At 41.4% G+C, this 72,089-nt stretch overlaps 1 protein-coding gene, 1 long non-coding RNA gene and 8 gene segments (V, D, J or C); 1 reads left to right on the plus strand and 9 right to left on the minus strand.

Annotated features, from left to right (window-relative positions):
* Positions 1–2,531: 2,531 nt before the first annotated feature.
* Positions 2,532–3,981, minus strand: LOC116223501. The segment is given in 2 exon segments: positions 2,532–2,986; positions 3,097–3,981. Coding segments are annotated over 2 exon segments (507 nt in total).
* Positions 3,982–5,087: 1,106 nt separating this feature from the next.
* LOC116223600 lies at positions 5,088–6,377 on the minus strand. The segment is given in 2 exon segments: positions 5,088–5,770; positions 5,881–6,377. Coding segments are annotated over 2 exon segments (507 nt in total).
* Positions 6,378–7,853: 1,476 nt separating this feature from the next.
* LOC116223604 lies at positions 7,854–8,483 on the minus strand. The gene is made up of 3 exons (XR_004165168.2): positions 8,301–8,483; positions 8,053–8,206; positions 7,854–7,964 (listed from the first exon to the last, which is right to left on the minus strand). It is a non-coding gene; the product is annotated as an uncharacterized LOC116223604 (long non-coding RNA).
* A 12,629-nt stretch (positions 8,484–21,112) lies between these two features.
* LOC116223602 lies at positions 21,113–21,969 on the minus strand. The segment is given in 2 exon segments: positions 21,113–21,713; positions 21,825–21,969. Coding segments are annotated over 2 exon segments (507 nt in total).
* Positions 21,970–40,036: 18,067 nt separating this feature from the next.
* Positions 40,037–40,963, minus strand: LOC116223603. The segment is given in 2 exon segments: positions 40,037–40,453; positions 40,667–40,963. Coding segments are annotated over 2 exon segments (357 nt in total).
* Positions 40,964–44,659: 3,696 nt separating this feature from the next.
* Positions 44,660–49,665, minus strand: LOC105892716. The segment is given in 3 exon segments: positions 44,660–44,734; positions 48,872–49,200; positions 49,473–49,665. Coding segments are annotated over 3 exon segments (597 nt in total).
* A 35-nt stretch (positions 49,666–49,700) lies between these two features.
* On the minus strand, positions 49,701–50,303 carry LOC116223582. The segment is given in 2 exon segments: positions 49,701–50,035; positions 50,156–50,303. Coding segments are annotated over 2 exon segments (384 nt in total).
* Positions 50,304–56,744: 6,441 nt separating this feature from the next.
* On the plus strand, positions 56,745–58,750 carry LOC116223502 (cerebellin-4-like). The gene is made up of 4 exons (XM_031580520.1): positions 56,745–56,885; positions 57,725–57,938; positions 58,237–58,359; positions 58,470–58,750. The coding sequence occupies exons 1-4, from the start codon at positions 56,745–56,747 to the stop codon at positions 58,748–58,750; spliced, it is 759 nt and encodes a 252-aa protein (XP_031436380.1).
* An 8,291-nt stretch (positions 58,751–67,041) lies between these two features.
* LOC116223581 lies at positions 67,042–69,277 on the minus strand. The segment is given in 4 exon segments: positions 67,042–67,391; positions 67,524–67,579; positions 68,887–68,998; positions 69,102–69,277. Coding segments are annotated over 4 exon segments (540 nt in total).
* A 25-nt stretch (positions 69,278–69,302) lies between these two features.
* On the minus strand, positions 69,303–70,205 carry LOC116223583. The segment is given in 2 exon segments: positions 69,303–69,663; positions 70,168–70,205. Coding segments are annotated over 2 exon segments (360 nt in total).
* Between the last annotated feature and the right edge of the window lie 1,884 nt (positions 70,206–72,089).

The raw sequence follows: 72,089 nt of genomic DNA on the forward strand, positions 1-72,089 counted from the left end.
TGCACTGAAACTTTGCAGATTCCTCTTGAGTCTTAAACATGTCAGGAGGGGTTTGGTCCACACTGGTTGTCAAAGCAGAATCTATAAAGAGTTCAGATACAATGGTCAGAATAGTCAGGTTGATCTGAAAATGAGATGAAAATAAATATGTGTTGCCCCCAGGAAAGGGGTTTCAATACAAGAAGAAATACCCATAAACCACAGAAGTATGGAGAAGCTGGTGATGTGAGGTGCTGCCATGTTGTTGAAGAACTGGGAGGCTGCAGAAAACAGAGAGAGAAAGAAGAAAGATGGTGGAGTGGGGAGGGGGCAGAACAGATAGAGAGATAGAGAGAGAGAGAGAGAGAGTGCTAGACAGTGCAACAGACAGATAAAGAGGGAGAGGAGAAAAACAAGCAGAGCCTTCATTTCACTCCTAAAACTTAAATCAGTTACTTATTCTTCTTCTTCAATGTTGGTGGTACAATGTGAAATAATGACAGACCTTTGATAGTGTTTCAGCCTTTGAACAGTGTGTCACGAATTCCCTTCAATTCTAGTTTGTTTTTTTATCTGGTTTTGCTTTCATGCATTATATCTCTCCTGTCATTTCAGATCCAGCTACTCCTGCATGCCTTGCAATCTACTCGTCCCTCTCACCTGGTTTTGCCCGCCCATCTCCTCACCTGTAGCTCATCTCCTCATTAGTCTCTCTGTATTTATACCTGTCCACTTTCACTTGATCGCTGCCAGATTGTCTTGTGTGTTTTGCCAAGCTATCCTGGGTTTTGATGCCCTGTTTTGCCTGACTACAGTGCTATGACCCTGTTTGCCTGTTCACTGGAGTTTGAATATCCTACTTGCCCCTCTTCGGATTTGTTTGCCTGTTTGACTGATCTCCCGGTTTTGACCCTGCTTGCCTGTTCGTCGGATCCTGGATACCCTGCCTGGTCCTCTTGGGCTTTGTTTGTTTGCCTGATTGACTGATCTCCCGGTTTTGACCCTGCCTGAAAATATGAGTAAACTGAACTTTCGCTACACACTGTCTGTCTCGTTGTCGTGCTTTTGGGTTCAAATCTATCTGTACCTGTAATCGTTACAGAGTTTGGGTTTTTGTAGAGGGGAGGGGGAAAAAGCAGCACTGTGCATAACTAGCAGCACAGAAGTACACCGCAGAATCAACTGGTTTGAGTTTGTCTACATGAAGGAAAGCATCATTCCTCCCATCGCCAGTCACATTGAAGTTTTTCCCAGACATTTCCAATGTCGGGTTTTTATAATACATATATCCAATGAGTTTTAATGCTGGATCTCCTTTTACTTGTTGGTACCACAATATTGTTTCATAACTGGGAATTCTATGACTGCAGTTCAGCTGAACATCATTTCCAGGTTGTGTTAAAAGATCACGAGGAGCCTGATGAACTTGACTGTTGGACAATGCTGTGGACACAGGAAACAGGGAATGTATGCTTACTGTAAGGATACAGACAATTGTAAAATAATCAGCTGTACATACATAACTGAGTACCTGTTACCCAAGTAGTAAACACAGCCAGTTGGATGAGAAGTGCATTCATCATGTTGTTAACCCACAGCATCAGAGAGGAGAGACTGGTGTACCGGTGTAGAGAATGTAGAGGGGAGGAGGTGAGATCATTATGAAAAAGAGGAGTTCAAAGGGGAGTCATCTAACATATACAACAGGCTAACCTTGACATTGTGAAACATCCTTAAAAATGTTTAGCACACTTTAAACTGCTACAAAATGGATCTAGTGAATTATTACATATTGTGCCATTATGCCAAGCTTATTATTTGAATTATGATCAAATATATGGAGTTCTGTATTGCAGTGTTCAGCTTTTTGTAATCTGTTGCTGGTAAACTGCATCATGTTTGATATTCAGGTGTGTTATGACTGCAGTTCAGCTGAACATCATCTTCAGGTTGTTTTAAAAGATCACGAGGAGTCTGATGAACTTGACTGTTGGACAATGCTGTGGACACAGGAAACAGGAAATGTATGCTTACTGTAAGGATACAGAAAACTGTAATATAATTAGTTGTACATTCAAAACTGATTACCTGTTACCCAAATGGTGAACACAGCCAGTTGGATGAGAAGTGCATTCATCATGTTGTACCCCACAGCATCAAAGAGGAGAGACTGGTGTACCGGTGTAGAGAATGTAGAGGGGAGGAGGTAGGATTGGCTGCACAGAAGTATACAGCACTGCCCTTAGATGAGAGAATTAGATATCAGAGAATAAGGTAAAAGTTTGTTAGATCATGAAAACAATTAAATTGACTTGAATTGAATGAGACACCTAATATAATGAAAGAATGAAACATCATGATCATGTTTATCAAACCTTTATACTATTCATCTCATTTAGAGGGAATTTATACCTGTTAGCCAGATAACTGATAGAGAAAAGAGACAAGCTTTGCTCATGTTGACTCAACCCCTCTGGAATGAGGTGACAGCCTTCCATCATGAGAACACACCCCCTAGTTATTAGAGGGAGCTGGTGCACCCATCTGGATGTTCACAGAACTGCAACAGTGTCATTTGGAGAACTGCCCATTGTTGCCCTTTGGGACAATGTTTTAGTTTCATTCAGAGACAGTTGAAGTGGTTCAACACAGGTGTCAGACACTCCTGGGGTTATTGTAAGGCAGCAAGGGGACCTGTAGCATTGTGCTTTACTGGCAGCGCAGTAATACACAGCACTGTCTTCAACTTGGATCGGTTTCAGAAAACTAAGAGTGCTGTTTTTACTACCATCCCCAGTCACTTTGAAGAGTTTAGTATACGGCTTTTCAACAGTTGGTGAGGTGTAGGACACAAATCCAATGAGATCAAGGGTAGAACTTTGAACAGTTTGCTTGTACCACAAAATCACATAGAAGTCTGTAATTTTATGTTTGCAGTTCAATAGCACATTGTCTCCTGGGGCCTTTAACAGCTCACGAAGATTCTGTTGAACTTCATAACTTTGTCCTATAAAATAAAATGCATCACAAGTTCATAAAGGGTTAAAAAACAATCAACTTCAACATGTTGAAAACAAAAACCCTTTTTAATGTCATTTTGTGAATTAAGTCGTATACCTTTAACCCAGAGTGGTATTAGAATCAGCTGGATGAAGAGGCCTCGGATCATGTTGGTACATGAGAGCTGTAGACACGAATGTCACTGATATCAAGGAGACTCGTCCAAATAGAGGAAGTGGTGCTGTTGAATCACCAGCAGAGTAAAACTTCTTCCTGCTCATCATTTACTTTCTTGTAGTGTGTGAGATGCTGCTTACGTTATTGCAGATGTTTAAAGGAAATAAAAAAGACCTAGCAAACAGGCATGTGAACATATAATCACTGAAACGACAGCATTAACAGCATTGTAACAGGTGTGAGGGTGGAAGAGATCACCTGTCATGACTGATGGAAATCAGTTTTTGTGAAGAAGGCAGAGGATGTATGGCACTGTGTTCACTTGCGGCACAAAAATACAGAGCACTGTCATTTAAAGACAGGCTTTTTATGGTGATGAAGCTGTCTTCATTTGTGCCAGAACTACCGCTAAGTTCAATTTTCTGTTCAAATGCGCTCTCTTTGTTTTTATTCATCCTATAGACATATCCAAGCAAAGTTAGTCCGGTGTTCTGTGATTGTTGATACCACAGGATGACATTATAGCTCGAGATGTTGTGTCTGCACTTAAACTGTGCTGAATCCTCTTGAGTCTTAAACATGTCAGGAGGGGTTTGGTCCACACTGGTTGTCAAAGCAGAATCTATAAAGAGTTCAGATACAATGGTCAGAGTAGTCAAGTTGATCTGAAAATGAGATGAAAATAGATATGTGTTGCCCCAAGGAAAGGGGTTTCAATGCAAGAAGAAATACCCATAAACCACAGAAGTATGGAGAAGCTGGTGATGTGAGGTGCTGCCATGTTGTTGAAGAACTGGGAGACTGCAGAAAACAGAGAGAGAGAAAGAAGAAAGATGCTGGTGTGTGTGTGTGTGTGTGTGGGGGGGGGGGGCAGAACTGAGTGAGAGCTACATAATACAGCAGGGGGGGGGAAACATGCAAGAAGAGCCTTAATTTCACTGCCAAACTTAAATCGGTTACTTTTTCTTGTTCCTCACTGTTGGTGGTACAATGTGAAATAATGACAGACCTTTGATGGTGATTAAGCCTTTGAACAGTGTGGGTTTTTGTAGAGGGGAGGGGGGGAAATCAGCACTGTGCATAACTAGCAGCGCAGAAGTACACAGCAGAGTCAACCGGTTTGAGTTTGTCTACATGAAAGAAAGCATCATTCTCCCCATTGCCTGTCAAATTGAAGTTTTGTCCAGACATTTCCAATGTTGGGTTTGTATAAAACACATATCCAATGAGTTTTAATGCTGGATCTCCTTTTAATTGTTGGTACCACAATATTGTGTCATAACTGGGAATTTTATGACTGCAGTTCAGCTGAACATCATCTCCAGGTTGTGTTAAAAAATCACGAGGAGCCTGATGAACTTGACTGTTGGACAATGCTGTGGACACAGGAAGCAAGGAAGGTATGCTTACAGTAAGGTAATAGAAAACTGTAAAATAATTAGCTGTTCATTCATAACTGATTACCTGTTACCCAAATGGTGAACACAGCCAGGTGGATGAGAGGTCCTTTCATCATGTTGTAACCCACAGCATCAGAGAGGAGAGACTGGTGTACCGGTGTAGAGAATGGAGAGGGGAGGAGGTAGGATTGGCTGCACAGACGAATACAGCACTGCCCTTAGATGAGAGAATTAGATATCAGAGAATAAGGTAATAGTTTGTTACATCATGAAAACAATTAAATTGACTTGAATTGAATTGAATGAAAGGGGGCGACAGTGGTACAGTGGTAGAGAAGTCGTTTAGTAATCAGAAGGTTGCTAGTTTGATTCCCTGTCGAAGCGTCCTTGAGCAAGACACTGAACCCCTAATTGCTGCTGATGTGCAGTGTGCCATCAGTGTAAATGTAAAATGTGTATACATTGTAAGTCGCACATATGTAAGTCGCTTTGGATAAAAGTGTCTGCTAAATGACTAAATGTAAATGAATGAGACACCTCATATAAGGAAAGAATGAAACATCATGATCGTGTTTATCAAACCTTTTATACTATTAATCTCATTTAGAGGGAATTCATATCTGTTAGCCAGAGAACTGATAGAGAAAAGAGACTAGCCTTGCTCATGTTGACTCAACCCCTCTGGAATGAGGTGACAGCCTGCCATCATGAGAGCACACCCCTAGTCATTAGAGGGAGCTGGTGCACCCATCTGGATGTTCACAGAACTGCAACAGTGTCATTTGGAGAACTGCCCCTTGTTGCCCTTTGGGACAATGTTCTAGTTTCATTCAGAGACAGTTGAAGTGGTTTAACACAGGTGTCAGACACTCCTGGGGTTATTGTAAGGCAGCAAGGGGACCTGTAGCATTGTGCTTTACTGGCAGCGCAGTAATACACAGCACTGTCTTCAACTTGGATCGGTTTCAGAAAATAAAGAGTGCTGTCTTTACTACCATCCCCAGTCACTTTGAAGAGTTTATCATACTGCTTTTCAACAGTTGGTGAGGTGTTGGACACAAATCCAATGAGATCAAGGGTAGAACCTTGAACAGTTTGCTTGTACCACAAAATCACATAGAAGTCTGTAATTTTATGTTGGCAGTTCAATAGCACATTGTCTCCTGGGGCCTTTAACAGCTCACGAAGATTCTGTTGAACTTCATAACTTTGTCCTATAAAATAAAATGCATCACAAGTTCATAAAGGATTAAAAAACCATCAACTTCAACATGTTGAAAACAAGAAGCCTTTTTAATGTAATTTTGTGAATGAAGTGGTATACCTTTAACCCAGAGTGGTATTAGAATCAGCTGGATGAAGAGGCCTCGGATCATGTTGGTACATGAGAGCTGTAGACACGAATGTCACTGATATCAAGGAGACTCGTCCAAATAGAGGAAGTGGTGATGTTGAATCACCAGTAGAGTAAAACTTCTTCCTGTTGTTAGATTGAGGTGGTTTTCATATACTTTCAACTCATATGAATTCCTCCCCCACAAGAATGTATCACAATCACGCCACCTTCATTAACACACAAATGGTCAGCAAGACCCTCCCTGTCTGCTGACATTCACACTTCTTATATATAGGTAGGCCTCATGCCTATCATGCCCCCAACTTGCACCTTGAACCAGACCACAGACACACCCATTATGCTAAGTTGTGTATTCTACCTTACTATAACTAAAATGCAACTTGTATGCTGATTGTGTTGTGTTGGAGAAAGAACTTGTAGAGACACCAACCGCTACGTGTGGTGAGAGAACGGAGCAAAGAGCATTGAGGAGACATCGCAGCCTTTGAAGACAAGGCCAATAAAGAAGAGAAACTACACTATAGACAATATCTCCTAATCTCTCCTTTTCTCTCTCCTTCGTAGCGTGTTATGTGTGCTCGAGGTCTGTTACAGAGAATAAACCGGCACCCTACCCATCAGACCGTCATTCCATCGAGTTCTTTGCTAAAATCACGCAACCACAACCAACACCAGAGCTAAAATAGAGGTCTGTTGTATTATAGTATAACAGGGGTGTTTTCATGGGAAATTTGTTGGAATACGCCGGTTTTCCATTTAGCATTTCAACCCAGCCCCTTTCTTTCACTGCCCATCATTTACCTTCTTGTAGTTTGTGAGATGCTGCTTGGTTTATTGCAGATGTTTAAAGGAAATTAAAAAAAAACTTAACAGCCAGGCATGTGAACATATTAGCACTAAAACAACAGCATTGTAACAGGTGTGAGGGTGGAAGAGATCACCTGACATGACTGATGGAAATCAGTTTTTGTGAAGAAGGCAGAGGATGTATGACACTGTGTTCACTTGCGGCACAAAAATACAGAGCACTGTCATTTAAAGACAGGCTTTTTATGGTGATGAAGCTGTCTTCATTTGTGCCAGAACTACCGCTAAGTTCAATTTTGTGTTCAAATGCGCTCTCTTTGTTTTTATTCATCCTATAGACATATCCAAGCAGTGTTAGTCCGGTGTTCTGTGATTGTTGATACCACAGGATGACATCGTAGCTCGAGATGTTGTGTGAGCACTGAAACTGTGCTGAATCCTCTTGAGTCTTAAACATGTCAGGAGGGGTTTGGTCCACACTGGTTGTCAAAGCAGAATCTATAAAGAGTTCAGATACAATGGTCAGAGTAGTCAAGTTGATCTGAAAATGAGATGAAAATAGATATGTGTTGCCCCAAGGAAAGGGGTTTCAATGCAAGAAGAAATACCCATAAACCACAGAAGTATGGAGAAGCTGGTGATGTGAGGCGCTGCCATGTTGTTGAAGAACTGGGAGTCTGCAGAAAACAGAGAGAGAGAAAGAAGAAAGATGGTGGTGTGTGTGTGTGTGTGGGGGGGGCAGAACTGAGTAAGAGCTACATAGTACAGCAGGGTGGGGAAAACATGCAAGAAGAGCCTTCATTTCACTACCAAACTTAAATCAGTTACTTTTTCTTGTTCTTCACTGTTGGTTTTACAATGTGAAATAATGACAGACCTTTGATAGTGTTTAAGCCTTTGCACAGTGTGGGTTTTTGTAGAGGGGAGGGGGGGAAATCAGCACTGTGCATAACTAGCAGCGCAGAAGTACACAGCAGAGTCAACCGGTTTGAGTTTGTCTACATGAAGGAAAGCATCATTCCTCCCATCTCCAGACACATTTAAGTTTTGTCCAGACATTTCCAATGTTGGGTATGCATAACGCACATATCCAATGAGTTTTAATGCTGGATCTCCTTTTAATTGTTGGTACCACAATATTGTGTCATAACTGGGAATTTTATGACTGCAGTTCAGCTGAACATCATCTCCAGGTTGTGTTAAAAGATCACGAGGAGCCTGATGAACTTGACTTTTGGACAATGCTGTGGACACAGGAAACAGGAAATGTATGCTTACAGTAAGGAAATAGAAAACTGTAAAATAATTAGCTGTTCATACATAACTGAATACCTTTCACCCAAATGGTGAACACAGCCAGGTGGATGAGAAGTCCTTTCATCATGTTGTTAACCCACAGCATCAGAGAGGAGAGACTGGTGTACCGGTGTAGAGAATGTACAGGGTAGGAGGTAGGATTGGCTGCACAGAAGTATACAGCACTGCCCTTAGATGAGAGAATTAGATATCAGAGAATTAGGTAAAAGTTTGTTACATCATGAAAACAATAACATTTACTTGAATTGAATTGAACGAGACACCTCATATAAGGAAAGAATGAAACATCACGGTCGTGTTTATCAAACCTTTATACTATTAATCTCATTTAGAGGGAATTCATATCTGTTAGCCAGAGAACTGATAGAGAAAAGAGACTAGCCTTGCTCATGTTGACTCAACCCCTCTGGAACGAGGTGACAGCCTGCCATCATGAGAGCACACCCCTAGTTATTAGAGGGAGCTGGTGCACCCATCTGGATGTTCACAGAACTGCAACAGTGTCATTTGGAGAACTGCCCCTTGTTGCCCTTTGGGACAATGTTCTAGTTTCATTTAGAGACAGTTGAAGTGGTTTAATACAGGTGTCAGACACTCCTGGGGTTATTGTAAGGCAGCAAGGGGACCTGTAGCATTGTGCTTTACTGGCAGCGCAGTAATACACAGCACTGTCTTCAACTTGGATCGGTTTCAGAAAATAAAGAATGCTGTTTTTCCTACCATCCCCAGTCACGTTGAAGAGTTCATCATACGGCTTTTCAACAGTTACTGAGGTGTAGTCCACATATCCAATGAGATCAAGGGTAGAACCTTGTAACAGTTTGCCTGTACCACAAAATCAATCTGAAGTTTGGAATTTGATGTTGGCAGTTCAATGGCACATTCTCTCCTTGGGCTTTTAACAGCTCACGATTTTGTTGAACTTCAAAACTCTGTCCTGTTGAAGGAAATTCATTACATTTTCATAAAGGACAAAAACAATCAATTTCAACATGTTGAAAAACAAGAAACCTTTTTCAATGTATTTTTGTGAATGAAGTCGTATACCTTTAACCCAGAGTGGTATTAGAATCAGCTGGATGAAGAGGCCTCGGATCATGTTGGTACATGCAAGCTGTAGACACGAATGTCACTGATATCAAGGAGACTCGTCCAAATAGAGGAAGTGGTGCTGTTGAATCACCAGCAGAGTAAAACTTCTTCCTGCTCATCATTTACTTTCTTGTAGTGTGTGAGATGCTGCTTATGTTATTGCAGATGTTTAAAGGAAATAAAAAAAGACCTAGCAGACAGGCATGTGAACATATTAGCACTGAAACAACAGCATTTTAACAGGTGTGAGGGTGGAAGAGATCACCTGTCATGACTGATGGAAATCAGTTTTTGTGAAGAAGACAGAAGATGTATGGCACTGTGTTCACTTGCGACACAAAAATACAGAGCACTGTCATTTAAAGTCAGACTTTTTATGGTGATGAAGCTGTCTTCATTTGTGCCAGAACTACCGCTAAGTTCAATTTTGTGTTCAAATGCGCTCTCTTTGTTTTTATTCATCCTATAGACATATCCAAGCAAAGTTAGTCCGGTGTTCTGTGATTGTTGATACCACAGGATGACATTATAGCTCGAGATGTTGTGTCTGCACTGAAACTTTGCAGATTCCTCTTGAGTCTTAAACATGTCAGGAGGCGTTTGGTCCACACTGGTTGTCAAAGCAGAATCTATAAAGAGTTCAGATACAATGGTCAGAATAGTCAGGTTGATCTGAAAATGAGATGAAAATAGATATGTGTTGCCCCCAGGAAAGGGGTTTCAATACAAGAAGAAATACCCATAAACCACAGAAGTATGGAGAAGCTGGTGATGTGAGGTGCTGCCATGTTGTTGAAGAACTGGGAGGCTGCAGAAAACAGAGAGAGAAAGAAGAAAGATGGTGGGGTGGGGAGGGGGCAGAACAGAGAGAGAGAGAAAGAGAGAGAGAGAGAGAGCTATATAGTGCAACAGACAGATAAAGAGGGAGATGAGAAAACGTCTCGGTTACTTACGTAACCTCAGTTCCTTAAGCAGGAACCAGATATAACAGTATGGTACATGACGTCAGTCATGGGTACAAATCGAAGCATTTATCTATTCACGCCTGAAAGGCCGCGAGATCTGTCAGCGCGCGCTCCTGGCCCCGCCTGCCAGGAGTACTATAATATCATTACGCGCCCTCAGATCTGCCTTGGAAAGAAACTGAGCAGGACAATCAATCCAAGGTAACACTGTACACGGCAACTTTGTTATATCTGGTTCCTGCTTAAGGAACCGAGGTTACGTAAGTAACCGAGACGTTCCTTATCGCAGTTCACTGCGATATAACAGTATGGGACCCTATACATTCCCGCGTGATAATACAGTGGCAGCCAATTACACACACCAGCTTTACTGAAGCCTTTGCCCTCATAGAGGTTCATACGGCCGCTGGCGGTGAACATATTAACAGGGCAACCTTTGTCATAGGCGGCAAGGATCGCGATCCTGCGCCTGTAGGAAACCACCCTGGAGTGTTTCATGTGCAACAAACATGTAGACACCAATGAACACACTTATCATATACATCGTTCTCAGGTCAGTGGATTCAGAGATCGCTTGCCTGCAGAACACCGTGAATTTAACAGGGCCACCTCTATCATAGGCGACAGGGATCCGTGATCCTGCGCCCGTAGGAAAACCCTGGGATGTTTCATGTGCAACATAACATGTAGACACTAATGAACACACTCATCATATATATCGTTCTCAGGCCAGGGGATTCAGAGATCGCTTGCCCGCAGAACGCTATGAAGAAAACTAGGTTCAGCCACATCTAACATATAGAATCTAATGAAAGTGTGGCGAGAACTCCAGCTTGCAGCTTTGCAAATATCTTCCACTGAGACGCCCTTTAGTAAGGCCCAGGAAGACGAGACCCCCCGCGTAGAGTGCGCATGCAACTTCTCCGGGGGATCTAAAGACAAGCTCTTATAAGACAACATGATAGCCTCTACTATCCAACGGGAGAGGCTCGGTTTTGATAGAGGTCTGCCTTTTGCGCGTGCACCGAAGCACACGAATAGCTGATCTGAGTGTCTGTAAGCTCTAGTGCGCTCTGCGTAACAGCGGAGAGCGCGCACTGGACAGAGCTTATTCAAACGTTCCTCCTCTGCTGACGCAAAAGGAGGAGGCGAGAAAACTGCTAATTCAATCACCTGATTGCGGAATGGGGTTACCACCACTTTAGGTGTGTAAGCAGCATTAGGTCGCATAACCACTCTGTCACCAGCGATCGAGAACTGAAGGCACGATGGACTGACTGACAGGGCTTGCATGTCACCAACGCGTTTTGCTGACGTTAACGCCAGCAGCAGCGCGGTCTTTAAAGAGACAAACTTTATGTCCACTGTCTCCAGGGGCTCGAACGGAGGCCCTGTGAGAGCACGTAACACCACTAGCAGATCCCAAGAGGGTATGAGGTGTCTCTCTGGCACCCTGAGCCGTCTCACCCCCGCCATAAAGCGTGACGCTAGCGGGTGACTGCCAGGAGAACTGCCATTAATGCCTGCGTGACAGGCTGAAATGGCAGCCATGTACACTTTGAGAGTAGAAGCCGCCTTCCCCTCATCAAACAACTGCTGTAGGAATTCTAGAATAACGCCCAACGCGCAGTTAATGGGGTCGTGCTGACGTGCAGCACACCACCGCTCAAAACTGCGCCACTTCAGCGTATACAGAGCCCGTGTTGATACAGCTCGGGCACTCTGTATTGTAGCCACCACCGCGTCCGACAAGCCTGACGCTATGAGCCTGCACCTTTCAGGCTCTGAGACGCCACCACTCCGGATGTGGGTGCCACACTGTCCTGTGCGCCTGCGTTAGGAGGTCCCTCCGCAGAGGCAGCTCCCAAGGCTGCTGCACTGACATATTGACCAGATCTGCCGCCCACGGCTGATTGGGCCAGTTGGGGGCTATCAATATCAATTCCCTGGCCTCGTCCGCAATCCTGCACAGCACCTGCTGGAGGAGCGGGATCGGGGGAAAAGCATATAGGGGTAGAGCTGGCCACTGGTGGCCCAGCGCGTTTATGCCTAGTGGGGGATCGTCGCCCCCTAGCGAGAACCAGAGCGGGCAGCAGGTGTTCTGCCTGTTCGCGAACAGGTCCACCTGCGCCTTGAAAAAATGCACCTAGATCTGACCTATCACTTGTGGGTGAAGGCACCAGTCTGCTGCTCGAGGATCGCCCCTCGATAACAGGTCCGCACCGTAGTTGAGGTGACCTGGTATATGAACTGCCCTGAGGGACAGGAAGTGCCTCGCTGCCCACAGGAGCAGGCGAGTCGCCCAATGGTGTAGTGACGGGGAGCGCACTCCGCCCTGGCGATTTATATACGCCAAGGTCGCAGTGTTGTCCATTCTCACTAGTACATGCTGACCACTCAGCCTGGGCAGAAAGTGTTGTAGAGCTAGGACTACTGTTCGCAGCTCTAACACATTTATGTGAGACGCGGCCTCTGTCACTGACCAGAGACCGTTCACGCCTCTCCCTTCGCAGACCGCTCCCCAGCCTTTGGTGGAAGCGTCTGTGGTCACCACCACGCGACGCGACACTATGCCCATAGTGCCCGACGCGGCGAGAAACCAGGGGTTCTCCAGATCGCCAGGGCTTTCCTGCATCTGGAGGACACCACTTACTCTGCGATGCCTGTCTGTGACTGCGTTGAGCTTCATAGACAGGTACCATATTTGGAATGCGCAACATCCCCAGCGGGAGCGCTATAGCGGCCGATGCCATCATTCCTAACAGGCGTTGGCAGCACAGCGACGAGACTGACTGTCCCCGTCGGAACTGGCGCACGCATGTTTTGATGGCATTTATCCGTTCTTGAGACAGGCCTGACCTCCATGGGAGTGTGGAGTCTAAATCATACCCCAGAAAATGCGTAACTTGCCTGGGGCAGAGAACGCTCTTTTCCCTGTTTATTACAAAGCCCAGTCGATACAGGTGCGCCACCACTAGATGGCCATCCTGCACTGCTGCAGCCTTTGAATGAGAAGCAATTAACCAGTCGTCCAAATAATTGTAAACGCGTACGCCGCGTAGACGTAATGGGGCGACGGCTGCCTCTACGCACTTTGTAAATACCCTCGGCGCTAGGGACAGGCCGAATGGGAGTGCGTTGAATTGGTACGCTATTCCTCCGAACGCAAACCTCAGATATCTCCGATGTCTGTGGTGGATCGGAATGTGGAAATAAGCGTCTTTTAAGTCTATCGTGATAAACCAATCGTTTGGCCTTATAAACTGCACAAGCTTGCGTGGGGTCAACATTCTGAACCGTAGCGGCATGAGTGCTTTGTTTAACACACGTAGATCTAATATTGGCCGATAATTCCCGTCTCTTTTGGGTACGAGGAAGTAACGGCTGTAGAAGCCTGCATTTTCCTCCTTGGGAGGGACTCTGCTTATCGCTTCCTTCCTGAGCAGGGAGATTATCTCTCCTCGTAGGAAGTGAGACTGTTCTCGCTGCACCACAGACTGTATCACTGAATGGCGGAGGGGAACGGGCGAATTGCAGCACGTAACCCCTTGTGATCGTCTTTAGCACCCATGGTGACACTGCGCATGCGCGCCAACTCTCCGCAAAACCAGTGAGGTTGTGCTTTGAGTTGAATTTGTCGGGGACTAACCCGCTCATGGTCAATGAGTCTAAGCCTAGATCTACACCCACTCCGCCTAGGGAGGGAGACGAGATCTGGGGCTGCCCCCTCATGTTTTTGAAAAAAATGTGGGGATGCGATTGCACTGTGTGCATTGCGGGGGGAGTTGCACAAGCATGCCTGGGCACTGCGCCATCTGGGACAGGAGTTAGGACATATGATTGTGGTGCTTGTGAAAACCTGCTTACCGTGCTGGACATGATTTCCACATGTGAGCGACGGGCTGATTTCTGCGGAGGCGGTGTGGACTCCACCGCTCCCCCCTGTGTGACGAGTGGCTGACTGTCACGATCAGGAAGCCTGAGGTCTCCCTCTGCCTCGCCCGCGGCGAGCGGAGTGCTGCCGCGGAGCCTGGGCTGCGCCCTGGGCAGGGCGCGCAGCTGGTCGCTGTGCTGCTGGCTGCGCTGGAGGGCGGAAGGAGTGTCTCTGCCAGCCTCGCCCGGTGGACACCTTTGCTGGAGGCGCTGGCGAGCGGAACCCGCTTCTCTCCTGGCCCGGTGCGGGTGTGGTGTGTCCTGAGGAGGACGTCTCACCCGTGCCACTAGAGCGAGGCATCCAAGCCTGGAATACCTCTGCTCTTCTGCTGTTCTTCGAACTTGGCAGCCATTTTGACCACTGCCTCCCCGAAGGCGCCCTGGACAGAGACCGGGGCGTCGAGGAGTGGTGCTTTTTCTCTGTCTGACAGCTTAGCCAGTGATAGCCACAGAGACCTCTGGGTAGCCACCGCGGCACCCATCACCCTCCCCAGTGCCTGTGACGTGCACCGAGTCAGTCTGAGCGACAGATCCGTCGCGCGACGGAGTTCTGCCACAGACAGGTGATCTTCCCCCAGCGACAAGGCAAGCTCAGTCAGGAGCTTTGCCTGGTAGCGCTGTAGCAATGCAGCCGTATTGGTCGTGCAGGCAGCCTGCCCTGCAGCCAAGTAGGACTTCTCTGCCAGCTGAGCCTGGTGTCTGCCCACCCGCGTGGGCAGGAGAGGCTTCTGGCCGGGACGCATCGTGGGGGATGCGGGCGAGAGGTAGCCCGCTACTGCATCCTCCACCTGAGGAAAGGAGAGGTAGCCCCTCTCCTTAGCCATGTGGAGCTGCATGTAAGGCGCGAACCCCGGCACCGGGGCTCGGCCCGAGTAGGGTATCGCCCATGTCGCCTGCAGTTCCTCGCGCACCTCCTCGAAAGGGGATGCAGCTGGGAACTGACGCGGGGGAGCCAGCATAAAACTCCCCGTCCAGCAGCCAGGACCGCACACTGGGAGGGGGAGGGAGAGGGAGCCCGAGGCAGCTGGCTGCTCTCAGCGCAACCTCGTGGAGTTGCTGGCCCAGGAGCCGAGACGAGGTAGGAGGTGTCTCCACCCGCATCCTAACGTCATGGCTCGTCTGCATTGCTTCAGCGATTGAGCTGTGCTCATCGGAGAAGTCTAGCAGACTATCATCATCCAGGCTGATGTCCAGCTCGAGTTCAGGCTGGACACCGCTTGGTTGAAGCTCCTCAGCCTCGCTGCCCGCAGCCCCAGGGCTGACAGGCGGCGGAGACGGGGAGAGGCCCGGGGGCGGAGCTGTCGCTGCAAGGCGACTGCTCACGCTCACCAAGTCCAAGGCTGAAGACGCACTCATTCCTACGGGGGCGTCAGCCCCGGATGGAACCAGTGCAGTCTCCTCGGCGTCCTTGCGCTTCCAGAACGCAAGGCGCCTGGTAGCCTTAGCTAGCGGGAGGCTAGCACAGATGGAACAGACAGGGGCTTTGCCCGAAAGCGCGCCTTCTGCGTGGTCCCTGCCTAGGCAGGTCACGCACCGACGGTGGCGGTCGCCCTTGGGACGAACGTGACCGCAGTCGGGGTAGTGTCTGGCCATCTTTTTTTCAATCTGAAAGTAGAGAAGAATGTTAAAACACAAGCACACTATCTGCAACGAACACGTTGTTAGCAAGCTAGCAGGTTAGTCAGAGACTTAGCCAGCCAGGCAGCCAGGATAACAGCCACTACTTTCAAAATGAAGTTAAGCCAATGAATTTCGTAGCGCCCTGAGCTAGTGAGGGTTAAGGAACCCGGATAACTCACCAACCCGTAGAGAGCGAAAAGCACACAAAACTCTTTTGACTGTGGTAGAGCGTTAGAGATATGCTCGGAGATATTCACTCCGTCTTGCGAAGTTTCAAAAGAGGCAGATCTGAGGGCGCGTAATGATATTATAGTACTCCTGGCAGGCGGGGCCAGGAGCGCGCGCTGACAGATCTCGCGGCCTTTCAGGCGTGAATAGATAAATGCTTCGATTTGTACCCATGACTGACGTCATGTACCATACTGTTATATCGCAGTGAACTGCGATAAGGAACAAGCAGAGCCTTCATTTCACTCCTAAAACTTAAATCAGTTACTTATTCTTCTTCTTCAATGTTGGTGGTACAATGTGAAATAATGACAGACCTTTGATAGTGTTTCAGCCTTTGAACAGTGTGTCACGAATTCCCTTCAATTCTAGTTTTTTTTTATCTGGTTTTGCTTTCATGCATTAAATCTCTCCTCTCATTTCAGATCCAGCCACTCCTGCATGCCTTGAAATCTACTCGTCCCTCTCACCTGGTTTTGCCCGCCCATCTCCTCACCTGCAGCTCATCTCCTCATTAGTCTCTCTGTATTTATACCTGTCCACTTTCACTTGATCCCTGCCAGATTGTCTTGTGTGTTTTGCCAAGCTATCCTGGGTTTTGATGCCCTGTTTTGCCTGACTACAGTGCTATGACCCTGTTTGCCTGTTCACTGGAGTTTGAATGTCCTACTTGCCCCTCTTCGGATTTGTTTGCCTGTTTGACTGATCTCCCGGTTTTGACCCTGCTTGCCTGTTCGTCGGATCCTGGATACCCTGCCTGGTCCTCTTGGGCTTTGTTTGTTTGCCTGATTGACTGATCTCCCGGTTTTGAGACTGCCTGAAAATACGAGTAAACTGAACTTTCTCTACACACTGTCTGTCTCGTTGTCGTGCTTTTGGGTTCAAATCTATCTGTACCTGTAATCGTTACAGAGTTTGGGTTTTTGTAGAGGGGAGGGGGGAAAAGCAGCACTGTGCATAACTAGCAGCACAGAAGTACACAGCAGAATCTACCGGTTTGAGTTTGTCTACATGAAGGAAAGCATCATTCCTCCCATCGCCAGTCACATTGAAGTTTTTCCCAGACATTTCAAATGCTGGGCTTGTTAAACGCACATATCCAATGAGTGTTAATGCTGGATCTCCTTTTAATTGTTGGTACCACAATATTGTGTTATAACTGGGAATTTTATGACTGCAGTTCAGCTGAACATCATCTTCAGGTTGTGTTAAAATATCACGAGGAGTCTGATGAACTTGACTGTTGGACAATGCTGTGGACACAGGAAACAGGAAATGTATTCTTACTGTAAGGATACAGAAAATTGCAACATAATGAGCTGTTAATACATAACTGATTACCTGTTACCCAAATGGTGAACACAGCCAGTTGGATGAGAAGTGCATTCATCATGTTGTAACCCACAGCATCAGAGAGGAGAGCAGAGGTGTAAAAAGTACTGAAATGTTGTACTCAAGTAAAAGTACAATTACTTTGCTGAAATTTTACTTAAGTACAAGTAAAATTACCCATCTAAAAATCTACTCAAGTAAAAGTAAAAAGTAGTTCATTTAAAATGTACTTTAAGTAAAAGTTACTTAGTTACTTTCAACAACTTGACGGGGGCCGCTCCTATACAGTGCAAAAGAGGACAAGGGGTCATAAATCCAATACAAAAACTAGTTATTTTTTATTAAAGGAGAATCTTTAGAAATATAAGTGCAATGACATTAAACATGTCAAACATTAAACATGTCAACACAACATTTAAGAACTTTTGGGAGGACATGTCAAGACATGACAGCTAAAATAAAAAGTTAAAATACCGCTGCCCCACTTAAACTTTGGTTACTTTACTTGTGTCCACCTTTAGAGCATTAGTCTACAAACTTCTTGTTGAGTTTGAGCAGCAGCTGATTTTCAAGATGAGTAGAGTTCATCCGGGCTAGCTTTGCATTGAACAGCAATCCAGCACAGCTGAAGAGTCGCTCGCAGGCGGCCGAGGCAGGTAGGCCAGTATTGAGTTTCAGGGACAGTTTTTTGATATTCTGAAAGGCGTTCAGCAGATCCATATTGACTGCGACACAGGCTAGGTACCCTTCTAACTCCCCTGTACCTTCTGGACTTCATTGAGGAAAATAAATCATCTTCATCTGATGAATGTTGTCCAACTTGCTCCAGCCTCCAACATCCGGTCAAGGTGTTGTCTGACATAGACTAGACCTGTAGAATGACAAACAACATTTCTGACAATTAAGTATTGAGCTGCCATCAAGATTCAAGAGTGCATCATAACACAGAAATAGCTATAAATAGCTACTTGAGATGACAGACCTACAGTATACAGAATTATAGCATTATTTTCTATTTCTACATGCATCACAATTCATAATCCTCAATTCTTGCTAACCGAGACCCCTGAGCATGAACATGAAAGACGTGCACGTTGCAAAGCCACCACTTATCGTTATCAATATCTGACTAAACATCGTGATAAATTGCAGATAACGACATACACATTGACTTGTCCAACTGTCTGAAAACGATGGTGTGCGCATTCACATTGTTCTGTTTCAAGGCATGGGAGGCAGCCAAATGATTAGCCTAATATCAGTTTATGTGGTGTATTTCATTGCTGATGACTGATCTGCAGTTTTTAACACAATATGAGAGACTGAACATAATAATTCTATGACCTGAAACGAATGGAAGACAGGAATGGTATTATTAGTCTATTGGATGACCGCTGTCGACGTTAGCATACTCAGGTCCGTTGCAAGTGCTAGCCAAAATTAGGCTACTACCTACTAGTGCCATGAAACGCATATTTTGCTTAATGGAGCAAAGCTAACTAAATGACAAAAACGCTGTCTGAACTACTAATGGAAAGGGACAAATACTTTACTTACCAACACATGCTTGCGCAGATTTGAAGATGAATTTGTATAAGCAGAAAGTTCTGACTGACGGATTAGGCACAGTTTACACAGCATATAGCTGTTGCCTCTTTTACGTTGGAAGGCAAACTGCTTGCTGAGATGTGGCCACGGGTTTTCTTCATCTTCTTTAATTTCAACTGGCGGAAAGTTCGGTGCTTCAGCTTGTTGGTGGTCCGCAGCCTGTTGGTAGTCCGCACTATCATCTTCCTCCATATCTATCTCTCGTGACTCGGCACCGTACTGGCACCGTACTGGCGCCTTGCATCGACTCCATCATCCACTCTATGCAGCATCCACCACTGCAGTGAGCATTGTGGTGCGCGATTCCTGCCTTGAACTATGTTTTTTTTTTACTCAGTAACGGATGTAATTTCCAATGTAGCGAAGTACAATACTTCAGTCAAAATCTACTTAAGTAAAAGTAAAATTACCGATTTAAAAAACTACTTAAAAATTACAAAGTACACAAAAAAACTACTCAATTACAGTAACGTGAGTAAAAGTAATTCGTTACTTTACACCTCTGGAGGAGAGACTGGTGTACCGGTGTAGAGAATGTACAGGGGAGGAGGTGAGATCATTATGAAAAAGAGGAGTTCAAAGATGAGTCATCTAACATATACAACAGGCTAACCTTGACATTGTGCAACATCCTTAAAACAATTTAGCGCATGTTAAAACATTACAAAATGGATCCAGTGAATAATTATATATTGTGCCATTATGCCAAGCTAATTATTTTAATTATGATAAAATATATGGAGTTCTGTCTTGCTGTTTTCAGCTTTTTATAATATATGGATTGTACACTGCATGATATTTGATATTCAGACATTACAGCATTAATCACATGCAGTCACACTTTACGTTTGACACATGGTTATATTAACCACCAACAAATTTGTGTGTGTGTGCGTGTGTGTGTGTGTGTGTGTGTGTGTGTGTGGTGTGTGTGTGTGTGTGTGTGTGTGTGTGTGGGGGATGGCAGAACAGAGAGAGAGAGAGAGAGAGAGAGAGAATGCTAGACAGTGCAACAGACAGATACAGAGGGAGAGGAGAAAACAAGCAGAGCCTCAGTTTCACTGCCAAACTTAAATCAGTTACTTATTCTTGTTCTTCACTGTTGGTGTTGCAATGTGAAATAATGACTGACCTTTGATAGTGTTTAAGCATTTGAACAGTGTGGGTTTTTGTAGAGGGGAGGAAAGCAGCACTGTGCATAACTAGCAGCGCAGAAGTACACAGCAGAGTCAACCGGTTTGAGTTTGACTAGATGAAGGAAAGCAACATTCCTCCCATCGCCTGTCACATTAAAGTTTTGTCCAGACATTTCCAATGCTGGATATGTAAAACTCACATATCCAATGAGTTTTAATGCTGGATCTCCTTTTAATTGTTGGTACCATAATATTGTGTCATAACTGGGAATTTTATGACTGCAGTTGAGCTGAACACCATTTCCAGGTTGTGTTAAAAGATCACGAGGAGCCTGATGAACTTGACTGTTGGACAATGCTGTGGACACAGGAAACAGGAAATGTATGCTTACTGTAAGGATACAGACAATTGTAAAATAATTAGCTGTACATACATAACTGATTACCTGTTACCCAAATGGTAAACACAGCCAGTTGGATGAGAAGTGCATTCATCATGTTGTTAACCCACAGCATCAGAGAGGAGAGACTGGTGTACCGGTGTAGAGAATGTAGAGGGGAGGAGGTGAGATCATTATGAAAAACAGGAGTTCAAAGGGGAGTCATCTAACACATAGTACAGGCTTACCTTGACAATCTGCAACATCCTTAAAACGGTTTAGCACATTTTAAACTGCAACAAAATGGATCTAGTGAATTATTACATGTTGTGCCATTATGCCAAGCTTATTATTTGAATTATGATCAAATATATTGAGTTCTGTATTGCAGTTTTCATCTTTTTATAATCTGTGGCTGGTAGACTGCATGATATTTAATATTTAGACAATACAGCATTAATTGCATGCAGTCACACTTCAATCTTGACAAATGGTTATATCAACATCCAACGAGTTTGTGTGCGTGTGTGCGTGTGTGCGTTGACTCACATAGACTTACAGAACAGAGCTGATTACAGCTAGACCTTCCATTAAGTACAGACACTTTGGACCAGATCCTCTAATTTGATCTTCTGCGTCTCTGATAACAATCTGGGAAGTAACGTGGCATATTTGAAACAAATCAATGCAGCAAACTCTCACATTACAGGCTGTTACATAAATAATGGACTCTTTACAGTAGATCCCACATTGTTGGAAAATGGCCAATTTGGAATTGGAATTTATACCTGTTAGCCAGAGAACTGACAGAGAAAAGAGATTAGCCTTGCTCATGTTGACTCAACCCCTCTAGAATGAGGTGACAGCCTGCCATCATGAGAGCACACCCCTAGTTATTAGAGGGAGCTGGTGCACCCATCTGGATGTTCACAGAACTGCAACAGTGTCATTTGGAGAACTGCCCATTGTTGCCCTTTGGGACAATGTTCTAGTTTCATTCAGAGACAGTTGAAGTGGTTTAACACAGGTGTCAGACACTCCTGGGGTTATTGTAAGGCAGCAAGGGGACCTGTAGCATTGTGCTTTACTGGCAGCGCAGTAATACACAGCACTGTCTTCAACTTGGATCGGTTTCAGAAAATGAAGAGTGCTTTCTTTTCTACCATCCCCAGTCACGTTGAAGAGTTTAGTATACGGCTTTTCAACAGTTACTGAGGTGCTGTACACAAATCCAATGAGATCAAGGGTAGAGCCTTGAACAGTTTGCTTGTACCACAAAATCAAGTTGAAGTTTGGAATTTGATGTTGGCAGTTCAATGACACATTCTCTCCTTGGGCTTTTAACAGCTCCCGAATATTCTGTTGAACTTCATTACTTTGTCCTGTTGAATGAAATGCATCACAAGTTCATAAAGGATACAAAAACAATCAACTTCAACATGTTGAAAAACAAGAACCCTTTTTAATGTATTTTTGTGAATGAAGTGTTATACCTTTAACCCAGAGTGGTATTAGAATCAGCTGGATGAAGAGGCCTCGGATCATGTTGGTACATGAGAGCTGTAGACACGAATGTCACTGATATCAAGGAGACTCGTCCAAATAGAGGAAGTGGTGCTGTTGAATCACCAGCAGAGTAAAACTGCTTCCTGCTCATCATTTACTTTCTTGTAGTGTGTGAGATGCTGGGTACAAGCAAAGCTTTCTGCCAAACTTAAATCAGTTATTTATTCTTGTTCTTCACTGTTGGTGGTACAATGTGAAATAATGACAGCCTTTGAACAGTGTGGGTTTTTGTAGAGGGGAGGGGGGAAAAGCAGCACTGTGCATAACTAGCAGCACAGAAGTACACAGCAGAGTCAACCGGTTTGAGTTTGAGGAAAGCATTATTCCTTCCATCGCCTGTCACGCTGAAGTTTTGTTCAGACATTTCCAATTTTGGGTTTGTTAAACGCACATATCCAATGAGTTTTAATGCTGGATCTCCTTTTAGTTGTTGGTACCACAATATTGTGTCATAACTGGGAATTTTATGACTGCAGTTCAGCTGAACATCATCTCCAGGTTGTGTTAAAAGATCACGAGGAGCCTGATGAACTTGACTGTTGGACAATGCTGTGGACACAGGAAACAGGGAATGTATGCTTACTGTAAGGATACAGACAATTGTAAAATAATCAGCTGTACATACATAACTGAGTACCTGTTACCCAAGTAGTGAACACAGCCAGTTGGATGAGAAGTCCATTCATCATGTTGTTAACCCACAGCATCAGAGAGGAGAGACTGGTGTACCGGTGTAGTGAGAATGTACAGGGGAGGAGGTGAGATCATTATGAAAAAGAGGAGTTCAAAGGGGAGTCATCCAACATATAGTGCAGGCTCACTTTGCCATCGTGCAACATCCTTAAAACCATTTAGCACTCTTTTAACCGCTACAAAATGAATCTAGTTCATTATTATATATTGTGCTAATATGCCAAGCTAATTATTTTAATTATAATAAAAATATATGGAGTTCTGTATTGCAGTCTTCAGCTTTTCATAATCTATGGCTTGTAAACTGCATGATATTTGATATTCAGTCAGTTTTAGACCAAAACTCCATAATGCTGCTTTAAACCAATACTGTATGTTGCTCACAGGTGTACTTGAACATGGTAATGTTGTATGGGAATGTGATGGTAAGGGAGAGGGCCTTCACCCACCCGGTCTCAATCTCAGGCCTCCAGAGCAATAACCCTTCACACTAACTGCAACACGAAAGAGTCAGGATTGTTGACATGGCAGCAATTAGCGAAGCCATCCCCAGTCGTCCATCTGGATTACTTGTCATTGCGTTCTGTGTCATCTTTGTTTTTGCCACCATCTACAGTGTCGGCAGACTAGCAGTATACATTCACCGAATCCTTTTTGTCTTCATTGGGTTTAGAGAAGTCTTGACCAGTTAAAGCACAGCATGTCAGAGGTGAGAAGGAAACATTTAGGAAAGTATAAGCGGAGTAAGTGACAGAAATAACACCTCCAATACAAATCTCTTTGCCTTTGACCCATTAACCTGGGCTATGATGCATCTTGCACTCACATTTAATATGGAATGCTGTGGCATTACTATGAACAGACCATGACATGAGTCATTAGGAGTGAATCAGCTTCAGAACAGCTCACAAAAATCTGGAAAACTGCTAAGAGAAGAATTTGAAAGCACAGTGCCCTCTTGTGAGATGTTTGTAAATAATTTGGCCATGCAGGGGCCTTAAGGATGCTTTTGCAGTCAAAAAAATGTTAACGTTTCAAGACTTACAATTACAAAGAAACTATGGAGACATGATAAATAAACATCGTTCCCCAGATATTCCCCAGTAATAAAAATATTACAAATTCCTCCAGGAAAGTCTCAACATACAGAGAAAACACATGATAACAATTGTCAACTATTTCCCTTGAAGCATCTGCCATTATTAGATGTAGAAGCATTTACACAAAAGGAGGTTACACAAGGAAGATTGAGTACAAATCAGAATTGGCTTACTCTGAACACGTAAAGTATGACCATGTCATGTAGGGAAATGTAATCACATCTGAATCAAATTGAGGTGAGAGTGCAACTACAGGTGCAGGTAGTTCGAGAAGAACAGAGAAGGGTTTTTGTTCAAACCACAGTTGAGTTGTAGCACTGTGCTCACTAGCTGCACAGTAATACGCCGCACTATCATTTGGGACAAGTTTGTTTATGGTTAAATTGCCATTACTGTTAGCTCTGCCATTCCCATCTAAGCTTATTTTGCCAGTGTTTTTGAATTCAGTTTCTAAGGTCTCAGAATCTCCCAAAAGGTATCCCAAGTACTTCAATCCACCATCCTGAGATTGTTTGTACCATATAATAGTATTGTACGATGAGTAAGAGTGTGAGCATGTCAGTCTCCCAGATTGCCCTTGGTTTTGAAACACATAAAGTGGGAATTGCTTGATGTCGTTTCCTAAACCAGAATCTGTTAAAAGAGAAAAATGATTAGTAAATGTCCATGGCTTGTAAAAACAACAACATACCCTCCACAGTCATATTATGAGAATTACCATAGAAATGGAGCAATAGGATAGCACTGAAGAGGAAGTCAAAAGCCGCCATGTTCTCAGTCAAAAGATAATCCTGTTCTCAGTTATGTGTTGAGTGGTACACCTGACAGCTTTAAAGGACCATGCCTGTGAATGTGCGCCCCCTTTTGATAAAATGCAGCAGAGCATCATTTGGAATGTCCAACTGTGAGGTATGAACAAAAAACATCTAATTATAGAACTTTAAACTCCAGGTTTGCTAAGGCTATAGAATTTTACTTGTTTGTATCTGGCTGATGAATTTGAATTTGAACAGTGAATTTACCGGTCGTTTCCACTAGCTGTCCAAGCTATTCATTATGTAGATTTGCACTTTGGGTTGGAAACCCAGGGAAAATATAACAATATAAGATATTGTCTTGCTTTGCTTTGCTGTGACATACTATGAGAGGTGCACTGAATGGGAAGTTGTGTTGACAGTAGATCTACACAAAATCCTACTGGTCAGATTTGGAGGAGTTTGGTTGACCACTGAACTTAAAACAAAACCTGTGAAAAGGTGAAGAACACAATGAACATTTATAAAAAAGTGCATGCAATTATGGCTGAAGAGAATTCATTATTTTGATATTTCCCCATTAACCAGAGCAGTGTGAGGGCAGTGAGCTAAGCTGCACACATGTTGATAATGGACTGAGGTGAAGTCAAAGCTCCAGCACTGCTATGAACAGCATGTGGCAGATATGAAAGAGAACCCGAGGGCCTTAACAGGAAAGAAAGAGACAAAGTGTCCCCTAGTGAGACTGCGTTTTTGATCCCATGTTGGTCTCAAAATATTGTATCACGGAACACATATATGTTGGCCATGTTAGGAAGGGAGCACACGTGTGACTCGATAAAATAAGGATATGGAGATTAATGTATGAATCAATTTTAAACTAATATTGTCAGCATAATGCTTAAGTCAATTGCCAACGAGTTGTAAATGTGTTCTTTTCCACCAACACCCACATCTGCTAACACCATGCAGCACGCATTCTATTAGTCTAACACACAAACCCCAGTGGGACACACTGACACTAGTCAAAACCAAACAATACTGGCTGCTGTGGTGCAGCTTGATCAGAAGATTCAAAGTGGTATTTGCAAAGAGGAGAGAGCGTCTGCAGCACTGTGCAGACTAGCAGCACAGTAATACACTGCTGTGTCGGTTGATGACAGGTTGTTGATGGTTATAGAACTGTTTTGATTCTCATTGGCATTGCCTTTCAGCTCAATTTTGTCTTTGTACTCAGTCTCAGGCCTATCCGCAGTTATCATGAGATATCCCAAAAATGTGAACTCTCCACCACTGCTTCTGCTGTACCACAGAATACAATTATAAGTTGATATGCTGTGGGAGCACTCGATTTGTGCAGATTCTCCATGATTTTTTAAGAGATTTGATGGAGCCTGTTTTACTTTGGAACACAGAGATGGACCTACACACAGAAGGGAAAGATAATGTTCAAAATATTGCTACAAAATTGCACAGTACAATTATTGCAATAGCACAATTCTGTCTGTGTTTAATAGACAGACGACATACACATAGAAACAGAAGAAATACCTGTTATACACAGTAGGTAGACAACACCTCTGATGAACATCTTGTTCCCTTGGCGATAGATGTTGAGTATTCTGACTACTGAGCAATTACTGTTAAGAGATTACAGCAATTTAAGCTCAGAGTAATATGAACTTGTATAGTCCAATTGCACCCCCTTTTGGCACTGGGCAAATAAGACTTGACAGAGAGAGCTCGCATTTTCACCACGTTTATGATTTTGTTTTTGTTTATTTGTTTATTGTATGAGATTACAACATATTATGAACTCTTTGCCAGCCCAGTAATTCTATTCAAAAGCTTGAAGCAGGTGATAGTGCCACAATGACTATGACTAACATCGGTGATTTAGTTTGTTGTCATGTGTAGTTATTTTTTACTCTAATCCCAATCAAAAGATCATTCTTTTTGATGGTATAGAATGAAGAACCATTTTCTTTTTTTCTTTTCTCACGGTTTTGTCTGCACTTTTGTAAATCTTCAGTTGATTTGGGCTAGTTAGGATAAGTCAAATGATAAGAAGGTGAGAGGGGAAATATGGTTATAAAAACACTCTCAATGAAGATATGGCACATTTATTGGTTTCAGACTAATGAATTTCAATTACATTAATTTACAATATAGTTATACATTGAAAATGTTAAGTCCTTTCACAAACCAATAAAGTCCTGATAAACAGAGCTCAAACCTCTTGGCTATTGTGGGGTGTGAAAAGACTTAACAAAACTTGACAGGGGATGTTGAGCTGAAGACCCTTTCCACAAAGAGCATTCATTGAACTGAAAGCTGTTATACTGGATAGTCCACTCATATGAATAATTCTCTATACTGCAGTGTAGGCAAAATGCCTCCTTCAAAGAGAGCGAGAATCAGTCAGGTAGGCCAGTTAGTGGCACGAGTGTGTATTTGGAACATGTAAACAGATTAGACATGTCATGTAGCCTTTTATCATAGATTTTATTCCTTAAGAGTATACATACTGATAAAATGTATACCTTACTGATACTGTAAATTGCTTTGGTTTAAAGTGTCTGCTAAATATGGATGGCAAATAGATTCATTTATTCAATCTGATTGTTATGTGGCAGGAATACCTCATACTCATGTCAAGGATGTGAGCGTTCAGTTCATCAGGGTTTGTCTTGTTGATCTGAAAAATCTGCTCAGGCATTCAGGCCAATATGTTTTGGCATTTACTCATTTATTGTCCAACTCAGGACATTTCATTTGCCAAAATGGCTGTTTTGAGCTGATCATACATTATTAGGGAAATGTAAAAATGAATGAATATTATGTCCAGCCCCCTACCCTATGCTTCCCTTTCAATTACCTGGAGGAGGGTTTTGATGAAAAATGTCTTCTTTTGTAGTGGTTTATTAAAGGTGCAAATAGAATGTGTAAGACTGGGGATGTGAGAGGTTGAAGGTTTTTTCAGCAGCCATTGAGAGCAACCAAGACAATGTAGATGAGCTGCACAGTAATGTACTGAGCTGTGAAGTTAAGTCAGATTGACCATTTTAACTTTATATTTATGTCTTTAAGGAAGTTGAATAGTATTTCTGTACCATTTTCGTACCACAGGATGCGATTGTAGCTCTTCAATGTGTGAAAAAAAGGAATTTCTGCTGTCGTGTTCAAGGCCCGAACATTGTCTGTTTGAGCAGACCAGTGAGCAGACCAGACCCTGTCAAGGAGAAAAACATGCAGTCTGACATCTTAATGTTCCATTAAACTTAAACTAAAGAACCTTGGACAGGTAACAGATCATTAACATATTTATATCTAATAATCAGCCTAAAATAAATGGATTTCAATACCAGTGATTTTACATCAACATTCCCTTGAACATGACCATTTTTATTTATTATTTCATGAATTTAATTTCTTATATTAGGCTACTGTTTGCTTATGGAGTAAATTCATTATTTGTCACTTCTGATATCAGTTGCAATTGAGCCAAAAGAAGACAATGACATTGCGGTTACAATTTCAACTGATAATGATTTATTCAAGTGTAAAACAGTTCAGAGAGACAGATAAAGGAATGACCTCTGTGACAATTCTTATTGCAGTGGAGCGGAAGGAACCTGCGACTGAAGACATTCTGTTGCCTGACCAGTAGGTTGTGTAGGCGGTGTGTAGTGTTGTCCATGTTAAACAACATCCTTCTCTCCACAACCAACTCTAGGTGCTCCAGAGCAGTGCCCAGCATAGACCCAGCCTTCTTCAACAGTTTGTTCACTTTTTTAGTGTTGCTCAACAACTGCAGTGGATCCAGAGAGGTGCTCCCCAGCACAGAGCCAGCCTTCTTTATCAGATTGCTCACTTTTTTAGAGTTGCTGGCTCTAATGCTGCTGCCCCAACAGATGACGGCAAAGAAAATTGCATAAACAACTGCAGTGGATCCAGAGAGGTGCTCACCTGAGGTCTGAGATGGGCTAACATCAGTCTCTCCAGGATTTTCATGATGTTAGGGCATGATGTTGAGGGCAGATGAAGAAGTCTTACTGGGGTGAGAAGGTTACTGAGAAAAGGCAGGATATCTTGTAAAAAAAACAAGTTCTCTCTCACAGAAAACAAACTGTCGGTGCTTTGTGGTGTTTGATGCAGGTGTATTGGGCTATGAATGAATTGACTGAGGCACGAATGAACTGATAAGACGCCACGAATGAACTGATAAGACGCCACATGTTTTTGTTCAGGGGAAAATATATTGGTATCACTGTGTGGACTGGCAGCACAAAAGTATACTGCCACATCATCTCTGGTAAGATTTAGCACTTCTAAAGTTCCACGTAGCTTATAAGCATCTCCTTTCAAATTGATTTTGTTTTCAAATGCAGACTCTGAAAATGCTGAATTGCCAGAAAGATACCCCAAGAGTGTGACTTTTCTGTCTGAAGTCTGTTTATACCAGAGGATCCGATCAAAGTTTGTGTTGCTGTAGGAACAGGATATGCTAGCATTTTCTCCTTGGCTCAAAATCCACTGAGGTGGGGTTTGATGAACACTGTTGTCCGCTTGAGAACCTGTAGATTCAGAAGGAAATTAAACAACAAAAATAAAGTGAAATGCTTAAAAGTTCCAAAATCTAGAATAAATAAGTCTGTCATAAATAAGTAAGAAGTGTTCTACAGGTTTTAGTCACATACAACGTGATAAAATAATACATATGCGATGGAATAAAACCCTAGTGTTGTGCACCTGTAACCCAGATCATTAGACTGGATAAAATGATTGGAAGTCGATCCATGTAGATTCTTAGCTGGACACATCAGTTCTGAGAGAAACTGCGATTCACATCTCCATTTAGCAGTGTCTAGTTTGCTCTATTGCTCCTTTTCTCCCAAAGTGATTATGGAAACACAATGCCCCCATATGGCCATACATGGAACTCAGTTCTGAAAGCCAGATTGCTCACTTGCATCTCTGATCTTGAGGAAAGAAACCCCTCTGTGTAATTGACTTTAATGGTGCTATACGAAAGAATTTTAAACAAAAAATAGCAACAGAATGTGTAGAAATAATGTACAAAATGGTGCTGTCACTCACGGCCATAAGCCCACGGTGTCAGGAATGGTTTTCTTAACCACTAAAATCCCATTTCAGAGGCTAAAGTAATAACAGTTAAATTGTTATTCAAATCAGACTCTGGATATGGAGTTGTGGCAAGGAGGTATCCAAAATATTTTAACAGCCCATCCTTTGTTTTTGAATGTTGAGAAAACATCTAGATCCACTAGTGCTCTGTATGATGTGAGGACGAGCTTGGTGGACTTGGCTGCTTGTTGAGGACCCTGTGACTGAATACACAATACCAATACAACACAAGATACGCTTATCTGCCAAAAAACACCTCCGTAATATATAGAATGAGGGCCTCATACATAACATTGCCATATATAAAAAAGGGATGACCCCTGCTAAACAGATTCTAAACAGATAATTTAAGGAACACTACATCATTTTGCAGAAAAGATACACACAAAAAACTACACACATTTGTTACTGCCAGAACGAATACATAATACTAAACACATGCCAAATGAGGGTAGTTCATATGGTGACACTGCCCCTGGCTGACAGAATGTAGAACTGCAGCATTACGGACAATGATGCACAAAGTGCACCTTTCTTCTTTGTATAAGAGAGCACAGGTATGTGACAGAATTAAGCTGTTTTATTGGAGGTAGTACTATTTTAGCCACTGTCCTTGAGGAACTTGCTGATGTAATGGAGAAAGTGCATCAACCATGATCATTTACTGAGCTTTTTACAAGTTAACACAAACACAAGGCTTCATATCAAGCTTAAAAACACAATATCAATCACAAAAAGTATGTTGTTGGGTACAATGTCAAAATAAAAGGGTACTGAAGACAATATCTACTCAACTTATTAAAAGCATAAGGCCTGTGGTAATTGTTTTGGGCCGATATGCAGGTGTGAAGTTGTCTGAGGTGTCAAGGTTTTGCCGGTAGATAAGAGGTGGGTTATTGTGCTGAGAGGGAGGTGATCAGAAACACTGTGTAAACGCTGCACAGAAGTACACTGCACTGTCATTCAGTAACAGATTAGAAATGGTTAATGAGTTCTTTTTATTAGTGTTGGGATCCCCATCCATTTTGTCTTTTCCACTGAACTCACGCTCTATAGGACCAGGTGATATCCCAACATTGTATCCCAATAAGGTCAGAGTGCCACCATGAGTCTGTTTGTACCACAGAATTATATTGTAGTTTGGAATGGTATGGAAGCACTCAAGCTCAAGAGACTCATTTGCGTTCTTGAATTTGTCTGAGGGAGTCTGATTGACATTGGTGGCAAGAGTGGATCCTGTGGACACAGCAAACACAATCATAAAAAAACATTCCAACATTAAGCTGAAAATACACTGCTGTAGACTGTAGGATTTACCTTTAAAATATAATGTTTACACTTAAGCCGTGTCTTTTGAAATGTTGTACATAGTCCAAAAATGTGAGCCTTTTTTCCTCAGTTAATGTTGTATACTGCTCACATTATTAATAATAATTGTAGTGTACCTGTCATCCACAGTGATAAGATAGTCAGGAGGATCATGCTGACGCCTGTTGTCAGACTGTTCAGCAGAACAGCATCTCCCTGATTGGAGTGGAAGTCAGTGTTCTAAAAGAGGAAGTGACAACAAAAAAGGCTTTGTCTAGATATACAGCATCCTCAATGAAGTTCCATCTGCCTTGGTGGAGATGTGCTGGCTTCTTCAACCTTGGGGGATGTTTTTTAAAAATAAAGGAATACACTTTAGGTGTGCTGACATGGGGTACTTTTGTGGGGTTTTGGACTCAAAAACTATGACTATCCTTTACATGACCATAGACCATCAAAATTAATCTGAGGATGTTGTACATCTACTTACCAACCAAAAAACCATCAGGAATATTTAGAGTTAATGATTTCCATAAAAGCACATCATTTAGTGTCCAAATTAGTAATTTGGTCACATACAGTATAATACAATGTAAAGTACTAAACCATAGTGTAATGCACCAGTAATCCAGATCATTAGACTGGATGAAATAATTGGAAGTTGATCCAAGTTGACTCTTAGCTGGACACAAGGTGATAATAGAGCTTCAGTTATTAATATCTATATTCAATTACAGCAGTATATTGTTTTTCCCTTTGTTTTTGTTTCTCCAAATGTGATTATGGAAACATACTTCCCCCATATGAGTATACATGGAATTGATTTCTGTTGTTCTGCTGTTCAGAATGCTCCCTCAAATTATTGAGGAAAGGTCATATGACCGCTCTGTGTAAAATAACTTATAAGAATAGACCTGAGGTCAGGTCCATTAAAGAATTATACAATGTTAGTTCAAGGGACTCCATCATCACTTTGCACAATCTGTGCATATTCAGACTTCAATTAATCACTATTTTTGGTTCTCAGGAAATGGTGTAATAACATAATTCAGCTGTTTAGGTGTTAAAACTGGCATGTGACCAATATGGTTTTTGTATGGGGGAACAGATCTCTGCACAGCTGTGCATATGCTGCACAAAAATACACAGCAGCATCCTTGGGTAGGAGCTTCTCCACCATCATTGATCCATTGGTATTTGAAAATCCAATTAGTTCGATTTTGTTCTTGAATTCAGACTCTGGATTTGGATCTTTTCCAAAGAGATATCCCAAATATGTCAACTGTCCATCCTTTGTTTGTTTATACCAAAGAATCCTGTTATAGTTTGGGATGTTGTGAGAACACTGGATCTTTGCAGATCCACCAGTGCTCTGCACGATGTCAGGAGGAACTTGGTTGACCTGACTGCTTGTTGAGGACCCTGTGACAAAAAACACAAATCCAACATTTCACATTTATTCATGAAGAACCCCCTTTTAACTTATAGAATGAAGCCTTCATCCATAACATTGTCAAAAACTTAAATATGTTTGACCTGTTATGACCACTCCCAAACAGATGAATTTGAGGAAAGCTTTCAACATTTTGCAGATGAGAGAAATTATCTGTTTAGGTTTAAGATAACCTGAAACACCTCATTCTCAGCGCTGCCAAATGAATAGTGCCAAACACATACTCTTATCCAGTAGTTCTGTTCATATGGACAGACTGCCACTGGCTGGCAGAATGTGGAACAGCGCATTCAGGAGAATGTACTCTATACCCTCATTCATTCCATGTGATGCAGCACAAGCTTGAAATGGAGGAGGAGGTGTTAAAGGGGGAGGAATAAATATGCAGCACATACATGAATGTCATCATTCAGTGTGTTTACATGATGGTATAATTCGAATCTTTGCTTAGTCGGACTTTGCTTTCTTTCGAGGGTAGGTGCTATTATCCCAATGTACATGGCAGTGAATAAATCGAATCATTGGCCGAAAGCATGTCATATCCGATACGATAGGTGGCGCTGTTTTTATTACAACTAGTGGTGATACAGCCCTTTCCGCTTGACCTCTTCACCACTACCAATAACAACAACAGTTGATTGAGCATGAATCGCGTCTGTTCATCGGTCCAGAAATGCGTGTTGCCTCTTGGGTTGTTTGTTTGTTTGTTTGTTTGTTTCTGCCAGGCCGATGTGTTTATAAGTTACATTATTCAAAGGTGAAAGATAAAAGGCGAGAGAAACGCATGCACATTCACACACACACACGCGCGCAAATAATGGGTTACAGCCAAAACGCATTGCCCTTCTGCCAGTTGCATCAAATTGTTTAAGTACTTCTTCGCTGTCGATTTCCAAATCTGTGTGAATATTCATAAGAGCAAGTCCAGTCAGTCTTTTGTCAGTCATCGTACTTCGTAAGATATGTCTTAAGACGCCCCATTGTACTGAATGACCGCTCAGCAGACGCTGTGGAAACGGGCAAATGTGCCGAACTTTCCAGGGCTTGATAAAGCTCACTGCATTTGGGCTGTAGCTCATTTAGCTGTTTCCAGCTCTATATCTGCATCGTCAATGCTGGGCATTAGTTGTCCGTACTCCGATTTTATAGTTTCCCCATCGTAATAAATATGCATTCATGATATTTTTCTATGACCGAGTTTGACAGGTATTGGTCAGGTAATAGTCGAGTGACAGCTGATTTCACAAGCATTAACTTTAAACCAGAATATTATAACGTGTCGGCATAGTCGCCCCGTAATGCCGTGCAGCGGGCGCATACTGTTATACTTTATGTTATGCATGACGTTCCCTAGGCTATATGTTCCTTACCGTTCTAATTACATGTCGTTGTTCTGTGTTGGGACAGAGCTTATACAGGTGGGTGACGGTAGCACAGTCTGTTCGTGGGCATAAAGCCCGTGCCATTGTGACAGTGTGTTGTGTTTAATAAAAAGCCATAACAAATATACCACGCTTCCGTGATTTGTTACAATATAATGGTCTTGCTTCTATAATGTATAAACACGTAGGTTACAGGGTGGGTGTGGCAGAGAGAGAGAGGGAGAGCGATGATGCACACGGATATATCAGATTTAGCGACCGGAGCAAAGTTATGTTGCTGTAACGTTGAACTCTTTGCAATCAATAAATACAGTACTTAATAGGCTAATTGATACAATATCTCCTCGTTTGAGTGTGGTTGTTTGAGTGCAATGGGAGTGTATGATCGATGTTGTCTATAAAGGTATTTAGGTAAAGGTATTTACGGGAAAATATCTCGATCCACCTGTCACGTCTCTGTCTTTAGAGGGCAGCGCCAGATAACTGAACACAACTAAAGTCAGGCGTGCCTCGCGGGCACAATACCAAATTTCATCATATTTGATAGAATGAAGGACATATTAGTTGTGAATAGTATCACCGAGTTTGATAGGTATTGGTCAGGGGAGACGGCCCAGTGTTCCGAAAGCCCGATATTCCGAAATCTCAATATTCCGAAAAATAGTCCCCCTGGCAAAATTTAGAAATATTTTAAGTGGCACAAAACACTCAAAGCATTTCGTTTGCACAGCAGAGCGGAGACGCTCACCGGGCTATCACGCATATAACTTTTCCTAGGCAATATTTGTTAACTTAGCCTACTCTGGTTTTGAATATGGGGTAGGCTACCACTCATGCGAAGGGAATCACCGGCAGAATGTCGCAGGACATTACGCAGATCTTGTCAAGCACTGACAAAGCATGCATGCGTTGGCAATCATACAAATATTTTTGTATCATCGCGATGCAAATGCATGTGTGTATAATAATATTCTGAATTCAAGTTAATGCTTGTGAAATAAAGGCATTTATATGTTTATGATTGTGTGATTCATTGGGATGTGCATGTGGGCAATAGTGGTTCACGTTGCTGTACTCACAATTTCGGAACAGCGGGCTGTCGGAAAAATGGGCTTTCGGAACATTGCCATGGAACCTTGGTCAGGTAATAGCCGAGTGACAGCTGATTTGACAGTACTGCTGTTGTTTTAAGCAAATAAAATGTGGAACGTCCTTATACGTGTTTAAGGAGGGGTTGTAAAGGTGCTCATATCTTCGGTCCTCTTCTGTTATGTTTGTTCATAATCAACAAGAATAAGCTTGTGAGACAGTCTGCAGGATATTCATAAAAAACCGTGTCATTAGTATGAACATTTGAGACAACTTATCCCTCTTTCGTCTTCCGGGTCACGACCTGGCAGGGAGAGAGGGAGCATGCGCAAAGACGCAAAGTCCAGTTCCTTATCCAATTCACCGTTACATGCCGCAATAGTCGAACTATCAACTGGATCGGATCGAGTTATCCAGGGGTGTTAGTCCGACTATGTGCGGTCCGACTACGATCCGACTAAGGTGCTTACATGAAACGGATAATGCGATTTCAGTCCGACTAAGGCAGTTATTCGAATCCATGTAACCACGGTCAGTCTTACCCTGTATAAGTCTTTAAGGAAGGCAGACTGCCTCAATCTATATGTATCTTTAAAAGTACAACACATCTCCCTCAAGACAGCTTGTGCAGATGACTAATTGTAATTGAGAACTTTTGAAGAAGTCTGATTGACAGCCAATCGGAACCAAAATGGAGCAGAAATATAAAATTGTGATGGTGATGCAAACTGGTAATAATGTAAAATAGATGAGATGCTCAATGACCATGTTTATGTAAATGAGAGGAAGAGATGACTGCCACTGATATTAATGAAGTGGTACATATGTCTTGCATTTTGAATGTCGGATTGCTTTGTGTAATGCTTTGAATTTTTTTAATCTTTTTTTATTATTATTTAATCTATATCTTTTTAAATTACTGTATGAGCCGACACATGAATGCTAGGCCATTTAGGGCGCTGAGGGTTGTTGCAACAGTAAAAAAAGACTATTTACAGTACATAACCAAGTTAAAGTATGTAAGAAGTATAAAACAAATGTACCCTTTGGACAAAAAGAGACTGTGTCATCATACCCAGACTCCAATTTGGGTCTTGTCACAGCAACACATAAAGATCATGACCAATGCACTCCTTTGGAACTGGTACATATGTCTTGCATTTTGTAGTGCAGTGCCTTAAGATGGAACATTAGTTTTCAATGTCTGATTGCTGTGTATAATGTTTTGCAAAAAAAGTATTACCCTTTTTTATTTGTATCTTATTTATATATATTTTGTATTATTTATCTCATAGTTTTGCAGATTTTGTGCAGGGTTTTGCTCGTCGAGTGAAAGGTTTCTGAAATCAAGTGACATTTAAACACAAGTACTGGGGGCACTGATGACAAGTACACAGGTGTGAGTGTCTGATTGCTGAGAGTTTGCCAGCAGATAAGAGGTGGGTTATTGTGCTGAGAGGGAGGTGATCAGAAACACTATGTAAACTAGCTGCACAGAAGTACACTGCACTGTCATTCAATAACAGATTAGAAATGGTTAATGAGTTCTTTTTATTAGTGTTGGCGTTCCCATCCATTTTGAATTTTTTACTGAATTCAGGCTCTATAGTACCAGGTGAGGTCCCAACATTGTATCCCAATAAGGTCAGAGTGCCACCATGAGTCTGTTTGTACCACAGAATCCTGTTGTAGCTTGGAATGGTATGGAAGCACTGGAGCTCAAGAGTCTCATTTGCGTTCTTGAATTTGTCTGAGGGAGTCTGATTGACATTGGTGGCAAGAGTGGATCCTGTGGACACAGCAAACACAATCATAAAAAAACTTTCCAATATTAAACTGAAAATATGCCCCTGTAGTCTGTAGGATTTACCATTAAAATATAATGTTAACACTTAGCTGTGCAAACCGGGTCTTTTGAAATGTTGTACATAGTCCAAAAATGTGAGCCTTTTTTCCTCAGTTAATGTTCTATACTGCTCATATTATTAATAATAATTGTAGTGTACCTGTCATCCACAGTGATAAGATAGTCAGGAGGATCATGCTGACGCCTGTTGTAAGACTGTTCAGCAGAGCAGCATCTCCCTGACTGGAGTGGAAGTCAGTGTTCTAAAAGAGGAAGTGACAACAAAAAAGTCTTTGTCTAGATATACAGCATCCTCAATGAAGTTCCATCTGCCTGGGTGAAGATGTGCTGGCTTCTTCAACCTTGGGGGATGGGGGTATGTGGGGATAATGCTGCTGCCCCAACAGATGACGGCAAAGAAAATTGCATAAACAACTGCAGTGGATCCAAAGAGGTGCTCACCTGAGGTCTGAGATGGGCTAAGATCAGTCTCTCCAGGATTTCCATGATGTTAGGGCATGATGTTGAGGGCAGATGGAGAAGTCTTACTGGGGTGATAAGGTTACTGGGAAAAGGCAGGATGTCTTCCACAGCACTGGAGCCTTCTCCTGGCTCAGGCTAAGGTTAAAGAGGTGTTGTAGAATCCCACACATCTGGACAGTGGAGACACTTAGGTTTTAATACCATACATAAAAGGTTATGAAAGGTTTTACGCCATACATAATGTTTATTTAATGTATTCTTCTGCTTATTACTGACTCCACATGAGAAACAACTAAATCACTAATGGTACAATACAAAACAAGTTCTCTCTCACGGAAAACAAACTGTCAGTGCTTTGTGGTGTTTGATGCAGGTGTATTGGGCTATGAATGAAGTGACTGAGGCACGAATGAACTGATAAGACGTCACATGTTTTTGTTCAGGGTAAAAGATATTGGTATCACTGTGTGGACTGGCAGCACAAAAGTATATTGCCACATCATCTCTGGTAAGATTTAGCACTTCTAAAGTTCCACGTAGCTTATAAGCATCTCCTTTCAAATTGATTTTGTTTTTAAATGCAGGCTCTGGAAGTGGTGAACTGCCAGTAAGATACCCCAAGAGTGTGACTTTTCTGTCTGAAGTCTGCTTATACCAGAGGATCAGATTAAAGTTTGTGTTGCTGTATGAACAGTCTATGCTAGCATTTTCTCCTTGGCTCAAAATCCACTGAGGTGGGGTTTGATCAACACTGTTGTCTGCTGTAGAACCTGTAGATTCAGAAGGAAATTAATCAACAAAAATAAAGTGAAATGCTTAAAAGGTCCAAAATCTATAATCAATCAATACATAAGTCTGTAATAAATAAGTAATAATTGTTCTACAGATTGTAGTCACATACAACGTGATAAAATAATACATATGTGATGGAATTAAACCCTAGTGTTGTGCACCTGTAACCCAGATCATTAGACTGGATAAAATGATTGGAAGTCGATCCATGTAGATTCTTAGCTGGACACAGCAGTTCTGAGAGAAACTGTGATTCACATCTGCATTTATCAGTGTCTAGTTTGCTCTATTGCTCCTTTTCTCCCAAAGCGATTATGGAAACACAATGCCCCCATATGGCCATACATGGAACCCATTTCTGAAAGCCAGATTGCTCACTTGCATCTGTGATCTTGAGGAAAGAAACCCCTCTGTGTAATTGACTTTAAAGGTGCTATATGAAATAATTTTAAACAAAAAATAGCAACAGAATGTGAAGAAATAATGTACAAAATGGTGCTGTCACTCACGGTCATAAGCCCACGCTATCAGGAATGGTTTTCTTAACCACTAAAATCTCATTTCAGAGGCTAAAGTAATAACAGTTAAAGCGTTTGTTAATTAGTGGAAAAATACTATATACAATAAATACATTTTTTGGAACTACAGAGCGTCAATCCATTTTCAGAGTTTCGGATTCAATTTACGAACGCACCTTAAGTAAGCACGGCCATCAGCAAGGCCATCGGCTAACATTAAAGGGAAACTTTGGGATTTTTCAAACTGGGCCCTATTTTTAGATCTTTTTGGGTCCAAACATCTGGTCTCTGATCTAGCACCCCATTCAGTGCCTGCAGTCAATTATAGAAGGGAGGTGCTCTCCTTTGAAGGCCCAATCCAGCACCACACGGTAGGCCAAAAGCGGTTTATTTACAACACAAAGTACAGTTCAACAAAAGTAACAAAAAATAAAGAACAAAACAAAAATGCCACCACTGCCATCCAGCCTCTTAGGGAGTAGAAATCTTCCACAGAGAAAACAAATGCACTCGTGTGCGCGAGAGAAAGAGAGCCCCAGGCTGCGTAATGGGGGAGGATTTAAAAGTGCAAAGCACACCAGGCCTGAATGGGAGCGAGAGCAGCCAACTTATTGGCCTGATTCGGTTTGCCTGTAATTTGTATAAAAGGTCATGATAACTGGACACATCTCGCGTAAAAGAAATACCCGTGTGATGTCCTCAGTTCTTCCTCCTGAAATTCGACTGGGACAACAAATTAAAACACAGGACTTCCCACATAATTGGGCTCATTTCGATTTTGTTATTCAAATCAGACTCTGGATATGGAGCTGTGGCAAGGAGCTATCCAAAATATTTTAAGTGCCCATCCTTTGTTTTTGAATGTTGAGAGAACATCTAGTAGATCCACCAGTGCTCTGTATGATGTGAGGACGAGCTGCTTGGTGGACTTGACTGCTTTTTGAGGACCCTGTGACCAAATACACAATTCCAATACAACACAAGTATCCCACTTATCTGCCAAAGAACACTTCTGTAATATATAAAATGAGGGCCTCATACATAACATTGTCATATAGAAAAAAGGAATGACCCCTGCTGAAAAGATTCTAAAGAGATCATTTAAGGAACACTACATCATTTTGCAGAAAAGATAAACTATAAAATAACACAGATTTGTTACTGCCAGAACGAATACATAATACTAAACACATGCCAAATGAGGGTAGCTAATATGGTGACACTGCCCCTGGCTTACAGAATGTAGAACTGCAGCATTATGGACAATGATGCACAATGTGCACCTTTCTTCTTTGTATAAAAGAGCACAGGTATGTGACAGAATTAAGCTGTTTTATTGGAGGTAGTACTATTTTGGCCACTGCCCTTGAGGAACTTGCTGATGTAATGGAGAAAGTGCATCAACCATGATCATTTACTGAGCTTTTTACAAGTTAACACAAACACAAGACTACATATCAAGCTTATAAACAAAATATCAATCACAAAAAGTATGTTGTTGAGTACAATGTCAAAATAAAAGGGTACTGAAGACAACATCTACTCAACTTATTAAAAGCATAAGGCCTGTGGTCATTGTTTTGGGCCGTTATGCAGGTGTGAAGTTGTCTGAGGTGTCAAGGTTTTGCCGGCAGATAAGAGGTGGGTTATTGTGCTGAGAGGGAGGTGATCAGAAACACTGTGTAAACGCTGCACAGAAGTACACTGCACTGTCATTCAGTAACAGATTAGAAATGGTTAATGAGTTCTTTTTATTAGTGTTGGGATCCCCATCCATTTTGACTTTTCCACTGAATACAGGCTCTATAGTACCAGGTGATGTCCCAACATTGTATCCCAATAAGGTCAGAGTGCCACCATGAGTCTGTTTGTACCACAGAATCCTGTTGTAGCTTGGAATGGTATGGAAGCACTGGAGCTCAAGAGTCTCATTTGCGTTCTTGAATTTGTCTGAGGGAGTCTGATTGACATTGGTGGCAAGAGTGGATCCTGTGGACACAGCAAACACAATCATAAAAAAACTTTCCAACATTAAACTGAAAATACGCCCCTGTAGTCTGTAGGATTTACCATTAAAATATAATGTTAACACTTAGCTAAACCGGGTCTTTTGAAATGTTGTACATAGTCCAAAAATGTGAGCCTTTTTTCCTCAGTTAATGTTCTATACTGCTCATATTATTAATAATAATTGTAGTGTACCTGTCATCCACAGTGATAAGATAGTCAGGAGGATCATGCTGACGCCTGTTGTCAGACTGTTCAGCAGAACAGCATCTCCTTGACTGGAGTGGAAGTCAGTGTTCTAAAAGAGGAAGTGACAACAAAAAAGGCTTTGTCTAGATATACAGCATCCTCAATGAAGTTCCATCTGCCTTGGTGGAGATGTGCTGGCTTCTTCAACCTTGAGGGATGATTTTTTTTTTTATAAAGGAATACACTTTAGGTGTGCTGACATGGGGTACTTTTGTGGGGTTTTGGACTCAAAAACTATGACTATCCTTTACATGACCATAGACCATCAAAATGACATCTCCTTACCAACAAAAAAAACATCAGGAATATTTAGAGTTACTGAATTCCAGTGAAGCACACAATCTAGTGACCAAATTAGTAATTTGGTCACAAGTTAATTAGTAATTAGTAATTTGGTCACTTACAATATAATACAATGTAAAGTACTAAACCATAGTGTAATGCACCAGTAATCCAGATCATTAGACTGGATGAAATAATTGGAAGTTGATCCAAGTTGACTCTTAGCTGGACACAAGGTGATAATAGAGCTTCAGTTATTAATATCTATATTCAATTACAGCAGTATATTGTTTTTCCCTTAGTTTTTGTTTCTCCAAATGTGATGATGGAAACATACTTCCCCCATATGAGTATGCATGGAATTGATTTCTGTTGTTCTGCTGTTCAGAATGCTCCCTCAAATTCTTGAGGAAAGGTCATATGACCGCTCTGTGTAAAAGAACTTATAAGAATAGACCTAAGGTCAGGTCCATTCAAGAATTATACAATGTTAGTTCAAGGGACTCCATCATCATCACATGCACAATCTGAGCATATTCAGACTTCAATTAAACACTATTTGTGGCACGCAGGAAATGGTGTAATAACATAATTCAGCTGTATAGGTGTTAAAACTGGCATGTGACCAGTATGGTTTTTGTATGGGGGAACAGATCTCTGCACAGCTGTGCATATGCGCACAAAAATACACCAGCAGCATCCTTGGGTAGCGAGCTTCTCCACCATCATTGATCCATTGGTATTTGAAAATCCAATTAGATCGATTTTGTTCTTGAACTCAGACTCTGGATTTGGATCTTTTCCAAAGAGATATCCCAAATATGTCAACTGTCCATCCTTTGTTTGTTTATACCAAAGAATCCTGTTATAGTTTGGGATGTTGTGAGAACACTGGATCTTTGCAGATCCACCAGTGCTCTGCACGATGTCAGGAGGAACTTGGTTGACCTGACTGCTTGTTGAGGACCCTGTGACAAAAAACACAAATCCAACATTTCACATTTATTCATGAAGAACCCCCTTTTAACTTATAGAATGAAGACTTCATCCATAACATTATCAAAAACTTAAATATGTTTTACCTGTTATGACCACTCCCAAACAGATGAATTTGAGGAAAGCTTTCAACATTTTGCAGATGAGAGAAATTATCTGTTTAGGTTTAAGATAACCTGAAACACCTCATTCTCAGCGCTGCCAAATGAATAGTGCCTAACACATACTCTTATCCAGTAGTTCTGTTCATATGGACAGACTGCCACTGGCTGGCAGAATGTGGAACAGCGTCATTCAGGAGAATGTACTCTATACCCTCATTCATTCCATGTGATGCAGCACAAGCTTGAAATGGAGGAGGAGGTGTTAAAGGGGGAAGGATAAATACGCAGCACAGACATGAATGTCATCATTCTTACCCTGTATAAGTCTTTAAGGAAGGCAGACTGCCTCAATCTATATGTATCTTTAAAAGTACAACACATCTCCCTCAAGACAGCTTGTGCAGATGACTAATTGTAATTGAGAACTTTTGAAGAAGTCTGATTGACAGCCAATCGGAACCAAAATGGAGCAGAAATATAAAATGTGTAATGTTGAGAAAATGTTATAGTCATAAAGTTATTGACTTAGTGAAATTAATCGATTTACTTGAAAGCTCCAGATTTCTGACTGAGGTGATGCAAACTGGTACTAATGTAAAATAGATGAGGTGCTCAATGACCATGTTTATGTAAATGAGAGGAAGAGATGACTGCCACTGATATTAATGAAGTGGTACATATGTATTGCATTTTGAATGTCTGATTGCTTTGTGTAATGCTTTGAATTTTTTTAATCTTTTTTTATTATTATTTAATCTATATCTTTTTAAATTACTGTAAGAGCCGACACATGAATGCTAGGCCATTTAGGGCGCTGAGGGTTGTTGCAACAGTAAAAAAGACTATTTACAGTACATAACCCAGTTTAAGTATGTAAGAAGTATAAAACAAATGTACCCTTTGGACAAAAAGAGACTGTGTCATCATACCCAGACTCCAATTTGGGTCTTGTCACAGCAACACATAAAGATCATGACCAATGCACTCCTTTGGAACTGGTACATATGTCTTGCATTTTGAAGTGCAGTGCCTTAAGATGGCACATTAGTTTTCAATGTCTGATTGCTGTGTATAATGTTTTGCAAAAAAAGTATTACCCTTTTTTATTTGTATCTTATTTATATATATTTTTTATTATTTATCTCATAGTTTTGCAGATTTTGTGCAGGGTTTTGCTCGTCGAGTGAAAGGTTTCTGAAATCAAGTGACATGTAAAAAAGTACTGGGGGCACTGATGACAAGTACACAGGTGTGAGTGTCTGATTGCTGAGAGTTTGCCAGCAGATAAGAGGTGGGTTATTGTGCTGAGAGGGAGGTGATCAGAAACACTGTGTAAACGCTGCACAGAAGTACACTGCACTGTCATTCAGTAACAGATTAGAAATGGTTAATGAGTTCATTTTATTAGTGTTGGGATCCCCATCCATTTGGACTTTTCCACTGAATTCAGGCTCTATATTACTAGCTGATGTGCCAATAAGGTATCCCAAAAAGGTCAGAGTGCCGCCATGAGTCTGTTTGTACCACAGAATCCTGTCGTAGTCTGGAATGGTATGGAAGCACTCAAGCTCAAGAGACTCGCTGGCATTCTTGATCTGGTCAGAGGCGGTCTGATTCACACTGTTGGCAAGAGTGGACCCTGTTGACACAATAATTCCCTCAATTCAACTTGTGCTGCTATTTGCTCAAGTAACATTACCATGAACACCTGGTAACATTAAACAGGAGAAAGGTTTATAGTCTGTAGACTCATTTACACCTGAAATATAATGTAAACAGAGAGCACGTTAATATATTGTAAATAGCAGTTTGTTTAACATCTGTTCAGTTTCTCTGTAAATACTCCGTAGTGCGTAAACTATTAATAATGATTGTAGTGTACCTGACATCCACAGTGACACTATAGTCAGGAGGATCATGTTGATGGCTCTGCTCAGTCTGCTCATCTGAGTAGCAACTCTCTGATTGGAGTGAAAATCAACTGTGTCAGAGACAGTCTGAGGTGAGGCAAAGTTCAGTAATGGAGGAAGATAGAGCAACAGGTCCCCCTGTCTGAATAAAGCTGTCATTGCCATCTTGTTTTGTGTTCATCAGCTCAGGAAGTTTTTGTTCAGCTCTGTATGGAATCTGCTACACTGTGTTCACTCACTGAACAGAAGTAAATGCCACTGTCATCAGACTTCACTGAAGTGACTGTTAATGATCCCTTATCAGCTTCAGTTTTATCAGTGGAATATTTACTCTTATCGATGTCTCCAAAGTCATTTGTGCCGGCTGAATTAGTGAACACTACCAGACTCATGGTCTCCCCCTGGCGCTGTCGGTACCAGTACATTTGAGTGTAACTAATACCCTTAGTGTGACTACATTTCATCTCTGCAGAATCTCCATGGTGTTTCCACAATATTCTAGGTGTCTGTGTGACATCATTCTCTGCAGCAGAGCCTGTGTGACAATAAGGGTGATGTGAAAAAGTGTGCATTTATTCATACATACATTATAATCATATGTACATACAAAACTCTCACACCATTATTTTTTTTCTGTCTAAATGTTCTCAACACAAGTCATGATACCTGCATTCCACAGTGATGAGAGGAGGAGTATTACCAGAGCTGTGCTCATACTGGACCTGAAAGCAGAACTGAGAATGAGTGATGAGCAGACATAGTGCTGGTCATGCAGGTGGCTTGGATACGACACAGGAAGAGACTACAAGTACAGATGGTGCAATGTTCATCACAACACCTCCTCTGTGTTCTGTGCCATCATGGTGTAATGTGCAAAAAACAACTAAAATAACAATCGAAAGTGTCAGTTTTGTAAATGTGTCAACTGTTCATCATTATATTCCTAAATTTGTATGTTTCATCATCACGTTCAAAAAACTAGTTTACAATTACCCTAATTAGTTGTTATGCTAATATATGTTTCTGGAACAGTGCAGCGATCAGTGTGGTTAAAATGCTTTTGGTTCAAGGTTTGTTCATCTAATCAAGAGTGCCAGTGATGAGTGCAATCAAGAGAGGAGTGATATGTGCAGTGCAGGGGGACCTCAGGAGCACTAGAGGACACACAGCTGAACCCAGAGAGCAACGACCTTCAGGTTGGATCCACGTGAAGGCCAGATGGATTCAACTGGCATTCCAGATCAATATGGGTTTAAGATGAAATATTCCAGCTATAAGAAAAAAAAGTTTAAATTTTTTTCTGGTTTAAAGGTTTAGGCCAGAGGCATATCACCAGTAAGGCCACATTGCTGGAGAGCAGGCAGATGGTAACTAGCTTTGTTCACGAGCAAGAAGAGGAAACTAGACGAGTAAATATTAAAGAATCTTCACCAAATCTTCATGGTTCTTGATCAGATTTGAAGGAGTTTGGTTGACCTCTGAACTCCAAACACCACCTGTGAATATAACCATGAGCTTCTGCTTCTGAAAGAGGACCTGAGGACCTGAACGTGCAGAGACTCAGTGTCCTCTAGTGACCCCTAGTCAGGATACCTCTCAAAATATAGTTCCTTATGGTTACACCAACAATATGTAATATGATCTAATACATATATACTTATGTACATATACACATTGTAAGGTTGTGTTTAAAATGTCCAATCTTCTTGTACTTCTTCTATCACCACTTTGTGAGTACATTTTTTCAATCCATGAATCACTTCCATCATTTCGATACAGCTTAAATCTAGACTTAAATCTTAAATCTCTTGAAAAAGTTGCTAATAAGAGGATGACTTTGCAATGTCGACTTATTTAAGTGCAAAGCAATACGAATGAGTTCACACCATGATGATACTTTCATTTAATCTTCTCAGAAATGTATTTTATGTTATAATGACTCCACATGAGAAACAACTGAATTGCTTACATTATAAAACTCCCCTGGAACAAATACACTGTTAGTGGTTTGTGGTGGTTTGATGCAGGTGTATTGAGTTCTGAATGAAGCTAATGAAACACATATTTATAATATTTTCAAATTCAGACTCTGAAAATCCAGAGCTACCAGTCCGATATTCTATGAATGTGAAGTTTTTGTATGAAGTCTGTTTACATCATAGGAAGTTTCTGTTGCTGTAGGAACCATTTATGCCAATATTTTCTCCTTGTGACTCCATCATCACTTTTCACAATCTGAGCATATTCAGACTTCAATTAAACACTATTTCTGGTTCAGGAAATGGTGTAATATCATAATTCAGCTGTTTAGGTGTTAAAACTGGCATGTGACCAATATGCTTTTTGTATGGGGGAACAGATCTCTGCACAGCTGTGCATATGCTGCACAAAAATACACAGCAGCATCCTTGGGTAGGAGCTTCTCAACCATCATTGATCCATTGGTATTTGAAAATCCAATTAGTTTGGTTTTGTTCTCATTCTCTGGATATGCATTTTTGCCATTGAGATATCCCAAATATGTTAACTGTCCATCCTTTGTTTGTTTATACCAAAGAATCCTGTTATAGTTTGGGATGTTGTGAGAACACTGGATCTTTGCAGATCCACCAGTGCTCTGTATGATGTCAGGAGGAACTTGGTTGACCTGACTGCTTGTTGAGGACCCTGTGACCAAATACACAAATCCAACATTTCACATTTATTCATATATCTGAAGAACCCCCCTTTAACTTATAGAATGAAGACTTCATCCATAGCATTGTCAAAAACGGAAATATGTTTTACCTGTTATGACCACTCCCAAACAGATTAATTTGAGGAAAGCTTTCAACATTTTGCAGATGAGAGAAATTATCTGTTTAGGTTTAGGATAACCTAAAACACCTCATTCTCAGCGCTGCCAAATGAATAGTGCCAAACACAAACTCTTATCCAGTAGTTCTGTTCATATGGACAGACTGCCCCTGGCTGGCAGAATGTGGAACAGCATCATTCAGGAGAATGTATTCTATACCCTCATTTATTATACGGCTCTTCAGAATGTTCCAAAAAGTACCGTTGATTTTAATGGGCCATCCCAACGTTCGCAGGTGAATATTTCCTGTTATAATACGGGTAGATGAAATCAAGCATTCTGATTGGTTGGAAGGAGGTCACGGGGTGTACTGTATTGAGCCATAATGTACTGTAAAGCTGTTTACATTTACCTGAGCGTTCCATATCAGTGCGCACTCAAAATATACTACCTTAGTTAGAAAAAAAATGGCAGACCAAATTTCCGTAGATCATCGTATTTGTACCTAAAAGTTTTAAGTTTGACTTTTTTTTGCTTAGATTTTTAGAAAGTTACCGAGAAATAGACAATGTACAATGTAAAAACCACATTATTGTAACTGAAAAATACGTCTAAGAGGATTTGCGAGGTGTATGAGCCACCTATCAAAGGTTAGCATGCTACCAGCCGTTAGCGATTAGCAATTCCTGTGTTTTTGCAAAGCATCTGCCCCAACTTTCTTTTCCCGACATTTACATTTATCTTGTACACAATCCATCCCCATAAACCGGAGATTTCAAGAGTAGAGATGCCTTTCAATATGCAGTTGCAGGATGGGTGAACGACACCAAGATATGGCATTTGGAGACAAAAACAATATGTATGAGATCACAGGACATGTATCCTGGATCTTATCAAAGCTAACCGTTCCCGAGCAAGCAAGAGTGCCAATATGGGCTAACGAGTTGTAGCCAAATCCCAAAGGGCTAAACAGCTCGCTAGTTATTAGCACTCTAGCTTGCTTAGGAGAGTTTAGCTCTAATAAGACACAGCAATTATTCACGATTGTATCAATTGTATATTTAGGTTTTCTCTGGCGACTGTTGTCCCATCCATCAGCACAACATATCCCGGGCATTTTAAACGTGTAAGCTTGCTCAGGAGAACGTGATGTTCCCAATGCTGTTTGTCTGTTGCATAGCAACAGCCACACATTCGGGGACTATTTTAAACGTTTAAGCTTGCTCAGGAGAACGTGATGTTCCCAATGCTGTTTGTCTGTTGCATAGCAACAGCCACACATTCGGGGACTATTTTCTCTAGAGTCTAGGCTACTGAAATGCGATACACAACGTTTGGTTGCTATTACAACTATTTTGTGCTGAAAGGTAGCTTACTATTTAGTTACTATTTATAATGTTGCTGGCAACCGTATTATAAAAGCAATAAGGTACTCGAGGCAGTACTGTATCGTCAATAATGTACTGTGCAAGGGTTTGCCGGCCCTCCGCTTCGCGTCGGGCCTAACAACACCCTTGAACAGTACATTATTGACGATACAGTACTGCCTCTCGTACCTTATTGCTTAAATATTCACCGCTGCGAAAACGTATTGACCGCTGTCATTAGCAACATGTTTTGTGCTTCTAATGGGCGACAGTGGTACAGGAGGTAGAGAAGTCGGTTAGTAATCAGAAGGTTGCTAGTTCGATTCCCTGTCGAAGCGTCCTTGAGCAAGACACTGAACCCCTAATTGCTCCTGATGCGCAGTGTGCCATCAGTGTAAAATTTAAAATGTGTATACCTTGTAAGTCGCTTTGGATAAAAGCGTCTGCTAAATGACTAAATGTAAATGTAAATGTAATTCACATCTTTCATATCATTCCGCAAGTAGTCCGGTCATTTAACGTAACAGACTCATTGTAATTTGAAGTCAGCAAGTAATGGGTTGCTACGCAACACCTGAAACTTAAAAGTTCTATTTGCTTGAAGAACAATTTTTTCTTAGCAGAAATCACGAAACGGCAACTAAATCATTAAAAAGAGTTTGCCAGCAGATAAGAGGTGGGGTTATTGTGCTGACAGGTAGGTGATCAGAAACACTGTGTAAACTAGCTGCACAGAAGTACACTGCACTGTCATTCAGTAACAGATTAAAAATGTTTAATGAGTTCATTTTATTAATGTTGGGATCCCCATCCATTTCGACTTTTCCACTGAATTCAGTCTCTATAGTACTAGTTGATGCGTATAAGTATCCCAAAAAGGTCAGAGTGCCGCCATGAGTCTGTTTGTACCACAGAATCGTGTCGTAGCTTGGAATGGTATGGAAGCACTCAAGCTTAAGAGACTGGCTGGCATTCTTGATCTGGTCAGAGGCGGTCTGATTCACACTGTTGGCAAGAGTGGACCCTGTTGACACAACATTCACAATAATTCCCTCAATTCAACTTGTGCTGCTTTTTGCTAAAGTAACATTACCATGAACACCTGGAAACAATAAACAGGAGAAAGGTTTAGTCTAGTTGTAGACTAATTTACACCTGAAATATAATTTTAACACAGTACACTTTAAGAGCACTAGACCTTTTAATATATTGTAAATGGCAGTTTGTTTAACATTGGTTCAGTTTCTCTGTAAATACTCTGTAATGCTTAAACTATTAATTATGATTGTAGTATACCTGACATCCACAGTGACACTATAGTCAGGAGGATCATGTTGATGGCTCTGCTCAGTCTGCTCATCTGAGTAGCAACTCTCTGATTGGAGTGAAAATCAACGGTGACAGAGACAGTCTGGGGTGGGGCAAAGTTCAGTAATGGAGGAAGATAGAGCAACAGGTCCCCCTGTCTGAATAAAGCTGTCATTGCCATCTTGTTTTGTGTTCATCAGCTCAGGAAGTTTTTGTTCAGCTCTGTATGGAATCTGCTACACTGTGTTCACTCACTGAACAGAAGTAAATGCCACTGTCATCAGACTCCACTGAAGTCACTGTTAACGATCCCCTCTCAGGCACAGTTTTAACAGTGGAATATTTACTTTCATTGAAGTTTCCAAACTCTTTTGTGCCGCCTGAAGTAGTGAACACTACCAGACTCATGGTCTCCCCCTGGCGCTGTCGGTACCAGTACATTTGATTGTAACCAGCACCCTTAGTGTGACTACATTTCATCTCCGCAGAATCTCCATGGTGTTTCCACAATATTCCAGGTGTCTGTGTGACATCATTCTCTGCAGCAGAGCCTGTGTGACAATAAGGGTGGTGTGAAAAAGTGTACATTTATTCATACATACATTATAATACAAAACTCTCAAACCATAATTTTCTTTCAGTCTAAATGTTCTCAACACAAGTCATGATACCTGCATTCCACAGTGATGAGAAGACGAGTATTACGAGAGCTGTGTTCATACTGGACCTGAAAGCAGAACTGAGAATGAGTGATGAGCAGACATAGTGCTGGTCATGCAGGTGGCTTGGATACGACACAGGAAGAGACTACAAGTACAGATGGTGCAATGTTCATCACCACACCTTCTCTGTGTTCTGTGCCATCATGGTGTAATGTGCAAGAAACTATTTAAATAACAATCAAAAGTGTCAGTTTTGTAAATGTCACAACAGCTCTGGCATTACACCTTTCATTTTTTGAAAATGTTTTCTAATGTTCCTCATTACATTCTGAAATTAGTATGTTTCATCATCACATTCAAAACACTAGTTTACTATGACCCTAATACGTTGTAACGCTAATATATGTTTCTGGAACCGTGTGCAGCGATCAGTGTGCTTAAAATGTTTTTGGTTCAAGGTCTGTACATCTAATCAAGAGTGCCAGTGATGAGTGCAATCAAGAGAGGAGTGAAATGTGCAGTGCAGGGGACCTCAGGAGCAGTAGAGGACACACAGCTGAACCCAGATAGAAACGACCTTCAGGTTGGATCCACATGAAGGTCAGATGGATTCAACTGGAATTCCAGATCAATATGGGTTTAAGATGAAATATTCCATGGTTTAAAGGTTTAGGCCAGAGGCATATCACCAGTAAGGCCACATTGCTGGAGAGCAGGCAGATGGTTACTATCTTTGTTCACGAGCAAGAAGAGGAAACTAGACGAGTAAATATTAAAGAATCTTCACCAAATCTTAATGGTTCTTGATCAGATTTGAAGGAGTTTGGTTGACCTCTGAACTCCAAACACGACCTGTGAATATAACCATGAGCTTCTGCTTCTGAAAGAGGACCTGAGGACCTGAACGTGCAGAGACTCAGTGTCCTGTAGTGACCCCTAGTCAGGATACCTCACAAAATATAGTTCCTTATGGTTACACCAACAATATGTAATATGATCTAATACGTATATACTTATGTACATATATACATATTGTAAGGTTGTGTTTAAAATGTCCAATCTTCTTGTACTTCTTCTATCACCACTTTGTGAGTAAATTATTTTCAATCCATGAATCACTTCCATCATTTCGATACAGCTTAAATCTAGACTTAAATCTTAAATCTCTTGAAAAAGTTGCTAATAAGAGGATGACATTGCAATGACGATTTATTCAAGTGCAAAGATATACGAATGAGTTCACACCATGATGATACTTTCATTTAATCTTCTCAGAAATGTATTGTATGTTATAATGACTCCACATGAGAAACAACTGAGTTGCTTACATTATAAAACTCCCCTGGAACAAATAAACTGTTAGTGGTTTGTGGTGGTTTGATGCAGGTGTATTGAGGTCTGAATGAAGCGAATGAAACACATATTTATATTATTTTCAAATTCAGACTCTGAAAATCCAGAGCTACCAGTCCGATATTCCATGAATGTGAAGTTTTTGTATGAAGTCTGTTTATATTATAGGAAGTTTATGTTGCTGTAGGAACCATTTATGCCAATATTTTCTCCTCGTCCACTAGTATTCTATTCTTGAATTATAGTGTTAGTACAAAAGTGATGTTTGGGACTCCATCATCACTTTGCACAATCTGAGCATATTCAGACTTCAATGAAACACTATTTTTGTCTCTCAGGAAATGGTGTAATAACATAATTCAGCTGTTTAGGTGTTAAAACTGGCATGTGACCAATATGGTTTTTGTATGGGGGAACAGATCTCTGCACAGCTGTGCATATGCTGCACAAAAATACACAGCAGCATCCTTGGGTAGGAGCTTCTCCACCATCATTGATCCATTGGTATTTGAAAATCCAACTAGTTCGATTTTGTTCTTGAACTCAGACTCTGGATTTGCATCTTTGCCCAAGAGATATCCTAAATATGTTAACTGTCCATCCTTTGTTTGTTTATACCAAAGAATCCTGTTATAGTTTGGGATGTTGTGAGAACACTGGATCTCTGCAGATCCACCAGTGCTCTGTATGATGTCAGGAGGAACTTGCTTGACCTGACTGCTTGTTGAGGACCCTGTGACAAAAAACACAAATCAAACATTTCACATTTATTCATATATATGAAGAACCCCCCTTTAACTTATAGAATGAAGACTTCATCCATAACATTGTCAAAAACTGAAATATGTTTTACCTTTTATGACCACTCCCAAACAGATGAATTTGAGGAAGGCTTTGAACATTTTGCAGATGAGAGAAGTGATCTGTTTAGGTTTAAGATAACCTGAAACACCTCATTCTCAGCGCTGCCAAATGAATAGTGCCAAACACATACTCTTATCCAGTAGTTCTGTTCATATGGACAGACTGCCCCTGGCTGGCAGAATGTGGAACAGCGTCCTTCAGGAGAATGTATTCTATACCCTCATTCATTCCATGTGATGCAGCACAAGCTTGAAATGGAGGAGGAAGTGTTGTAGGGGGAAGGAATAAATATGCAGCACAGACATGAATGTCATCATTCTTACCCTGTATAAGCCTTTAAGGAAGGCAGACTGTCTCAATCTATAAGTATCTTTAAAAGTACAACACATCTCCCTCAAGACAGGTTGTGCAGATGACTACTTGTACCATAAAATACACTTGGGACTTGATAGGTTGTGTGAGCAACTGATCTTGGCTTTTTTCCCTACCAATTTGACAACTTTTTAAGCAATCTGATTGACACAGCCAATCGGAACCAAAATTAACAGAATTAAAAAATACCACACATTTGCTGAAACTTGGTCTCACTTTTTCAAAACTCGTCAAATGGCAAACACAGCTATGCATATGATTACACTTTTTGGATCAGTGAACAAACCCTAGTGTGGTAAATGTTAAACACTCTTATCTTAGTTGAACTTACGCCTTTTAAAGTTACGGTATTTCAGTGCACTTCATTGAGCAATCTGGCAAAATGGTTAAAACAGACTGAATATATGAACACAGAAATATAGTACAGTACAAAAATTTCAGGACGTTTTCTGGAACACTGTGGACCGCAGCATCGCACACAGACAGTGCAGCTTTTGCATTTCCAGTGTAAGAGCAACACATGAATGCTAGGCCATTTAGGGTGCTGAGGGTTGTTGCAACTGTAAAAAAAACTTTTTAGAATACAGTAACCAAGTTTAAGTATGTAAGAAGTATAAAAATGTACCCTTTGTACATGATACATAAAAAGAGACAGTGTCATCATACCCAGACTCCAATTTGGGTCTTGTCACTGCAACATCACAAGCAATGCACTCCTTTGGAACTGGTTGCTTTTTGTAATGCTTTGCAAAAAAGTGTTGTCTTTTTTTGTTATTATTTAATCTATATCTTAAACTACTATTTTATAGTTTTGCATATTGCGAGCAGGGTTTTGCTAGTTGAGTGAGGTTTCAGAAATCAAGTGGCATGTAAACATGTATACTGGGGGCACTGATGACAAGTACACAGGTGTGAGTGTCTGATTGCTGAGAGTTTGCCAGCAGATTAGAGGTGGGGTTATTGTGCTGAGAGGGAGGTGATCAAATACACTGTGTAAACTAGCTGCACAGAAGTACATTGCAGATTAGAAATGGTTAATGAGTTAATTTGATTAGTGTTGGCATCCCCATCCATTTTGACTTTCCATTAAATTCAGGCTCTATAGTACTAGTTGATGTCTCAATAAGGTATCCCAATAAGGTCAGAGTGCCACCATGAGTCTGTTTGTACCACAGAATCATGTTGTAGTCTGGAATGGTATGGAAGCAATTATGATTGTACCTGACATCCAGTGACATTATAGTCAGGAGGATCATGTTGATGGCTCTGCTCAGTCTGCTCATCTGAGTAGCAACTCTCTGATTGGAGTGAAAATCAACGGTGACAGAGAAAGTCTGGGGTGGGGCAAAGTTCAGTAATGGAGGAAGATAGAGTGACTTTGGGTTATGCAGAGAGAGGAATTAGCACCAATGCCTACATGGCATAACACCCTTTGATAGCATAGATCAGGGGTCTCAAACTCAAATTACCTGGGGGTTGATGAGTGTCCAGTCTGGACAGTGGGGGGCCAGAATTTTTTATCTGTTGGCTTGCCTATCACAATACTGTAGATACCACTTTTGAGTGTGGCAAATTTACCATGTGAAATGAGTGGTACAATGGTTAGTGTTGTTGAATAGCAAGTAGCTGACCTGGGTTCAATTCCTGGGCAATGCTAAATGCTCTTTGGATTAAGGTGTTTGTTATAGTTGCATTTGTGGGTCACTTTGTCTCATTGATAGCCCATGACTTACATATTCAGCAGTAATAGTGGAATCATGTCTTCATCCACATCTTTATATTTCAAGTGTATAATTGAATTTGTCTCTCAAAATGCAACATATTTCCATCTATAGTGATCTAAAATGAATAGTTTACTGATATGCTGATCATTGACGGTGCACCTCCTGTTGTTTTTCCTCCGAGCAACTTCAATGTTGGGATAGCCCATTCAAATCAATCGAACTTTTTGCAACATTCTGAGGAGCCATACAATAAAACTTGATACTTTTTGTTCCATTACTTTACTTACCCTTGTAGTAACCTTACGAGCACACTGTATACCCACTAAGCTGTTCTACAATGCTTGAAAGCTCTATCCCCACCTCCCCACCATTTTGTATGTAGCCCTCCCACCAATGATATGGCTCATTTCATTTTGTCTAGGTAAAATATAACTACGATGGTGGGATGCTAATTTCTATGACCTTTTACCCAACTCGGACACAGTTTTAAGTTCGCAGTTTAGAACAAATCAATTACATATTTATTTACACAACATATTAACAAGCAAACAGTTAAACACCGCAGATATAGCATAAAATACCAAATGTTCTACTGGCCAGTATAATTTAAGTTGGTGCACATTCCGGTTGGGAGCTCATAACCATCATTTTGAGGTGAAACAAAAAAGTAATCCACTCACGACTACCCGTAGAGTTCAGTGGAAATCCGTTCTCCTCTTCTCCCGCGATCTTCCTCCTCTTCTTAAACGAATGCAGTCAGTGGCTAGTTTAGCTCAGGATTAGCACCTAGTCTGCTAACAAACTTCCCAGCAACTTTCCTGCAACAGCAGCCTTTAGCGAGGTTCGTGTTGCGCATTGAAGATGAAATCCCGTTGGGAAACGTGAATCAATCCAATGCAAATGTCTAATACTACGAACTACTAACTATTTAACTTCAAATACTATCACTTTCTTTCAACAGCTAATTCAACATGTCTCCAACGTCTCTCCTTTTTTTTCTCTACCCAGCTTCAAAACAAAATCAAAATCATCCCATTTGCTGCCAGCGCCACCTCTCTGATTGGCAGAAACCCACACACAAAAATGAACATATTCAAAGGCATTCTTCTCACACTGAAAACATAATTTTAACAGCAATATGCTATCTCAACCCAAAACAAAAGCATTTACTCCAATTAGAAACATGAATTCAGGAGGTGCCTACATGTATGTAACATTATATACCATGTTATATTTGTATGTATGGTGTACATTTACCACGTGTATGCTGTGTACATTTACCACATGTATGCTAGCATGCTCATCCTGATACATGTATGATTTACTCTGCCATGTTCCTGATTGTTTCCCCTCCCCTTCTGCCACAAGTTCATCAGTGACAACTGTGCTGTTGTTGGGGTTTGGAAGGCAAGTCCGTTAGCTTTTATATAATTAGCTCAGTCAGATTTGTGTGTCCGCCATCATTTGGCGCCATCAAGTCTCGCTGTTAATAACAAGTACTTAGACATATGCATAGATTTCAAATGAAACAGGAAATGGTGTATGAAAATAAATCTTACCAAGGAAACCTGTCAGACCTGTACTATCTGGGCCTGGAAGGCTGGCTGGAAGCCTGGGAACTGACAACAATTATGTCATTATGTCTTTTTCACACCTTTTTGGAAAGGGAGGACTGGATAAAAGTACAGCGAAAAAGTGATGCAAATAACAAAAGCATAGATAGTGGACCGGGAAAAAAAGAAAGGCCCATTTCTCAGTATTCATGGAGAGTAATCTAGTCAAAATCACTGTTAAACATTAGGGAATGGGCACCCACAACATGTAACGGAACAGGACGGAAATATTTGGATGGTTAGTTGTTGTTAGATTGTGCCTCTAATAACATTCCAGACCTGCATTGTTCCATTTGGTTGGGTTTCTCACACCCCTGCTGGTGTTCTTATCTCTATCACTTGTCTCTGGTTTTCTACCAGTGCTTTTCCATGCAAAGGGTTCAACTAAGGGCAGGAAAATTGTTTTAAGAATAGTAAGTGTGATATTGCATTAGAAGATGATTTCTTTGTCATGTTTGGGTTCATTTGAATGGTCTCCCTCTGAGTGGTACAGTGGTCTCAGTCCTGCAGCAGAATAGTATATAGTCGTATGCACCTACATGTATGTATGTGCACCTGATCTCCTGGCTCCAACATCCAATTCATCCCATTGGTTGCTGTTTGCAATATGACTGGCCAACATAACCATTCACTTGCTATTTTTACACAGTCTCAAGCCCATGTCCAAATATTATGGCCATTGAAGCTGAAGTAGTAGACTCCTCTCACTGGCACTGTGAAGATACCTGTGGCCAACCAGGACCATCAGGTCCCAATGATCCTGAAAATATTGCTGTTGGATCATGCCTGGAACTCAGAGTTTCAGAAACTCCAGTATGATTGTGGAAATATACGTGTGGATAGGAGTAGTTATTAGTATTGTTCTTGCTGTTCTGGGACATCCTTTGTACATCATTTTACAAACTGATGCAAGTTATGAAGCCTTAGACTGGTGCTCTCTGCAGACTTACTGTCAGAATGGGCCCTACCTAGACTCCTCAGCCTGTCTAGTAATATGATGAGGGAAAACACAGTCTCTCTCAGCTCACCAGCCAGTTCACTTTCTTTGTCCTCTCTGGGCCAAGGGAAGGCTTGCTTGTCTGCAGCTGTGATATGTTAGGGGCCTTCTGTAGGAATATGGTTTGTGTGAACTAACACAGCGAAAAGATTTTGACCCACAGTGTTCTGGAAAACTATAGCTATCTGTTATATTGTGCATTTTCTGGACTCTGCTCCACTAGCTGGCTTACGAGGAAAGAGTCTGCCTCGGCTCACACAGCTCCATCACCACCCAGTCAGCGATACAGTAACTACTGTTGGCCAAACCTGGATCTTGAACTTACCCTGTACTGGACTAGGCTTAAACAGTGCTTAACCAGGAACACAAACTCTAGCAACAATTCCAGCTCAATGGTTGGGGCCAGACCTGGTTGGTTATTTGGGTGAGATCCTTAGTATTTATCAGCCTCTACACTGAACCTGACTGACAGCATACTGCTTTCTGATCTCAATCTATCAACCAACTGGTTTGTTTCCTGAATTCTCTGACAGGACTGTATATAAGGCTGGGATGAGAACTCCTGAGTGAAAACCCATCTCAGGCGTCCATGATGATGAAGAGTGCTCTGTCTGTGTTGCTGCTGCTGCTGTTCTGCTCTCTGTGTGGGGCACAGGGCCTGGGTAAGCGTGGAGACGTCCAGGAGTCTCATGCCCTACAGCAGGTTACCGAGGCCAAAGAGGCGAGTGTGAGAGAGAGAAGGGATGCAGCAGAGGACACAAAGGGAAAATGCAAGCTGGACATCAACTTATTGGTGCTGCTGGAGCTGGAGAAGCTGAAAGATGCCATGTCTGCCCTCAGGAGCCAAATGGAGGATCAGAGGAGGACAGGTAACACACAATAATTACTAGTATAGATAAAATGTAACAGTTTGAGCAAAATAGACATTTTAACACAACTTTATAAATGGCCCCATTTACACCTGGCACAACAGTTACTGGTAAAATAGGTAAAATATAACAGTTTTAGCTAAATGGTTTAATTAATGCTAGGCAGATTAACAAAACTTCATCAATAATGAGTCCTCCACAATTACAACATATGGTAATACTTAGACAAGTACACTCTACAGCTATTCTGACTTGATCTGAAGTACTCAAAGCATGCATGTGTTACTTTGTGCTTCAGAGCAAGTAGCGTTTGGAGCCTCACTGGGACCTCGTGGACATGTGGGTCCATATAACACCCACATGACCCTGGTTTACAAGGACGTTTTTGCCAATGTTGGGAATGCCTACAACCCAGCAACAGGTATATGTACTACACATTTTTGCCAGTTAGCACCTCACTGAGATTAGCAATGGAATTAAGATTCAGCCCTGTTTTGGATTATGCATTATGTGCTGTTCTGATGGTCACAGGTATCTTCACTGCACCAGTGAAAGGAGTCTACTACTTCAGCTTCTCTGGTCATAATCACTCCAGCAGGGCCATGGGTCTCAAACTGATGAAGAATGACCATCAGATGGTGATAGTGTACAATCATGCTGCAGGTAATCGCATGGAGACTGCAACCAATGGGATGAACCTGCAGCTAGAGAAGGGAGACCGTGTGTACATGCAGCTGTACATCCACACCTGGGTTTTTGATAATCACAATGACCACACCACTTTCATTGGCCATTTGCTGTTTCCACTGTAAAACTGCAATGTCTGTTCTTTTGATGTCTTCACTCTGTTTCTGGTGTGTGGGGTTAAAATGATCTAACCGAATCAGTAGTTTTATGGTAGGTTAGTAAGGATAGAATAATTTGAATGATTACAGACTATAGGCTTCTCTTTCAGTTGCTCTTGAGCATGTCACTGCAATAAAGGTGCTGTCTGAATGGTTAACCAGTTGTCAACCAGCTGAATGTAGCAGTGTATCACCAAAATGTTTCTGTACACTTGTGTTTTTTTTTTTATAATATGAAGACATTATTTACTCAATAAATGACACTGGCATCTAAACGGGTCTAATCTGTTTGTTGCATTCCTTTTCAATTCCTTATGGTTAATGAAAGGATCTTGAGAAAATGCAGATATACCAATGATCTCATCCAAGGTATAATTTTCTGCCATCTGCTTCTCATCTACGGTCACAGATACCAAAATGTCATTCTGCCAAACCCAGATTAGCAAGGGCTCATCTCAGACAGTAGGAAACATTTCAGTTTGCTGGGACTGATTAGTAATTAGTAAATTAGTAATTAGTGAGAGCTGTTTGCCGAATGGCTGTACATACGCTTTAAAGCAAAGTGATGAATCACACATTTATGACACTATATCAGGCATATTCTCCTGGTATTAAGCACTGACAGAATCCTTGATCCTGGCGAAAGACTGTTGATATTTGAACTCAACAGCCAGTCGAATATAGCCCTCCCTTCAGTTCTGCTGAAGCAACATTTTTGATTGGCTGGAATAGAGTAGGGCTCGGCCTAGGCCACTTTGTTTGGTTCCATTTCCAGAGACCAGGACTGTGTAAAAACACCAGTTTCTTTGAGCACGCACACAGAACAGACAGGTCGGGGGAAATTTGTTGACTACATGTGTACTAGTGTACTAAATTATGATTTAGGATTGCACCTTTAAGCCATGGCAGAAGATTGACAGCATTATTACTAGGTCTAAAGGGGGTAGAATGCTGGTATATCAGCCTATTCCTACGTAATATCAACACGGCATATTCCTTTCCACTGTGTTTCACTTCCTCTTTTTGTGTGGCCGGGGAAGGCAATCCGACAACTTTTAATCATAAAAGGATGAAAGCATGACAAATGTTACTATTAAAACATATACAGGCGCTTATACAGAGAACACTGTACCACTTGCATTCCTGATACAGCAATCAACAATCTAACAAACATTTGGCAGTGGCCAAAAGCAAAATATTTGTAATTGTATTGTCATTTATTCATCTCCTTCTGAGGGGCAGCTCAGGCAAAGAGGGCAAATGGGCTGTTGCCCAGGCAACTTCATCTTCATGATCTACACACACATTTTGACTTGTTTATTTATAAAGAGGTAAAGGGAATATCTGCTCCTCATTGCACTGTACTAATACCCGCGTCCAGTTTTCCTGCATCACAACATACCAAAGGTACAGACACACCAGCCTTTCCCAGGTCCAGAAACCACATGCAAAGTGGATGGGTTGACTCCCCTTTTGTGAAATATCCAAGAAAATGGCTGTACATCATTTCCGATGTGAGAGACATGTATTTTTCTTGAACAGAGATTTTCCAGGTAGTTGTGAACTACAACCTTGCTTGTCATCGCCATCATCCATAAAACATAGTTGAAAGTTAAGAAATTCAGCAGTTCAGAAATACATTTGATGGCTTAGGTGACCTTTTCAGTTCTGCAACAACAGTGTATAGGCCCACGGAGTTTGACAGCCAGTGGTTCAAAGGAGGATTGATCAGTCAGTTTAACATTCTTGCAACAGAGCAGTTCAAGATCACCTCCTCTCCCAGAGGGACAAGATTTACAGATGAAAACAAATCCTGGCGGGGCTAAGAGGCAAAAAAATCTTGTTTTGTTTATGGTCGGGAGATTTTTTTTGTGAGATACTGAGGGCCTCATTTACTAACATTGCGACCGCAGCTTAATCTGCGCCTTTGCCAAACCGCAAATAACGCTATTTTACGCCTGAAATGGGCGCAATCCTGTTAGTAAATGAGGCCCTGAATGTTGTATAATCCAGGCAGTTAGAGTTAGTTAGTGCATCTGACCTGGACAATGCGGCTAGTAGCTTATACTGCAGATAACACATCGGTCAGAGGTAATTGGGTGATGCAAGAGGAAAAATCTTCCAAACATTCTTGTTTTCCATTCATTCTTGTTGTGTTCTTAGGTTACCTTAGGTTTGTCAATAAACCACATTCTTGGAACACTCCCATTTTGTTCCTATGAGTGGCACAGAATGTGAATGTTGTAGTTCCGTGTCCTTATACCTGCCACAGGAGCTGCTGATCCAGTTTCACACTGCAGTCATTGAGTCTGTTCTCTGCACATCCATCACTGTCTGGTTTGATTCGGCCACCAAACTGGACAGGAACAGACTACAACGGACAGTCGGGTCTGCGGAAAAGATTATTGGTGCCGACCTGCCCACCAACCAGGACCTGTACGCTTCCAGAGTCAGGAAACGGGCAGGGAAAATAACTGCAGATCCCTCACACCCTGGACATAACCTGTTCCAACTTCTCCCCTCTGATAGGAGCTACAGAACACTGTACACCAAAACCACCACACACAGAAACAGTTTCTTCCACCTCGCCTTCAGACTAATGAACAGTTAACTCACTGTGGCATTGTGTTTACCCTGGAACACTATAATACCCACTGTACAAATTATACCTACAAATTATATTTATTTATTTTATTCTAAACTGTTGTGTTGTATATTTCTGTGTAAGTACATTGACGGCCACTAAACCCGGAGTGAAATTCCTTGTATGCGTAAACTTACTTAGCCAATAAACACGATTCTAATTTTGATTCTGATTCTTATTTTCACCCCGTGAAAAGCTTTCACATCACAACATCGTCAACTGTAAGGCCAGGCAAGGCAAGTTTATTTATGAAGCACATTTCATACACAGAGGAATTGTGCTTTATTTTCAAACAGACTCTGAAAATCCAGAGCTTCTAGTCCGATATCCAATGAATGTGAAGTTTTTTGTATGAAGTCTGTTTATATTATAGGAAGTTTGCTATAGGAACCATTTATGGAAATATTTTCTTCTCGTCCACTAGTATTCTATTCTTGAATTATAGTGTTAGTACAAAAGTGATGTTTGGGACTCCATCATCACTTTGCACAATCTGAGCTTATTCAGACTTCAATTAAACACTATTTGTGGCTCTCAGGAAATGGTGTAATAACATAATTCAGCTGTTTAGGTGTTAAAACTGGCATGTGACCAATATGGTTTTTGTATGGGGGAACAGATCTCTGCACAGCTGTGCATATGCTGCACAAAAATACACAGTGGCATCCTTGGGTAGGAGCTTCTCCACCATCATTGATCCGTTGGTATTTGAAAATCCAATTAGTTTTGTTTTGTTCTCATTCTCTGGATATGGAGTTTTGCCATAGAGATATCCCAAATATGTTAACTGTCCATCCTTTGTTTGTTTATACCAAAGAATCCTGTCATAGCTTGGGATGTTGTGAGAACACTGGATATTTGCAGATCCACCAGTACTCTGTATGATGTCAGGAGGAACTTGGTTGACCTGACTGCTTGTTGAGGACCCTGTGACCAAAAACACAAATCCAACATTTCACATTTATTCAAATATATGAAGAACCCCCTTTTAACTTATAGAATGAAGACTTCATCCATAGCATTGTCAAAAACGGAAATATGTTTTACCTGTTATGACCACTCCCAAACAGATTAATTTGAGGAAAGCTTTCAACATTTTGCAGATGAGAGAAATTATCTGTTTAGGTTTAAGATAACCTGAAACACCTCATTCTCAGCGCTGCCAAATGAATAGTGCCAAACACAAACTCTTATCCAGTAGTTCTGTTCATATGGACAAACTGCCCCTGACTGGCAGAATGTGGAACAGCATCATTCAGGAGAATGTATTCTATACCCTCATTCATTCCATGTGATGCAGCACAAGCTTGAAATGGAGGAGGAGGTGTTATAGGGGGAGGAATAAATATGCAGCACAGACATGAATGTCATCATTCTTACCCTGTCTAGGCCTTTAAGGAAGGCAGACTGTCTCAATCTATATGTATCTTTAAAAGTACAACACTTCTCCCTCAAGACAGCTCGTGCAGATGACTAATTGTAATTGAGAACTTTTGAAGAAGTCTGATTGACAGCCAATCGGAACCAAAATGGAGCAGAAATATAAAATGTGAAATGTTGAGAAAATGTTATAGTCATAAAGTTATTGACTTAGTGAAATTAATTGAGTAACTTGAAAGCTCCAGATTTCTGACTGAGGTGATGCAAACTGGTACTAATGTAAAATAGATGAGATGCTCAATGACCATGTTTATGTAAATGAGAGGAAGAGATGACTGCCACTGATATTAATGAACTGCATTTTGAATATCGGATTGCTTTGTGTAATGCTTTTAATTTTTTTAATCTTTTTTCATTATTATTTAATCTATATCTTTTTAAATTACTGTAAGAGCCGACACATGAATGCTAGGCCATTTAGGGCGCTGAGGGTTGTTGCAACCGTAAAAAAGACTATTTACAGTACATAACCCAGTTTAAGTATGTAAGAAGTATAAAACAAATGTACCCTTTGGACAAAAAGAGACTGTGTCATCATACCCAGACTCCAATTTGGGTCTTGTCACAGCAACACATAAAGATCATGACCAATGCACTCCTTTGGAACTGGTACATATGTCTTGCATTTTGAAGTGCACATCAGTTTTCAATGTCTGATTGCTGTGTATAATGTTTTGCAAAAAAAGTGTTACCCTTTTTTATTTGTATCTTATTTATATATATTTTTTTTATTATTTATCTCATAGTTTTGCAGATTTTGAGCAGGGTTTTGCTCGTTGAGTGAAAGGTTTCTGAAATCAAGTGACATGTAAAAATGTGTACTGGGGGCACTGATGACAAGTACACAGGTGTGAGTGTCTGATTGCTGAGTTTTTGCCGGCAGATAAGAGGTGGGTTATTGTGCTGAGAGGGAGGTGATCAGAAACACTGTGTAAACGCTGCACAGAAGTACACTGCACTGTCATTTAGTAACAGATTAGAAATGGTTAATGAGTTCATTTTATTAGTGTTGGGATCCCCATCCATTTTGAGTTTTTCACGGAATTCAGGCTCTATAGTACCAGGTGATGTGTATAAGTATCCCAAAAAGGTCAGAGTGCCGCCATGAGTCTGTTTGTACCACAGAATCCTGTTGTAGTCTGGAATGGTATGGAAGCACTCAAGCTCAAGAGACTCGCTGGCATTCTTGATCTGGTCAGAGGCGGTCTGATTCACACTGTGGCAAGAGTGGACCCTGTTGACACAGCATTCACAATAATTCCCTCAATTCAACTTGTGCTGCTATTTGCTCAAGTAACATTACCATGAACACCTGGTTACATTAAACAGGAGAAAGGTTTATAATCTGTAGACTCATTTACACCTGAAATATAATGTAAACAGAGAGCACGTTAATATATTGTAAATAGCAGTTTGTTTAACATCTGTTCAGTTTCTCTGTAAATACTCCGTAGTGCGTAAACTATTAATAATGATTGTAGTGTACCTGACATCCACAGTGACACTATAGTCAGGAGGATCATGTTGATGGCTCTGCTCAGTCTGCTCATCTGAGTAGCAACTCTCTGATTGGAGTGCAAATCAACGGTGACAGAGACAGTCTGGGGTGGGGCAAAGTTCAGTAATGGAGGAAGATAGAGCAACAGGTCCCCCTGTCTGAATAAAGCTGTCATTGCCATCTTGTTTTGTGTTCATCAGCTCAGGAAGTTTTTGTTCAGCTCTGTGTACAATCTGCTACACTGTGTTCACTCACTGAACAGAAGTAAATGCCACTGTCATCAGACTCCACTGAAGTGACTGTTAACGATCCCTTATCAGGCACAGTTTTAACAGTGGAATATTTAGTCTTGTCGATGTCTCCAAACTCTTCTGATCTGGTAGTAGTGAACACTACCAGGCTCATAGTCTCCCCCTGCCGCTGTCGGTACCAGTACATTTGAAAGTACTGAGCACCCTTAGTGTGACTACAGTTCATCTCCGCAGAATCTCCATGGTGTTTCCACAATATTCTAGGTGTCTGGGTGACATCATTCTCTGCAGCAGAGCCTGTGTGACAATTAGAGTGATTTAAAAAAGTGTGCATTTATCCATACATACATGTTTATTCACATGTATATACAAAACTCTCACACCATTATTTTGTTTCTGTCTAAATGTTCTCAACACAAGTCATGATACCTGCATTCCACAGTGATGAGAGGAGGAGTATTACCAGAGCTGTGCTCATACTGGACCTGAAAGCAGAACTGAGAATGAGTGATGAGCAGACATAGCGCTGGTCATGCAGGTGGCTTGGATACGACACAGGAAGAGACTACAAGTACAGATGGTGCAATGTTCATCACAACACCTCCTCTGTGTTCTGTGCCATCATGGTGTAATGTGCAAGAAACTATTTAAATAACAATCAAAAGTGTCAGTTTTCTAAATGTCACAACAGCTCTGGCATTACACCTTTCATTTTTGAAAATGTTTTCTAATGTTCCTCATTACATTCTGAAATTAGTATATTTCATCATCACATTCAAAACACTAGTTTACTATGACCCTAATACGTTGTAACGCTAATATATGTTTCTGGAACCGTGTGCAGCGATCAGTGTGCTTAAAATGTTTTTGGTTCAAGGTCTGTACATCTAATCAAGAGTGCCAGTGATGAGTGCAATCAAGAGAGGAGTGAAATGTGCAGTGCAGGGGGACCTCAGGAGCACTAGAGGACACACAGCTGAACCCAGAGAGCAACGACCTTCAGGTTGGATCCACGTGAAGGCCAGATGGAATCATAATTTTTTTTTACTGGTTTAAAGTTTTAGGCCAGAGGCATATCACCACTCCACTAAAAGCATCAAGATTAGGAGGAGCGGTGTTTTAAAATACTCTACACTGATTTGGAAAGGGAGAAAAATACATTTCAGGAGCACTCTCTAAAACTGTCTTTACATAGTTTATACTATTTGAAGTTCAAATGTGCTAAAACCAGCCGCGAGATGACTTTGTCACAGTCTAAGGATCCAGTAGTCAAGTACACTACTTCAACGGTAAAAACGGAGGAAGTGGAATCCACAAGAAGCAGTTGAAGATGTACAAGGCACATTACAGCCTAGCAAAATAATTGGGCAGGTACAGAGTGGAAGAGCTAGGTGACAGTTGGAAAGCATGGAGTAAGGCCACATTGCTGGAGAGCAGGCAGATGGTAACTAGCTTTGTTCACGAGCAAGAAGAGGAAACTAGACGAGTAAACATTAAAGAATCTTCACCAAATCTTCATGGTTATTGATCAGATTTGAAGAAGTTTGGTTGACCTCTGAACTCCAAACACGACCTGTGAATATAAGGCGGAAAATGAACATTTATGAGAAGGTGCATTGTAATTTTGGCTGATGAAATACAAACAAATTCCTTTGATATTTAATAGTTGAGTGAGGTTTCAGAAATCAAGTGGCATGTAAACATGTGTACTGGGGGCACTGATGACAAGTACACAGGTGTGAGTGTCTGATTGCTGAGAGTTTGCCAGCAGATAAGAGGTGGGTTATTGTGCTGAGAGGGAGGTGATCAGAAACACTGTGTAAACTAGCTGCACAGAAGTACACTGCACTGTCATTTAGTAACAGATTAGAAATGGTTAATGAGTTTATTTTATTAATGTTGGCATCCCCATCCATTTTGACTTTTCCACTGAATTCAGTCTCTATATTACTAGATGATGCGTATAAGTATCCCAATAAGGTCAGAGTGCCGCCATGAGTCTGTTTGTACCACAGAATCCTGTTGTAGCTTGGAATGGTATGGAAGCACTCAAGCTCAAGAGACTAATTTACACCTGAAATATAATTTGAACACAGTACACTTTAAGAGCACTATACCTTTTAATATATTGTAAATGGCAGTTTGTTTAACATTGGTTCAGTTTCTCTGTAAATACTCCGTAGTGCGTAAACTATTAATAATGATTGTAGTGTACCTGACATCCAGAGTGACACTATAGTCAGGAGGATCATGTTGATGGCTCTGCTCAGTCTGCTCATCTGAGTAGCAACTCTCTGATTGGAGCGAAAATCAACGGTGACAGAGACAGTCTGGGGTGGGGCAAAGTTCAGTAATGGAGGAAGATAGAGCAACAGGTCCCCCTGTCTGAATAAAGCTGTCATTGCCATCTTTTGTGTTCATCAGCTCAGGAAGTTTTTGTTCAGCTCTGTGTAGAATCTGCTACACTGTGTTCACTCACTGAACAGAAGTAAATGCCACTGTCATCAGACTTCACTGAAGTGACTGTTAACGATCCCCTCTCAGGCACAGTTTTAACAGTGGAATATTTAGTCTTGTCGATGTCTCCGAACTCTTCTGTGCCGTATGAAGTAGTGAACACTACCAGGCTCATAGTCTCCCCCTGCCGCTGTCGGTACCAGTACATTTGAGTGTAACCAGCACCCTTAGTGTGACTACATTTCATCTCTGCAGAATCTCCATGGTGTTTCCACAATATTCCAGGTGTCTGTGTGACATCATTCTCTGCAGCAGAGCCTGTGTGACAATTAGAGTGATTTAAAAAAGTGTGCATTTATCCATACATACATGTTTATTCACATGTACATACAAAACTCTCACACCATTATTTTCTTTCTGTCTAAATGTTCTCAACACAAGTCATGATACCTGCATTCCACAGTGATGAGAAGAGGAGTATTACGAGAGCTGTGCTCATACTGGACCTGAAAGCAGAACTGAGAATGAGTGTTGAGCAGACATAGTGCTGGTTATGCAGGTGGCTTGGATATGACACAGGAAGAGACTACAACTACATATGGTGCAATGTTTATCACAACACCTCCTCTGTGTCTGTCTTCACGTTATCATGGTTTCAAGTGAAATAAACAATTACGAGTAATAAAAGCAAATGTAATACAGTTTTCTTTGACTGCCAAGACACATTTCTTGAAATTTCCCAAAATTAATTAATTACTTTCCAAAAACTAAACTTAAATTCTTAACTGCACACTCACTTTCACAAACTTCAAGCTTCTATGTCAAAACCAAACTCTTCTCTCAAAACCATGTAATCTTACATCTAGATCAAAGTTCAAACCAAAGCCATCAAATACACATACACTACAAAATGCTCACGGTCCGGCCCAGTACCTCCACTTCCTGGTCTAAGTGTTCTGGCATCCGGTATTGTTTCATGTCTGCCCCATGTTTGGGCCACTCCAGGGTTTACCCCTAATCTGGTTCCTGGCTGATTGACAAGGGAAGTGACCAATCACCAGTGCCGGTCCCTGCACACACTCCTTGCCTGATTATCTGATTAAACCTTTCATTGCCAAGCCTGTCTGTTTAGTGAACCTGTTGATAGCTTTGCTGTTGTTCTGAATCTGTGATTTTCGGATCTGGATCTCTTGCCCTTTTTTTTTTTTTACAGTTTTTCGGTCAAGCCCCTTTGCCTATCTCTGTTTTGGGATGTTAATAGGCTCAGTTATGGGTAAACAATCGAGAGAAACTGTAAAAAGAGATACAGGTGTTCAATTCCTCAAAATTGATGATAAGAGTCGGACTGAAGGTGAATTTGTTTGGTTGTCTCTATACAGCGGTAGGATTATGTTGGGTTGAATGGCTAAAGCACCAAAGATCCCCATGCCTCAATGTCGACAACTATAATGTCTTTGAGGCTGTATGAAGTAGGCACAGTGAGAGAAAGGCAGCATGGTTAGGCCTGGCCTAGCATGTCTCCTTTCTTGTACATCCAGGTGCACCACCAGATGTGCCTTATCAGATCAAAGTACCTGGAAAACCCAGGAGGGGTTTTTGAACAGCAATATAAGAATCTGAGACACTGTGTCGCTTTGATGCACAGAAATACACTGCACTATCCTCTAGGGTTGGATTTTCAATGGTCAGGTTGGCTTTATCCCGACCATCCCCTTGAAGCTTGATTTTATGCTGAAAATTATCTTCAGTATAGTCTATATTTGTGTTCAGATATCCAAGAAGGCTGATATCTCTGTTTTCAGATTGTCTATACCATAGAATGACATCATGAGACTGTGTTTTGTGGGAACACTGGAACAAAGCGGATTGTTGATTCACAATCAGATCCCGTGGTGTCTGGACCACTTCAGCAGCTACTGTTAAACCTGTGTAAAGGACAGCAAACATATTTAGGTTTTTAGATTACCTTAAACAAAATTAAAAAAATAATAAAAAAAACAAACAGAAGAAACTCATTTATATTCTTACCTGCTAATGTGGATATAAAACTAATGATGGTAATCATGTTAGCTGTCTGTGTACAGAACACACATAGGCAAAACCTTCAAAGATGTATTCAGGCGAAGGAAAGGGAAGTGATGTCACTCAAGCAAGACCTGTGGCAGACAGAGAGACGGCATAAGGAATGCATAAGCACTAGATCAGACAAGATAAGTAGAGGCCACATGAGGATGCCTTCAGCAGGTGTTCACTTCCCTGGTTCCTAGTCAGTTTTTGTCAATCTTACACATTGGTCTGCACTGCTGTGCATCCTGCTTAGCACAGAAGAACAGAGCACTGTCTGCAGGCTGGGCTTTATGCAGGGTCAGTTTTAGAGTAGCACTCTGGCGCTCAGCAGAGAACATCTTGTCAAATTGCCCCTCTATTGTCTGCAATCCAACATAGGAGTACACAATCAGCTCCAGAGGCTTCCCCGGCCTCTGCCAGAACCAGTACATACCATTGTCGGTAGAATTAATTTGGGAGCAGCTGAGAGTGACATTCACGCCTTCTTTAACAAAGAGGTTAGGAGTCTGTTTCACCGCAAATCCTGAAAAAGAAAATAAACACAAAAACAGCTGATGAAAAAGAATAGTTGTATATTTGAAGTGTGTGAGTGATATGTAGTGATATCAACCAATGTGTGACTATGGTACAGTACTGATTATATTTGTAGAGTGTAAATTTACCAACTGGCAGTAGCAGCATGAGAAACACAGCAGCTGCCATCTCATTTGACTGAACGTGTATCTGGCTCGGTTCTCTTTAAAGTTACGAGGTGGTCTCCGAGGCCCCCTAGAGGCACTAAGACAACCTTCAACCTTGTGACTTCTAGAGCTACTAAGACAGCTGAGTCTAAGTCACTTAGTCTTTTTTTTGTCAGTCAGCGAGGCTGAATTTACACTATGCGGATAGACAGCACTGTGAGAGGGGTTGAAGCCTTTCTCTCCCCACTAAAGCCCTGACTGGAAACCCTCTCCCACCGCACTGTCATGTCCATAGGAGCTTAGAACCAGAATAATCTGATGTGAATAATATGATGTGATGTTCTTACCTCTTGGAATCAGACACAGTGCAAGCAGGATGAACATGCACGGCATGTGTTACAATGAACAGTGGTGTGGAAGACTGCTGTGGTTAAAGCTCTCACACTCACAGTCTGGCTTTGAAGTGCAAATCTGCATTAGACCATTCTGCAGCATTGCTGCATATGATAATTTTGTGTTTGTGTATATACAGTATAGATCAAGAGGACTCTACCTGAAGAACACTTTAACTTTAAACAATACTTTTAAATTTCAAGAATAATGATAATTCTGATTAAATATTACGAGACTAGAAAATAAATAAATGAATAAGAACACTCACATATTAGGTGTGTCATCTAATTTCACAAATTGTGAGAACTTTCACAACCATACTTATTTGGTAATTTAATTTGTACTTAAATGTTGCTGAAATAAAGTTGAAATAAAATATCATGCTTTGGTTTAAACCTTTGAACTCTATTCCAAAATCACAAGTTCCTGTTAATATTCTGAACAGAAGTCATGAGTAATACATAAAGATTACTGAAGAAAGAAAACTGAACAGAAAACCTGGAATTTATTGAACATAATCTAAAAAACTGTCAAGCAGTTATTTAACTACCACAAGCATTATTTTAACAATTTTCCAAAAACGCATGCATTCTGTCATAGCAAAAAACAAGCAAACAAAAAATGGAACTAGACAAAATACTAATCCGCCACATACAAAATGACGGTCACTCCCCCACTCTATAAATGAAAACAGCCATAGTTAAGTCATTGCTGGCTGCTATGACTTTTTCCTAAATGTAAGAATGAAGCACCAATAATCACAAACGCTGGGTGCACATTGTTCTGCTACAATAACACTACATTGCAAGTGTAACCTACTGGACTAATAAGGTCTTGGCTCTACATTTACATTTACATTTAGTCATTTAGCAGACACTTTTGTCCAAAGCGACGTACAAGGGAGAGAACAGTCAAGCTAAGAGCAATATAACCTGGTGTAACAATAAATACTACTTCACATAAGAAAATAGAAAAACGACATAGAAAGAAAAATAAGTGCAGGAATGTAACTGCTGAAGTGCAAGTTACGCACTAGTCGAAGTGCCAGTTAGGACGGGAAGTGCTCTCTGAAGAGTTGGGTCTTCAAAAGCTTCTTAAAGGTAGAGAGGGACGCCCCTGTTCTGGTAGTGCTAGGTAGTTCATTCCACCAACGTGGAACTACAAATGAGAATAGTCTGGACTGCCGTACTTGCACAGACGGCAGTGCCAAGCGACGCTCACTAGAAGAGCGCAGCATCCTGGATGTAACATTTGCCCTTACAAGAGCATTTAGGTAGGTGGGAGCAGAACCAGCAAGCACTCTGTAGGCAAGCATAAGTGACTTGAACTTAATGCGAGCAGCTACAGGCAGCCAGTGGAGGTCAATGAGTAGCGGGGTGACGTGTGCCCTTTTCGGTTGGTTGAACACCAGGCGCGCCGCCGCGTTCTGGATCATTTGTAGTGGTTTCACCACGCAAGCCGGTAAGCCCGTTAGGAGGGCGTTGCAGTAATCAAGGCGGGAACTCACCAAGGTTTGCACCAGCAGCTGGGTGGCATAATGGGTTAGGTACGGCCTGATTTTGCGGATGTTGAATAGTGCAAATCGGCAGGACCTATAGAGACAGAGGCAATGTGGTCCGTGAAAGTCAGTTGGTCATCAATAATGACCCCGAAGTTTCTTGCTGTTTTGGATGGAACAAGAGATAAGGAGTCAATATTGATGCTGATGTTGTGGTGGATGGCCTGTTTGGCTGGAAAGACCATCAGTTCCGTTTTGGCCAGGTTCAGCTGAAGGTGGTGATTTTTCATCCATGTGGATATATCAGCAAGACAGTCCGAGATCCGCGCCGACAGTGGTGTCCTCAGGAGGGAAAGACAGAAACAGTTGAGTATCATC

Source organism: Clupea harengus, chromosome 14, assembly GCF_900700415.2.
Source record: "Clupea harengus chromosome 14, Ch_v2.0.2, whole genome shotgun sequence".
Taxonomy (NCBI): Eukaryota; Metazoa; Chordata; class Actinopteri; order Clupeiformes; family Clupeidae; genus Clupea; species Clupea harengus.

Excerpts from the sequence above, each read along its gene's own strand:
- LOC116223502 (XM_031580520.1), top strand. The coding sequence starts at position 56,745 with ATGGCCATTGAAGCTGAAGTAGTAGACTCCTCTCACTGGCACTGTGAA. Across the intron at positions 57,939-58,236 it reads GGAGGATCAGAGGAGGACAG|AGCAAGTAGCGTTTGGAGCC; the intron begins GTAACACACAAT and ends TTTGTGCTTCAG. Across the intron at positions 58,360-58,469 it reads TGCCTACAACCCAGCAACAG|GTATCTTCACTGCACCAGTG; the intron begins GTATATGTACTA and ends TGATGGTCACAG.